The sequence below is a fragment of the Quercus suber genome, unplaced genomic scaffold (genome assembly GCF_002906115.3).
Source record: "Quercus suber isolate HL8 unplaced genomic scaffold, Cork oak 2.0 scaffold_182, whole genome shotgun sequence".
Lineage (NCBI taxonomy): Eukaryota > Viridiplantae > Streptophyta > Magnoliopsida > Fagales > Fagaceae > Quercus > Quercus suber.
Genome location: NW_027069640.1, coordinates 373764 through 434711, shown reverse-complemented (window position 1 = coordinate 434711; position 60948 = coordinate 373764). Strand labels below are relative to the sequence as shown.

At 33.8% G+C, this 60948-nt stretch overlaps 2 protein-coding genes, 1 long non-coding RNA gene and 1 pseudogene across 9 annotated transcripts; 1 reads left to right on the top strand and 3 right to left on the bottom strand.

The window, feature by feature from the left end:
* Positions 1-442: 442 nt before the first annotated feature.
* LOC111983100 (histidine-containing phosphotransfer protein 1) lies at positions 443-24894 on the bottom strand. Of its 7 annotated transcripts, none has more exons than XM_065778382.1 (8): positions 24684-24894; positions 19806-19936; positions 19629-19697; positions 19114-19182; positions 16312-16384; positions 11426-11474; positions 9154-9254; positions 8030-8116 (listed from the first exon to the last, which is right to left on the bottom strand). In XM_065778382.1, the coding sequence occupies exons 1-7, from the start codon at positions 24693-24695 to the stop codon at positions 9175-9177; spliced, it is 483 nt and encodes a 160-aa protein (XP_065634454.1). In that variant the 5' UTR covers positions 24696-24894; the 3' UTR covers positions 8030-8116; positions 9154-9174. The 7 variants fall into 7 exon arrangements, 3 of the variants coding, with proteins under 3 accessions (XP_065634455.1, XP_065634456.1, XP_065634454.1); XR_010630884.1 differs by lacking the exon at positions 9154-9254 and adding an exon at positions 15144-15265 and having other exon boundaries at positions 8035-8116; positions 11355-11474; XM_065778383.1 differs by lacking the exons at positions 9154-9254; positions 16312-16384; positions 19114-19182; ... (1 more) ...; positions 19806-19936; positions 24684-24894 and adding exons at positions 443-677; positions 4038-4110; positions 5817-5888; positions 7819-7887; positions 15149-15232 and having other exon boundaries at positions 7986-8116.
* A 924-nt stretch (positions 24895-25818) lies between these two features.
* LOC111983093 (uncharacterized) lies at positions 25819-27278 on the top strand. Its single transcript, XR_010630870.1, has 3 exons — positions 25819-26017; positions 26248-26383; positions 26703-27278. It is a non-coding gene; the product is annotated as an uncharacterized LOC111983093 (long non-coding RNA).
* Positions 27279-30358: 3080 nt separating this feature from the next.
* LOC111988673 (putative laccase-9) lies at positions 30359-35595 on the bottom strand. Its single transcript, XM_024020457.2, has 5 exons — positions 35409-35595; positions 35143-35294; positions 33081-33325; positions 32756-32881; positions 30359-31035 (listed from the first exon to the last, which is right to left on the bottom strand). The coding sequence occupies exons 1-5, from the start codon at positions 35502-35504 to the stop codon at positions 30416-30418; spliced, it is 1239 nt and encodes a 412-aa protein (XP_023876225.1). The 5' UTR covers positions 35505-35595; the 3' UTR covers positions 30359-30415.
* A 6445-nt stretch (positions 35596-42040) lies between these two features.
* On the bottom strand, positions 42041-51062 carry LOC111988674 (laccase-21-like; annotated as a pseudogene).
* Positions 51063-60948: the final 9886 nt, after the last annotated feature.

Genomic DNA, 60948 nt, shown 5'->3' with positions numbered 1-60948 from the left:
CTGGGCTTTGCCCAAACGAAGCTGGATTGGATGCCTTCTTTCTTCTTCACTCTTTCACTTAGTTTGTATGCCTTCTTTCCTTTAAGCTCTCCACGCAGAAATTTTTTTCCACAGTAGCTTAGGACTCAAGTGTCACATGCTCGATTTTTACATTGAATTCTTCAACTTGAGATGCTAGTTTCCTAAATAGTTTCGGAAACTTGCTAACTAACAAAATTGTTCCTAAAATGGTGTTAAATGGCCAAAAAATCCTAAATTGTAATAATCCCAAAAGTACTTTATGTCATGAACTTTCAATTATCGATTTGTTGTTACGCTACTAAAGGCAATGTGGTAGTGCCTATACTGCAGTTTTTTCAGTGGCTAACTAGTTCCCTTTTTGGAATCTGAACAATGCACAATAAGAATAGGAAGAAAATATAGAACATTAATTGTCAAATCATTAACAGAAAACTCAAGTTAATAAGTAGATAGAGCTTTTGTTTATAAAGCATCCCTTGTAAACACGTGACCATGTAGATGGAGCAACTATCAAAAATTCTATACATGCTATTACAGTTATGGAAGTGATTGCATTCTCACTTCTCAGGAACTTCTCTCAAACAACCGAGAGAACTGGATGGCACACAAGCGCTGCTTTGTTGTTTGCTCTTGAGTCTGATAATCCTCCGCTCCATCTGTTCACCAATGTGTTGAGAGTAATTTAAATGTAGTAAAACACAAGATTGTTTGAAAACAAAATAAATAGTCTATTACCCTTTAGTTATACTGTGATATTACCAGCATTTGGGTACATATATATAGATATTAATTGCTGGTTCAAGCTGGACAATATACATTCTAGCTTGTTGAGTCATGGGGATAGCTTGGCTGGTAATCCATTGCACTTGATGGGAAACCATGACTAATCTTAAAATCATAAACCATCAATGCCTCCCAATTGGTGAACTTTTGAATAAGTGCCAGCAGTATATATCATTTACATTGGTGCTTGATAATTCAAGCACACTAGTGAAGTTCAAAGGACTTAAAGAGAGATTTTTGGGGAATTTTCAAAATTAATTTGGTAATGATTCCAGAAGAATTAGCCAGCAAGCTATATACCATTGCAAGGCTCTAGGTCTCCAGTTTCCAAGGTATCAAACAGTGTGCAATTTGGAGTTTTCTATACAAAATTATGGCAATTTTGCTATAGACTGGTTGGGCTGATAGAAAGTACTCCAAAAATAGCCAAGTTTAAATTCTCTTGTTTCTAATTATGCTTGATTAGTTCCCAATATGGTTTTTCCAATTCCTATGTCTTGTTAATGGGTCTTGTTAATTTTGTTGTGAACATTTTCTCAAGTTCTTGATTTTTATTAATTATTTTTGTCTGGGGGATGTAAGTTGTTATTACCATGTTTAAAGGGTTGTTCCAAGCTCATCACATACGTAAATTGGAATCAGAAAGAGAGTTTTATTTTCAATTAATCAGCCTTTACCTTGCGAGTAGATGGATTTCTAGTTTAATTCTCACTCTTTTGTGGATTCCTATAGGTGTCGAGTTTCTCGCTCTATGTCTCTTTGGTCAATTTCTAATAGTGGTGAGCTTATCAATCCATTTTGAGTGTGTAACTTTATTCCCTCATTACACCCTAAACCAATCTGGTATCAATTTGGGATCATAGTTTTGGTTGTCATGGATGGCCGTTGTTGTCATGTTTTGGTGGGGTGGATCTTTGATTATAAATATTTACTAAATCACAGTAAGGTGAAGTTTGTGAAATCCGCCTCTTTATGGTGTAAAATCCAATAAAAGGAGATCATGAATGTAGAAGCTGTATTGTTGCTTGAGAAATGCCAAGAGGAAGTTTTTGCCAGACAACTACCAACAAGATACTTAGGTTCCACAATTAAGCAAAAAGGTATGTCTGTTGAAAAATATACCATAGAGTTTGATCATCTTATGATGAAGTCTAATATTGTTGAGCTGGAAGAGAAAACTATAATTCAGTATCTTAGTGGTCTAAAGGTAGAAGCTGGTAATGTTGTCCAACTATAACCCTATTGGACTTATAATAAAATTATTAAGCAAGCACTAAAGGGGGAGGATCAACCTTTTTCTAATAAGTAAATGATAATTTTATTAAATATAATCGATGAATCAACTTGCAGAACATTACAAGCTAATATTTAGAGAATCTAAAAATCCAGAAAAAATACAATAGGGAAGTTGCCTAATGCAATCACCCAATCAGACAGAGCATAACATAATCTGTTTAATTACATAATTGGGTGTTGTACACCATCAAAAGCCCTACCATTGCTTTCTCGTCAATAAGTCCACAAGTTATACAATGAACAGCCTTCCCAAATCTTTTCACTTCTATAATTAATGAATCTTCTTTGCCATGAAGATAACATTTGGATTATCATCTTTTGCATTACCCATGATACTCCAACTAAAGCAAACACCAAAGACCACAAACCTCTAAACATAGAACAATGAAGCATGAGATGCCCTACTGTCCCCCCACTCTATCTACTCATGCAACACTGATCTAAAACCCCAATGTGTCGTTTTCGTAAATTATCAACATCCTACCCAGTGTTGATGTCCATCTGAAAAATGCCACTGTGCACGGCACTTTGACTCCCCAAATATATCTCTAGCCATAGTACCTACTCCTATCAAACAATCCTGTGATAATCAAGATACTACAAACATTGCTTTGAATCCTTATATGAGTGGTCTTGCACATGGGGTTTTATGAATGGTAGTTCCATTGTGTTGTTCATAGAGTTGATGCCTTGTTGTATATAATTCTTTTTGATGTAGTTCTTCAGGCTATTTTGTGTTCTTTATACATGTAGTCTTTTTTTTAATAAATTTTTATTTTTTATTTTTATTACCTATCAAAAGTATGAAAGGACCAAGCACATCTAAGTAAACTGCTACTTTGTATGGGACAAGATACGAAGATGAAATAGCTACACTGTTTGTACAATCTGAGAACTAACTTGATGATTTTTTTGATAGGTAAGAATACTTTTAAGTTAAAGAGACTACTTCATGCACATATAATGAGCACAAAGAAGCCCAAAGAAAAGAACCCACTTGCTGATGTCTTTACTAAATCATTATGTGGGATTCAATTAGAATCTATTTGTACCAAGTTGGGTTTATATGACAAATATGCTCCGACTTGAGGGGGAATGTTAGAAACAAAGAGAATTGTATCATTCTAGAAGGATAACATTGGTGAGATGTCCCTACCATGTCCATCTGTCACAATCAATGTTCTTTATAATATTTTATAATCTCCCATATATACGGAATGAATTGGGAAAGGGCTGCTGGACTTAGAAATAGCCCATTTTCATTCACATTTTCCTTATTTGCATCTTCTTTTTAACTAACACAGACAAACCAAGGTAAACATTGGTACAACCATGCGCACCCTTGTCCCTAAATTGAAAGTCATCCAGTCCACATATGGACCCGTAAATAGTTCTTGCCTCCCCAGTAGTCATATCTGCCACTTTCATCTTCTTGCCTACCAACCACGTTTTCTGCAATTGAGGATGCCAATTCTTTAAATTCCCTCATAGCAATGGCCTAGAAATCTTTGCTTCATCTAGTCTTTGCTACCACACATTTTCTCAATATTTACAAATGGATGTGTTACTTGCTCCTTGAAGGATATTTTTTATAAAGGAGGTTGAGGAAATTCTTGATAACCAAGCGGTTACAATAGGACATGGCATATTCTTGAAATAGCTGGGAAGAAAACATCATCAATAGAAAAATTCCTAGAAACTTCCAGATCCTTATAGAAGAGTACTGCCCATTACAACCCAAAATATCATCTTTCTATTTCTCCAACGTCCTTAAAATCAGGTTTCCATAGTTTTCTCTCCAAAGAAGACTTACAAAGGACAAGGAAATAAAAACTTAAAATCATACATATGAAAGATCAAAAATAATAGTACAATGCCCTTTCCAATTAAACATTATTGTGAGACTTTAGAAGGTATAAATGAACATTGTGCAATACCTGAGCATAGGCCTCCAGCTTGTTTCGAGTGTGAGAAAATTCATTCTTTATCCAAATTAAGGCTCTGGAGAAACTGAAACAGCAAAATTTGCAATACAAAGGGGTCAGGGGATTAATAATTCATTTATGCAAGTATGAGACAAATTTAATTGGGAAATAAAAATAATCTTCTTAGTGTAAAAGGCAAGTTTTTGGTTACTACAAAACTGAATGATACTGGCAGATTCATTCAAATGGAAGGAATTAAAAAACAACAGGAGGACAAACTTAGTGATTGAATGAATATAATCAGCTATGCCTTAATTTAAAACGTATACTTTACAAGGAAAACATCGAATTATATATAATCTATAATATATGTAAAATCAAGTTTGACTTTTGGTTGACCTCATAGATTGTGCCACATAAGCTTTTGGGGCCTCACGATTTTACAGGTCATTATTTTATATATGTAAATATTTAAAATTATATTTTATATTTAAATCCTCTATTAAAATCTTGGCATGTCATATTTTATTTAAAAGGTAAATATATAAGTTCCATATACAAACTCAATCATAATAAATGCTCATTAATAACTACCACAATTATCAAATTTCATATCTAGACAAAAAAAGTAAGAGAGAAAAATCATGTCAAGTTAAGCTTTCCTTTGTGCATTTCACAGGTTACCAACTAGTTAGTAGAAAAGTGAACAAAAAATCATTTTTGGAAAAATTGGTTACCATCCAGTGTACATGTCAGAGCACATTACCAGCCTTTGTGCAGAGCTGGTATCTTTTCCCCTAAGAAAACGGAGGTCTAGAGATCAACCCAGAAGTGAGGGAGGGCTACCTCCTTCGTGTAACGTAAATACATATAAATATGTATATATGTATGCATGTAAGTTTGTGAATATATATGCATATATAAACACTCCTCTAACTGGCTATGTGCTTTAATGTTGACATGAAAGCAAGAAAAAGAGAGGATTGGATGGGTAACTCATAACCTAATTAGTGTGACATGGACAAGTGTGTGAAGTATTAGAGTACCTGACATTACCAATTAAGAATGCCCAGTTTAAAAAAAATAAAAATCAATTGCAATAATTTATAAGAAGGATTACAAACTCAATTACAATATATTCAGTCCTGAAGTTGAACAAGAAAAGAGACTTGATAGAGCAGTTTATGATGGAAATTAGAGAAAATAAATTACTCAAAAAATGTGATTAAAGAAATCAAAAACATCAAACAACCACTTGCAATTTGTTTGGATGGATGATTATTAATTTTTTGGAATAGATGGAAAAAGGGATAAGCCCATGAACACCACAAGCATACAACAAAAACCACATTGCAAAGGGAAAACATTTGAAAAGGGAAAGGAAAAAGGGTAATCGCAATTACAAGGACTTCAGGAACTTCCCAAAGTAGTCACATTTAAGTAAAATTTACACAAAAAGGAGGATGAAACCCTCATTTGATATCCTTCTATGATGCTTCTTCCAATTGGTTACTGGTTAAACTACTTCATAATATTAACATTTTCAAGAGCAATAGTGACAGTGACTGGACCCACCGGTCCCATTAGGATTCAATTTTGATATATTAGGGGTCAAATTTTGAATTTTACTACGATCATGGTATATTGTATTTGAAAAAGCTAGGTTTATGCCAGTATATCTTATTTTCAAAATTTGTTAGTAACTTCTCTATGAGCAAAATGGATCTTAATTGCTTCTTCTCAATAAGTCATCATTCATATTTAGGCAGTGTGAATAATAGAAATCCTTACTTTTCCTTGTTCATCTGATCACAAGACTTAATGAGATCAGCACATGCAAGTTTCACATGCCTGGCACCAATGCTGTAACACCAAATAAAAAAGTAAGATCCAGTTTGCAATCACCAAGAGATGGAAGGAGAAAATAATCTTCTACGTATCCCTTGAAGCAAACATAAATAATTTTGGGAAAACAAGTCTATAATTAAAACTTCCTTAACAAAATGACATAAGAATTAAACCATTCACACAAAGTATCATGTTGAACAGCCGATAATATTGATCATAAGAACAAGAGGAAAGTTATTCAATTTCATGATATCAATTTTAAAGGTTGCCATTGTTTCTAAATATAGCTTGAAACTTAGCATTATGTGATTCATATCTTAAATATTCAAACCACAATCATGTAGACGTGTTATATTCAGTGCAGGTAATGGTAGTATACATTTTGTGAGATCCCATTATATTAGATTGACCATTACAAGTAGTGCTGAAAATTCTAGTACTCAATGTTGTTGATGTCATAAACATGAATCAGGAAGTTGGGCTTCTGATATTTAACCTTTGACCAAATCACAACATGTGTCAGGGGTAAGCTGGCGGGATGATTTCCTTCTGACTCTACATACACTCGGGTATACATCGAGGATGGTACATACCAATGTATCAAATCACATTCTTCCCAAAACTTCAAAGATAAAGGGTGCATCTGAGTATCAAAGTGTGCAACTATAATTGATTCCTCTCTTTGGGAAAAATGAAGATACAATCTAGTGTATCATCTGTAACAAGGAATATTCATTATTCACTTCTACACCAGTATCCACGTATATAAAAGATTGGTCAGATTTGGGGGACAGTTCCTCTTTGCATCATGTGGAAAATTTGGTGCGAGAGGAATAATCATACTTCAATCATAAAGAGCTGGCAGGGAACTCACTGAAAAGCTTTATTTTTATTTTTATTTTTTTTTACGTTCATTATTTGACTGGCTGCTTGCTTTGGGAAATTTACACTCTGATGCATTCTTGAATTCATTGTTATAAACTTTTTATGATGATAACTTGATGATAAGATAAATTCTTTTTTAATTTCAATGTATTAATTCTTTTTTGTTTGAATACAAGTTTTTATTGCCTACCAAAAAGTTACAGTAATTTCCAGTAATAGTAGGAAAAAGGAGCTAATAAATTACATTTTCTATTCCATGTTCTATAAAAGTTTCATAGTTTAGACTGCTCGGATGTAAGTGCTAGAAAAAAAGGTTCGTGAAACAGGTGATAAGGACAGACAATGCTTTCTTACCTTTCCTACAAAGGAGGAAAAACAAATCTTAGCATTCTATTAGAATGAAGAAAATTTGATAATAAACTCCAGTGCTATTAAAATCTCAATGTGTGTTATTACTTGATGAGAAAAATGATCAAACTGCCCGGGCAGATCATGCAAAAATCAAGGTGCCTTCATTAGCACCCATATTATATGGTCACTACTATTTGCAAATAAGCAATGTCAAGAAGAACAACATAACTAAGCAAGCAAAAACTATTACTAGAAGAAGAAAAAAAAAGTATAAAATACTAAATAATATTTCAATACTAGAAAAGAAATGAGAAAAAAATTATCCAAATCTATAGACATATATTCAGTGGGTTGGATTGTAAAGCCAAAGGAAAAAGGCCTGGCTGAAACAGAACAAGTTACTACTAAAAGTTGAGAAAGGCATGTGTTTAGTCGGCCATGGCCTTCACTAAGATAGATGTCAAGTCCCAAACCTTTGATCAAAGCCTCCTGCTCTTGAGTAAGGCAAGACATTTTACAAAAACCAGCTGTCCTTTACACAATGTTAGAAGCAGCTTTTAAACATACCCAAATAGATCTGAATTGCCTTTCAATAACAGCAGCCTGTGAACATGTTTACATTATGAACCTTGACAGAGTTTCTCCATTTACCAGACATAAATGAATATCATTAAGGTAATGCAATTGATAAATTAATCTATCATGCTACCTCAAGCTTCTCTCATCTACTTTGTGAGCCAGTTCAGACAGCTTTGAGAAATCAACATCAGGACAATCACTGCAGATATAAAAACATGAATGAGAAATAACCAAAAGTAAATATAGAACTAGAATCTGTAACTGGAACCATGTAAAATTAAATGAATATGGAGATACATTTTGCTTGTAAGTTCTGATAAGATTGTTTCAACTTCAACAAAGTACTTATCAATCAGCTGCACAACATGCTCAGGTTCCTCCTCACTTTTCAAAGTATGAATCTGAGAAAACTGATCATTTACTATCCCCTGCAAGCAATGACATGAATACACATTATTAACCGTCTGAACGTTCTTTTCCAAACAAATGTTCAAGCCAGGATATGGAATCTCATTCAAAATTAAATCTAACTTGTATTAAAATGCAAAAGATGCAGGAGCAGGTGAATTACTGCATTATCAGGTTTTAGTATCCCAAACCTCAACTAGAATAAACATCCAAGAATTCAGAAGAATTCAATTATATTATGATCAAGCCATTACAAGTGAAAGAATATCAACTGGTGTTAATCCTCTAGAAGCCCCTAAAATCATTTCAACATACAACATCCTACAAAGTAGAGCAAAAGGACTGTTGGCAAAGAAGATAAAACAGAATCAAATCAAAAACCAGATGAAAAGTTTTCTGTCACCTCGTCAAACAATGACTGAACATATCCTTGGAGCAGTCCTTTAAGAATAGACAAAGCCATCTCTATAGAACATGGTGTCAAAAGCCCTAAGAAACTGAAACTAAAAGAAAAACTTTAACTGTTTGAGAAGGAAACATTCTGCATGAGATACACTTGCTTCAGTGTGAGGTTTGAAAGGCTAAATTAATTGCAGATGAAAACAATCTGCGTCAGACTGCCATGAGGTTAGCATGACTCCTTGTAGATATAACACCTAGAATTTGCAAATTAACATCTTTGCCATTCTCAATGACAAATTCCCTTCAAATCATCATTCTTGAATTGCATTGTTCATATACTTATTTGGAGGATGGTGCCGCACTGTTTGATGTGGTGTATCTGGCGGGAACGGAATGCTAGAAGCTTTGAGGGTCGTGAACGGTCCATTCTTGTGTTTAAGTTTTTTTTCTTTTTTACTCTTCTCGAATGGTGTTTAGTTATACCATCTTTTTCTTGTTTTTCTCTTCCTGTTTTGTTTGATCATTGTAATTTGGTTTCTTAATGTTTTTGCCTATCTAGTACATTTTCTATGTACGGGGCTGTGTTCTTCTTTAATATATATTTTCTGTTACTTATCAAAAAAAAAAAGTGAGTTATAAAGATTGAGAATCATACAAACAATCATGGAATGATGCATCAAGGATGAATAATGCCCATAGTGGCAACTTGATCGGGACTGTTTGCCCTTGCCAGCAGCTCCCTTTGAATGATCCAAACTGTTGGACATATATGACAATATGTAATCAACCATAAACCATTAAAGTGATTTAATGTCACAAGAAGTAAATCAATAACTTTAGTTTTCTAATAATCAGACAACATATTACGACATGATAACAAACTGCTCTAGTGCAAAGCATAAAAATGGAATATTTTCACTTTTCTTGATAGGAAATGACACAATATATTAACCTTTCTCAAGATGGCTTCACCAATAAATAGCTGTGTGGCAAAAAATTATTGGCTGGCTTCATAACTGCAAATTACAGGTTTAGGTTCTAGAGAAACTAATTTGAATGACAATACCTTTAAAAATTTTTTGAAGGAAGTTTGCTGTCAATCAATGCAATAAATGGTGAGAGTCAAAGTGAAAATATATTTGGTAGGTAACAGCACCTAAATTACATATTATTTTAATTATGCCCATTCCCTCTTCTACTTGACATGGTAAGAGTTGGACAACATTACCATGTCAGTGAGCACGATAGAAATTGTTGACCCACTTCTTAAAAACTTACTCTTTTAGGATAAGTGGTAATTCATTATGGTATAAATGCAAGGAGGTCTTGCATTTGAACCTCGTATAATCTCCATTTCTCCCATTTAAGTAATTTTAAAAAAAAAAAAAAATTAAAATTGGCAAGTACACATGCACTCATTGGATCCTAAACCCAAGACCTCACCTTCAATCCCATAATTATGAAAAGAGGAAGTGTCATTTGAGTTAAAACTCATTGGCTACATTTAAGTTTGAAATTGCACATTTTGACCGCTACTTATGAAAGGAGTCTTGGGCCCACATGTCAGGTCAGGTGTTAAAAGGGAAAAGAGAGAGAGAGATCTGAACCCATATTTAAATTTATACCTATTAATTTGCACTTGTTTCAAAAAAGAAAAAAAATTGCACTTGTTTTTTATGACGATAAAGCCCATTGCCAAATATAAAGGGATTTGAACCCATAATTAAATTTATCAAATCAATTTGAACAACATGATTATTTACATTAATAAGAATAAGGTTTAAGAAAGTCTGAAATTTATTTTTCATATCTTTTGAGCAAACAAATTTCAATATAATGTTCAACTATTTATTTGCATAAATACAATATAATTGTCTGTCACTTTCATTAATAGCGATAACAGAACTAGATTCCTTATTGGCCCACAATGGTTTAAGTAACTTTTTTTTTTTTTTTGGAGAAAGTGGTTTAAGTAACTTCTTTATTGAGAAATCTCTTTTTAAGAAATTTATTCACTGCTTATGTGACAGGATAGGATTTCAAATGACAGCTTTTCTTAGATTAGGTTTTATTTACTTGCTAGTTGCTTCGATATAGTTGTTATCAAATAAGGAAAGTTTTTAAATTGCAGCTTTATAAATAATTATTTTTTTTAAAAATAAATTTATTTGCAAGTGAGACATGCACTTAGTGGGTCCTAAACCCATGACCTCACCCTCCATCCCATTATTGTGGGAGGAGGAAGTGTCATTTGGGGTAGAGCTCGTCGGCAAAAGGTAATAAAAAATGACAGATTTGGGGTTAAAGAATTTGTGCTTGTCTAAGAGAAGGCTTTTCATTAGAGTTATGTCAAGTATGTTTGCATAATCTTGCTCTACTATGTAGCTCTACACCTCTACTTTTTTTCTTTTGGCTGAACAACATACTTTATTCAAAAAAAAAAAAAAGTCAGAAAAGGACTCTATCCATTCTCTATTCCCATGACAGAAAGAACTTGGGAAAAAAAAAAACAGGAAAATGCCCACTGGCAATAAAATGGGCTGGTACAAGCTCTATGCCTCTACTTGCAGCAACCCATTACACAGGATAAGGATCACCTCTTCTAGCATCATTGGCATCACTGTGGTATTAGAAGAACAGTATTAATTTTAAGGAGTAAATGGAATTCAAAGCAAAGGAAAAAAGCTTTGGTACATAAACACTTGGAATACTTTTGCTCCAGGGTTCAGTTTGTGAGAAAGCTGCTCAGAAACTTTTCTATTTTTCATAAGAACAAGAGAAATTTTAAATTTCAACTATTCAAAAACAAAAAGAATTTATAGAATCTATAGAGATGACATTGCATTCATAACTCACAGGAAAAGCACTTCCAAGCTCCAATGATTAAGTAAGATCTATTTGTACATTTTAGCCACCCAAATCTGTACCTCTTGCATGACAGGGCAAATACCGCATTGTGATTATCAACAACGGAAGCTGCAAGAATACATAGGCTTTGAGTGAAGATCTCATACTAAACTGCTGAAAGAATCACATCTCACACCATAATGGATTATTTAACTTGAAGAAGATTTAACAACAATGCATTTTTAGTTTTTTCACAAGCCTGGAAAAGAAAAAAAATTTACAAAATATTATTGACGTAAAAGCTTACCCTATCAAAATAGATTATCCATTTTGACAAAAGATTAGTTTTAATATGATGATGAACATTACAATTTCTCAAAAATGATGAATTTTCTTTTATTCTTTTCTTGGTTGAATTATAATGTGATAAACTAATTTTCTTTTGTCTTTTAAAGATAAGTCACAGTTCCCCTAGCAAAAAGAAAAGACCACATAGGAAAGTCAAAAGTAAGTTATCTTATCATGGCACCAGTATGAATATTTATTTACTGTGAACACCATTTATTGTTGTGCACAAATAAGATGTGTTGCACCATAACTAGTCCATCAAAGGTATACATGAGCAAAGTACTAAACAAGAATAAAACAGTACTTATAAAATTTATAAAATCTAATTCATGTTGATTAAAGTATCCCAGAGAACACTTGGAGACTAGGAAATCAGCTAACTTAAGCTGAAAATACAAACAAGAATATATCTGATGAAAAGAATAATTTAACCTGACCACGCCTTATAGCTAAATTATTAAATTCATTGGCGATGATAAAACAGTTTAATCTGTAAAGGAGAAAAAGAAACTTTATAGAGAGAACTTGAAAGAGAGAGTGACAGACAGTAAGGCATGTGCACAGAATGGATGAGCAGTGGAAATGACAACTGTTGTCTTTATGCATTTTTGCTGTTTCTCTCTACCATATTGTCCATTTCTATCTGCATTTACTTGTTTTGCTTCTTTACTCTTTCCTTTCAGAGTTGCTTTTGATTTTGTTCACACCCTACTGAACGATTTCTTATCAAAATGTCTTATCTAGAGTCCTTCACCCTTACATATCATAACCAGAACCAATTAAAAATGGTAATGAATCTAGCAATGAATAATTTAAGAGACAAATGGCATTTTTAAAAGAAGCATTTCCTAATTGAACCCTAAAAGAAAATTGGAACAGAAACGGATAAAGAGTGATGTCACAGAGGTAGCAGAATTGGTGCCAGGGATTTGATCCCAATGCCAACTCCTATAGGACAAAAGAGTGATGTCACAGAGGTAACAGAATGCAATCCAGAGAGATGCAATTAAGACCTACCAAAACAGAACCTTAAATGAAAAGGAAAAGATTCTCTCACACAAAAATATTACTGAAATATTTCCTATAAAAGATTATGAGTTTTGTCTTTTAATAAGATAAACAAAAAGGGCATTGTGTGAGGAAAAAAATAATGAGCTACAATGTTAAATTAGTTTGCAGCTTTCTTCCATTCCTTAAGGTCCTAATCCCTAGTTCAGTTAGGATATGATCCAAGGCTGTAGAGACAACCAAAGATTTGACTCAGTTAGCATATAGTGCTTTACCACTGTGCAAGTACACTATCGGCAGAATGAAAAACCTTAGGTCATAGACACTTCGGTATTAAGTAGAAATGCATACTTTGTAATAAGAATTTTTTTTATTATGATTTAGATTTAACCTATGGATGCATTTGGTTAATTTGAGAATGTTGGAATGTGGGGAAAGAAAACCTACCAACTTTTTAGAAATGTGACAGTTTGAGCACATTTGAATTGTCTAAAAATTACACTTCCCTGTGAGAGTACAAGATTATCAAGTTCTTTTCTTCAACAACAAAGCTTATTTAAAAAGAAAGGAAGTGGCCAAAGCCCCTACATTGGTTGAGGAAAGGACCCAACTGATGCAATAGATATTTTTTTAATTTAATTTTTGAAGTCAATTGTATTTTATCTTTTATTTTTTTTGATAAGTAAGAAAGCTTTAATTAGAAATAAAGAAATTACATAGCATCCTTTGTTCACAAGCAGTCTACTTGGACTCAAACACCTACAAAAGCATAACCTAAAAGAACAAGCATCTAAAAACTCAACTAGATTAGAACAAGAATGACATTTCCAAATAGCCATCCAACCAAGGTGTGCAGCAGGATAAACTTTAGGTCCAGCAAAGAGCGCTCAACTGCCTAAAAAATGTGACTGTTCTGTGCTCTCCAAATGGTGCACATGATGCACAAATGAGCTGCATTCCATACAACAGCGTGTCTACCAGAAGGCCTCTTCCAGTGAGAGCCAGCATGTTTACCACCCTCCTAGGCATGGTCCAATGGAGATGCAAAAGACAAAAACACCAAGGACCAAAGCTGGGAAGATTATAGTTTTTGTAATTCAATAATAGGAATTTCTTAAGTCAATTAGAATTAGAATTAGGGTTTTCCTATGTCAATTAGAATTAGGTTAGTTTTATTAGTCTACATAAGCACAGTATTGTTCTCCTATGGAGAAGATAACAGTTTGATTGATGAATAGAACTTCTCTTGGAATTTTTCCAATGGTCTGGTGTTGACACTAGGCAACCGTAGGATGCCAATTCCTAGAGGTTTTGCTCCTCTTGCCTGGTGTTGATTCCTAGGTTATCTATTCTTTTTTTTTTTTTTTTCAATTTTATTGCTGCATCGTTTTGGCCGTCTTTTGTCAGCAAGGGTCAATGTCTAAGGCTAAGACCTTCTAGAAGGTCAAGAAAAGAAAGTGAAACATCTTCTTAGATCATCTCTCTCTCTCTCTCTCTCATCATTAGATCATATCAATAATATTAGACCATGTAATTAAGCATTAAAGAAACCTCTAAACTCTAATTTCTTCATCTTCAACTAATTAGAATAACATCAATAAATACTTCCTACAAGGCATATTTTTCTTCAATTTTTATTAATTTTGTACTCTAATAAATAGCAGCATCAAGGGAATGCATAGACTCAAATTTTTTCAAGGATCAGTGATCCATAAATTCATCATGAAAACAAACAACATCTTGCTTACCCTAGCAGATACAAGCTTAAGTAAAAATCAATATTCACCATATCTGCATAGCAAGGAAATCAAAGGCAGAAAACTTTCTGAAATTAGAAAGTGAACAACTTTTTGAGCATTTATTGCTTCATGGACCTGCACCAAACTTAAATGTGGAGACTCCAAAATAAGGCATTTAGAGTAAATAAGAAGTTTAATTTGCACTTAGCAGGTTTATCTGTAGCTAGAGATAACAGAACTTTCTGTGACTATGACTATGCGGTTCACAACTAACTTGAGAATCAGCTGACAAGTATTGGGGGTACAAAAATATATCGCTGGTCCGTTAAATTTCTATTTCTTTCCCACTAAATTTAATTGATTTTCTTGCTTACCCACCACTTGTTGAATGCACAACTAATTAGTTAGCATATTTAACAGTCCTATAAAGCCAAAATCTACTGCTTGGAAACATCACTAACAAAGTTAGTGCCTGATTTTCCACTAACATTTCTGGTTCTACGATTTTAAGGGAATTCTAGAATAACAGCTTTCAGTGTTTTAAATAAAATCCCCATGAACTTTAACACTTTTGGGAACAACACCATTCACATGAGCAAGTCATTAATTGGTTCAACTAGGTATGATATGAAGTTAACATAAAGATACAAATAGACCATATATAACAAAGCTGATCTATCTACCACATTTTCCTGTTTCGAACCTCACATGTCAGATTTTCAATCAGATATTATTTAGCTGGAGAGATCATATAGGACCCAGCTAGTGACATGTTTCAGCTTCCTTTCAATGTCCATTCTCAAGGTCAATGATCTTTCTCTCCATCTGCAGTTGAAGTTGGCCCAGAGAAGAAAATAATTAGAAAATGCAAGCACTTGAAAAGGTTCTTACTCTTAAAATGTGTTCAATCAGTTTTCAGGCCAAAGGGAAAAAAAGGAGAAGCTTTGAGGACAAATTTTATTGAGAAACATTAACATTGAGATTCAATCATTACTGAACATATATACTTAATTCCACCATCAACAGCATTTAATTAATATCTTCAACCTTTTGCTTCATAATCAACTTAGAATAACTGCAACACTAGGTCTATCTCTCTACTCCCCTAGACTTTCTTTGTCCCAAATTCTCTTTTCTTTTGTTTGTTCCCCAAAATACTACCCTTTGTCCACAAACCCTTTATAAACAAAAAAAACTTCCCTGCACATGCACGTGTGTCTTGATTGCTGGTTGGGAGGAGGGCACAGGACATGCTAGTTGTTAGTATAAAAAAAGTAAAATTCAGATTAAGAGATTGCATGAATTAAGGTTTAAGATTCAACCGCTTCACACTATAGAAAATAAATTACTAATTTCTAACACAATTACTCATCAACACATATGGATGTCAAGAAATTATGCAAGAGTATTTTGCAGATATGCATAAGGGAAGGGAATCATAGACAGCAAATTTCACCTACATACTATAATCTGAACCAACTCAAGGTCAAAGTTGCTAAACATCACTCTGCCACTGTCTACAACAGCACAATAAAGCAATTAATCACAATAATCACATAGCCATTGATTGTATTAACTAAGATTCTTTGGTAACCTGAAATGAAATTTATAACCCATGCCTTAGATGAGCTCTGTGAATATCCAAAAAAAATTTAAATACCAACACCATTCTCAAATATCAGAAGGGCTATACTTTCATCTAGTCTCTACTAACTTTTCTACATGAAAGAAAAAATTAAATAAATTACAAAGACCATGTTGTATTTTGATAAAAAAAAAAACACAAGAAGGTAGAATGTGCTATTTATTCCTAGAAGAACTAGAGAGAATGATTATTAGAAGTATAAAAATTAAACTATTCACCACCATACCTGAACAACAGTCTCAAATTTTCTTTTCAGTTGGGAGAATTCATTCTTAGTCCAATACAGAGTCTTGGAGCAACTGAAATATCACAATTTAAACAAAAATAGATGCACATTAACAATCCACATATGTAGATAGAAACATGCATTTTAAATAATAAAAAAAGACACACACATGCACAATAATAATCATAAAGAAAAAAGTACCGTAAAAAAGAGAAAATATCTTAAGTTTGATAGAGATAAAATAAAAGTTAATTGCGGAATATAAAGAAAAAAGGAACAAAAAGAGCATGTTTACATGCTTTAATGGTGGACATGTATGATAATGAAATTAAATATCCACTGACAATTTTTTTAAAAGCCCACCAATGCAACGATCCATTCATAATAAAGTGACCAAATTCAATAATAGAGGCATCAAAGAATTTTTAAACATTTGCATTAAAATGTCAACTTATTGCTAACATATCACAATAAAGTTACATCAGCATTGTTCTCAATATATTTGACATATTGATAGTATAATACTTTGCGTATCAAAAGGTACTGTTACTAAACCCATGGGTACTAAAACCATTAAAAGAACCCCCCAGTAACACATGGAGATATTTTTTAAGGACATTAATCACTAGATCATGTAATTTTCTTTTTATTTTTAAAAGCAACCAAATACAGAAATCAAAACTTTTTTATTTTTATTTTGGATTAGTAGAATTTTTTTTTTTAAAAATATTCACAAAACAGGGCGGTACATTATGTGCCTAGGTGGGACTTAGTAGGCATACAAAATGCCAGAAAATAAAAAAGAGAAAACTAATTACTGAAATAAAAAAAAATCCAGAAACAATAAAATAGTAAAAAAGGAAAAACAGCTAATTGCTGCCATCCACTTGTAAAGCAACTCAAAAGCATCAACTCTAGCAGAGAAAGCTCTTCAGCACCAAATGTCTAAAGAATACGTTTTCTCCAATGCACCACTTACCACAGTACATATCACGCAAGGCACCTTTCTCCAACACGAATAAAGTTTTAGTAATTGAAGATAATATTTGGACACCTTTTGGCAGTAACAACGTGTGTACTTTCTACCCATGATATACCTGCCGTGAACTGTAATTATATGATGCTATTATCTTATAATGTGTATAAATACGGATTGTATTTACTTCCCAAACTTGTGTTATATGAATTAATATACTAAGACAAACTTGACTGACATTTATGAATATATTTATTGTTAATTAATAAGAAAAATTACATCAATGTATAAGCCAATCATTTTGAGGATTTTTTAACCTTCTGACTTATCAAAAAAAGATGAAATCTTAACCTTCCAAAAAACTGTTAAAAATGTTTTTTTGGACTAGAAAGGGGGAGTCTATGAATAGGTCATGAAAATCGATAACCTATTGGAAGAAAATATTAGTAGCAGACCCATAACTAAATTGAGAATCTACCATTTGGTGACTTTTGTTTTTTAAGCAGTTATGCCATAGCTTAAATTGTCAATTTGATTTCAATTTCAAGAGATCTCAGAACCGGAACTGATAACAAGATACTAGTTTGATCTCAAAAGCCAAAGCTCTCCATATATTTCTCATCCACTTTGTCCTTGATGCCTTCAATTGCAAGGATAACTGAAGTGTTATGCACTAGTATGAATAGCTACCAAATTGATTTATTAAAGACAGCTAACCAGAACTCAGGACATCATTTTTTGTAAGCGCATTTTCACTACTTCGATCAACTGCTTAAACAACTCATCCATTAAGCATGAGTTAACTTAGTCAATTATCCATAATTGGTAGAACCCATTCAACCCCAGTAAAGAGGGGAAAAAACAGGAGGTTGAGAAACACACACAAATATATTAAAAAGAGAAGTTGGAATATAGGAGCCATTCCAATCATCTATCAATCATAAGAGTGACAAGAAATTTGATCAATCAACACCAGATACAAAACAAGTCCCACAAAATGCAGAGAAGAAAAATTAAACTCTAATATCATAGACCAAAACTAATAGATATAAGTCATTGGTGATTCAAATAATACTCTAATGCATAAAATTAGATGGGTTGATTTCAAGTTACACCAAATGTAACTTTTGTTAATGTTACATCACTCAATAACTTTTATTGGATGAGTTTTTGACAAATCCACTGGATAACTTTGCCACTTTATCCTGTTTATACTTGCAAAGATCAGGATTATGATATATCAATAACTATTTCATCTTCTTCTTCTTCTTTTTTTTTTTTTTTTTTTTTTTTTTTTTTTTTGGGTGTGGAAAATTGCACACACACACACACACCTGATGGATCTTGAACGCATGATCTCACCCTCCACCAAGCTTACATGAGGAGGGGGAGTCAGTGCAGTCTAAATAATATCTACACCAATGACTCATTTAGTTAATTCTGATACTAAGGCTTAAACTGTGTGTGTACATATATACATACATATATATATATATATATGTATTTGTATGTATGTATGAAGTAATAAGGAAATTTATTAATTAAAGGAAAGCTCAAAGGCATAACTACAAAATAATCATTCATAAATGTAGCATATTTCTTTAGAAATCCTTGAAAGGGGAAAAAAAAATGTACAAGACCTACAGCATGAAGATAAAATTTCTACAAGATATACTGAACTTGTTGATTGACAGTATTTTCAGGGACAAAATAATCATTTAGTCATGAACATATATATGATTTCTTAAGCTAGAGGATATAGACATAATAGACAGCTAAGTCCAAAAAAAAAACAAAAAAGAGAGAGAAAGAAAGTGTTTTCTTACTAATCCTTATCATTCTCCTCACAAGCATGAAGGAGTTCAACATGCATGCTTGACATGGCTGCACCAACACTGTACCAAGAAGGAAAGGAACATATAATTGTATTGTTGAGACAATCATGGAAAGAAGAAAAATTATAAACTTAGATAACTAGATGCATTCTCAGTCCATGTGATTAATGCTGCGACTAAATAACGACTCAAACATCATATTCATAGTGTTTTCAGGTAGAATGGAAAGGGTAGTACTGCCAAAACTAAATAAGACCCAATCATCTGAACCCTAGACCACACACACACTACCCCTTAAAGAGGGTACATCCTCTAGAACAGTCATTACATGAGATGAAAGCTGTAGCACAAAACTCAAACTCATAAAGAAAGGGGAAAAACTTCTCCTTGGGGTTGGGCAATTATAGTAAAAAAAAAAAAAAAAAAAAAAATTTGAAACAGCAACTCATTTTCATATTCCAAAAAATAAACACATTTCTTTATTGTAACATAATATGAAATGTTACCTGTTGGATTGCTCAAATAATTCACGAGCGGAAACATTAACCTGATGAAAATCAACATTCTCTTGGTTGCTGCAGATAGGTATGGAAAATGGATTATAATTTCATAATCAACTTTATTTTACAAATGATAATCAAGTTATCAACCTCCAAACAGAACTTAAACTAATTCATAATTACATGTGATCAGTCAACTGAGTGAACAAATTTTGTGCAGACATGCAGTAGCTGGTGACTGCTCTCACGGCATAATCTGGTTGAGTAGTTTTCTTCATTTGTTGTATTTGCCAGAATTGGTCATTCACATATCCCTGAAAACAATTAAACATTTTCCAAAAACTTAGCATTTTCTTTCCAAACCGCAATTTATAAACCATTTCAACTTATCAATAAAAAGTTATAAGATTTGAAAGAAACCAAAAACAATTTTTTCAATCTACTTATAAAGAAAAATGTTATTTTCACAAAAATCTTGTAATGAAAATATGAAATCATACAAATCAAGAGTGATAGTGGAAAACGTCGCACAAATAGAAATCATTTTATCATGTCAGTTGTGTTTGGATTTGAGAAATTAAAATAAAGGGATTTGAAGAACAATTATGAGTATAAATTGTTTGATATAAATTTTACAAAAATGAGACTTTAAATTTTGATATTATGGATTTGAAATTACATTTTACACCTTATTATTTCAAATCCACATATGAACAAAGCTCAAATCCAATCATAAAGTTTATCAATAGGAAAAAAAAAAGTTGACCTCCAGGGTTGGAGAAATCTCTTCCAATCCATTATGTGATGGTTTAGACGACATAGTAACGCTCCATTTGTTTTGAAGTAAAATATTTTCATAAGACGTATTATCGCTCCGTTTGTTTGGAAGTAAAATATTTTATGGACCATTTTCAAATGCTGGGATTCGATCACTGGAGATACCATTCTAATGACCGGTGCCGGATGTCTAGTCATTGGAGCCACCGTTCCGACGACCAGTGCCGGATGTCTGGTTATCGGAGCTACCATTCCGATGACCAATGTTAGAGGTTCGGTAACCGGTGTTGGCGGTCCGGTGGTAGGAGACACCGTTTTGGCCACTAGTGTTGTAGTCTGATCACCGGATATACCACTGTAGTGGTGGCCATCGGCAATCTGGTCACTGGAGCTACCGTTCTAGTTGCCGGTTCTAGTGGCCTGTTTGCCGAACCTTCGGCACAATGACTCAGTTTAGGTGGTTGCTTGAAAGGTTTTACTTGTCATACCAAATACTTGAAAATATTTTACTGAATATTTTATATGTAAAATATATTTTACCTTTATATTTTACTTCAAAACAAAACATAAATTAAATTATTCATTAAATCAATTAAATCATAACAAGTTGCATGATTATTAAGTATAACTCATGTGACTAAAAATACACATGGATCACAATCATATACATGACATTCATAATTTCACGTCTAATGTCCACATTTAAAAGAACAACGCTACCATAACAAAGTCTATAACTTTTTTCACAACTCACTACTAGTGAGTCGGTCTTGTGAGCCATAACAAAGTCCATAACTTTTTTCACAAATCTCTACTAGCGAGTTGGAGTTGTAAGCAGTGGAGGTGTGGACTTTGTTGTGTACTTTGTTATGGACCCACCACTCACTTTTGGCACAATTTCTATACTTTGTTGTGATATTAACATTTTTAAATGCAAAATTAGTGATGAATACTAATGATGTATAATAAAGAGAATGAAAATCAATACCCTTTTCAATTTGGAGGAAAATTCTTTTAAGAAAATATTGGTCTTTTCATACTCTATTCAAGTTATACAAAATTTAAAAATAAATGAAAATGAAAATCCTTCTCTTTAAATATCTTTAAACTTTTCCAGCACAGCTCCCCTCATTTCTAGACTTTGTTATGCTGATGATGTGATTATTTTTTGCAAAGCAAAGCATTCTGAACTAGTTAGAGACCGTTTGGCCTCAGCGTTTACGATTTGCGTTTGCGTTTTTTCCTTTTTTTTTTTTTTTTTTTTTTACGGCACAATGACTCAGTTTAGGTGGTTGCTTGAAAGGTTTTACTTGTCATACCAAATACTTGAAAATATTTTACTGAATATTTTATATGTAAAATATATTTTACCTTTATATTTTACTTCAAAACAAAACATAAATTAAATTATTCATTAAATCAATTAAATCATAACAAGTTGCATGATTATTAAGTATAACTCATGTGACTAAAAATACACATGGATCACAATCATATACATGACATTCATAATTTCACGTCTAATGTCCACATTTAAAAGAACAACGCTACCATAACAAAGTCTATAACTTTTTTCACAACTCACTACTAGTGAGTCGGTCTTGTGAGCCATAACAAAGTCCATAACTTTTTTCACAAATCTCTACTAGCGAGTTGGAGTTGTAAGCAGTGGAGGTGTGGACTTTGTTGTGTACTTTGTTATGGACCCACCACTCACTTTTGGCACAATTTCTATACTTTGTTGTGATATTAACATTTTTAAATGCAAAATTAGTGATGAATACTAATGATGTATAATAAAGAGAATGAAAATCAATACCCTTTTCAATTTGGAGGAAAATTCTTTTAAGAAAATATTGGTCTTTTCATACTCTATTCAAGTTATACAAAATTTAAAAATAAATGAAAATGAAAATCCTTCTCTTTAAATATCTTTAAACTTTTCCAGCACAGCTCCCCTCATTTCTAGACTTTGTTATGCTGATGATGTGATTATTTTTTGCAAAGCAAAGCATTCTGAACTAGTTAGTCTAAAAAAATGTTTGGAAAAGTATTGCTCTTGGTCTGGCCAGCTTATAAGCATAGAAAAGTCTGGTGTTTTCCCATCAAAAGGAGTCAGTATTAATTTTTTGCGTCAAGTAAAATGCTGCTGGGGTCTTCATTCCCTTCTCCAAAGTATCACTTATCTTGGAGTTCCCCTGTTTTTATCCAAAAACAGGTCCAATGATCTCAAGTTGGTGAAAGAAAGACTTGAGAGCAAGTTGAGTAGCTGGAAGGGCAGGATTCTGTCATGGACAGGGAGAGCAACTTTAATTAAATCTGTGGCGCAATTTATTCCGACATACACTATGGCTGCCTTGCAATTCCCTAAGAAGTTATGCGATCAATTAGATTCAATGGTCCGTAAATTCTGGTGGAACCCCAAAATGAAGTCAGGTCATTTCTGGACTCCTATTGCTTGGTCTACTCTATGCAGATCTCAGAAGGAAGGTGGTTTGGGTTTTAGGAACTTTTGGGATTTCAATCAAGCCATTCTTTCCAAGTTAGCTTGGTGACTTTTGTTAGGTAAGAACTGTCAGTGTGTCAATGTTTTAAAGGCAAAACATAAGGTGAGACAGAGTTGGTTAAATCACTGCTTCTTGGGTAAGGCATCTCCGGTCTGGAAAAGTTTGTCAGGTGTTAAGCATCTCATTTCTAAGGCAGCTTGCATGTTGGTGGGGGATGGTAATTCCATAAAGATTTGGGAGGATCCTTGGGTGCTAGATCTTCAAGGGTTCATTCTTACTCCAAAGAATGGTGTCGACCCGAATGGTATTATTTTAGTTTCTCAGCTTTTTAGTTCTGATTTTTCTGGTTGGGATGTCCATAAATTATATTGGTGGTTTGAAAACTCCACAGTTGATCTTATTTTGAAAATTCCTATTTTTCCAACCAATAACAAAGATCAGTGGACATGGACTTGTACAAGCTCTGGGGAACTACCAGTTAAGTCAGCTTATTGGAGCTTCAGGGAATCTATGCATCATAATTTTGCCCCCTTTTGGAATTGTATTTGGAAAGCTAAACTCCATGAGAGGCACAAAATGATGGTTTGGAGGATTGCTACAGGTTGCTTGCCTACTAAAGATAAGCTAAGCAGGTTTGTTGATATTGGTGGTGATGTTTACTGTCCCCTCTGTAGGTTGGAAACTGAAACCTCCCTTCATCTTTTTGCTCGTTTTCCAGTAGCTAAGGCAGTGTGGTTTAGTAGTAAATGGGGGCTGAGAATGGATTCTTTTGGTTTCTCTTCAAAAGTGGATTTCATTCAATTTTTGTGTTCACCCCCATTTACCAACCAGCTTAGTCAGAAGAATGAATTCTTGTTATTTGGGGCCATTCTCTGTGATGGAATTTGGAAGCTGAGAAATCAAGTGCATTTTGAAAACCTTCCCTTGAGATGTGATGAATTAATAGCTAGAGTTTGGAAGTTATTTATGGAATTTAAAATCACTAGACCGGTTGCTCCTGCATCTGTAAATATCAATCATCCTTTGTAGCCTTGGTTCCCTCTAAGGCTATTAATATTAATGTTGATGTAGCTATTGGTCCAAATTATTCATCCTTAGCCTTGGTGGCTAGAGTCTAGAGAGGGGATTTGATTTTTGCTTGCTCTCAAAAAGCGAAAATCACCTTCCCTCTCTAAGCAGAGGCTGAAGTTGTGAGATGGACTATCTCTTTGGCTGCAAAGTTAGAGGCGGAGAATGTTATTATTGAGATAGATTGTAAGATTTGTTAGGATGCTATTCATGAGCTGCTGATGCCGCCGCCTTAGAGAATTGCTTCTATCCTTGCAGACATGTCTCTTCTTGTATCTTATTTTAATGTGCCTGTTGTTTGAGTTCCTAGGCTAGCTAATATGACAACTCACTCCTTAGCTAAGTGGTGTATAGCTTGTAATTTTTTTGGTTCTTTTGATTGGGTAGCTGTAGCTGTCCTCCTTGTTTTGCTTCTGTAATTAGGAAGGAAAGGCTAAGCCAGCCTTTGTTTGTTTTTTTGTTTCTCTGTTCAATAAAAATTTTCTTTCCATAAAAAAAAAAAAGAAAAAAAGAAAAAAAAAAAGCATGTAACAAAATCAGTGCTTTTTCCGAGAACGCATGAGTAAAAAAAGCAAGGAATTTTTTTTTTTTTTGGTGGCTTCTAAATGTTTTAAAAACAATGATTTCACATTTCAGAACCAAAATTCAAGATGAAAGACATGTTGAACAAAAGAAAACAACGAAACAGTGAGATCTGATTAGTGATTACCTCGTCGTACATGTTCTGAATGAAGCCAAAGAGCAGAGATTTCTGAATCTCCAAAGACTCTTTTTTTTCCTCACACACAAACACAGAGTAGAGTGAAGGATTTTAGGCTGAGCAGTGAGAAGTGAGAATGGGGGGTTTGGTTTTTATAGAATAGTTTTTGATTCTTTTTAAGAGACTGAGATAGCTGTCTGTGACGCTGGTTCTGGTTCCTTTTGTCGTTTTGGTATGAAGAAGTGTAACGGGCGAGGGAAAAGCACTAGGGTCATATTTACCCCTCTACTTTATGAAATTAACCTTGAGGTCACCATTTAAAAAAAAAAAAAAATTCATAAGAAAAGCTTTTTTTATTTTTTATTTTTAAGTTGAGTTTCTTCTTGTTTTTGGTTTTCTACTTGAGCACATTTTGTTAATGATTTTGAGTCAATTTTTAATATTAGTCTAAGTAAATTTTATTCTCACTTTCTCATTAATATAAAAAATTCCACTTTAAACATATTTTAAATATGAAAATTGTAAATGACCGTTATGACATTTTTGTGATTTCATTTTAGTCATGATTTTCTTATGATGAAATATAAATGTAAACTTAAGTTGTTAAATTAATTAAATCACTTACTTTTTTTTTAGTTATTTGATATTTTAAGTAAGTTGTTAGGGTAGTCAGAAACTTTTGTATTTAAATAAAAACTATAAAGCTGATCAAGTATTAACATTTTTTGTCGTTTATTAACGATAAGTCAACAAATATTCACGGTTATAAATTGTCGGTTAATTCTATTATGTATGAAATCGAAGAAACAATTTGAAAATTGAAAAAGAATAATCTATATTTGTACTTATATATATAATAATAGGTAAAATAGAAAGGAATTTAAATTGCAATTTCAAATTAGAACTCTAATTTTGTGTTATGTGTCTACATCTATGTGGCGATTAGTTCATAATCATCATTCTAATTGTTCAATTAAAATTTGAAATTGAAGTTAAATTTTGCTCAATGTGGCTAAATGTATGTTGGCCTATTTTTATTAAAACCACTTCTACTTACAAGGATAAGTAAGTTAATGTGTTAATTAAGTTTTTTTTTTTCAAAAATAATTTTACAGTCAAAAATAAAAACCAAAGAGGCTATTTTTATACCCAATCTACCTACAGCTAAACCAATAAAAAAAGAAACCCCAATCGTCCTCTCTCTCGCAGCAACATTTGCATTTGAAAACAAAATTGCCATTGTTTTTTGCCATGGAAAATGCAGAATTCCAAAGCTTCCAACTTCTTTTACATGGAAGGAAGTGTTGCTGTCTCCAAGTTTTGAACAATCTCCTCTCTCACAGGTACTTCTCTTTACTTTCGCTCTCTCTTGATCTCCTCTTTCACAGTAAGTGTTGCTGTTTGCAAATGGGAATTGGGGGGGGGGGGATTTATTTTTTATTTTTTAAGTTTAGGATTTCAAGTTTGGAAAAGATAAAATTTTTGCAATTTTGGTGTCTCACAAAGAGCCTTTTAGACTGTCTTAATTAAATTCAAGGTAATATTAAGCTTTGTTTTTCAAAAATATTTCTAGATATTGTTTAGAGCTGTGTGAGGTGGAGAAGATGGTCCCATGGCGGAGGGTTCTTGGAAGCAAGAAGACAATCCCTAGAGAGTCCTTGAATTCTAAAGCGGCATTGGTGGCATAGATGTTTACCAACATAATTTTGGTAACCGTCCCTATCAGCTTTTCCTTTTCCTCTTTTTCGCTAGAAAATATTGCTTCTGCCTTTTATTTTTCTTTCAAAAGTACAACTTATCAACATAATATGCACCTAAAATACTGTAATTGCATTTTTAGTATTTTTGTAGCGTTTTGACATAAAATCGTCTTCCTAATTGGATTTATTTATTTATTTATTTTTTTAATCTTTGAATTTGTCTGTTTTCTAGCTTCAATTTGCATTTGGATTTGTGTATTATATCTGGTGAGGAAAGAAATTTCATGTTTTTGGTGGTAATGAAGCGGTGGTGTTTTGGTTTTTGCAGATACAGGAATCAATCCAAGGGGCCAAAAATTCTATTTTGGCATAGATTTCCTTTTTTTTCTTCCCCTCTGATTCCAATGTTATGCTGTTTCAATTGGTTTTAATTAAGGTGGTGGTGTTGTCATTGAGGTATTGAGAAATGAGAGCCAACTGAATTTGGTATGAGAACATAACAACAAATAGCTTTATTCTTGGTGTTGTGCTAGAATGCCGTTAGTAGCAATCTAAGGTGGCTATGCTCATATTTGGCTCTTTAGATACAAAGAAGTGTGGAAGATCAATTTGTTTTGCTTGCAAACTATGCAAGTGAGCATAACTTATGAAGTAGCAATCTAAGGGGCCTATCTGATTGAGTGTTTTTTTTTTTTTTTTTCATTTGATAAATGAATTAAAAGGTTATAGGTTTGGGGTTTTATATAATCGCAAAAGCAGCCTAAGGCCGAATCTAATGTCATAGGACTACTCCAAGTCGATTAATTGACTGTAGAACAGTCTCAACATTGCGTGGGTTCCTTTTTTTTATTTTATTTTATTATTATTTATTATATATTTTATTATATATGTTTTCATGCTGGAATGATTATTCACCTGATGATTTCAAGGTTTTTTTCCCCTTCCCTTCTTTCATACCCAAAGAAACAAAACCAGTCATTCTGCCATTTTTTTTCTACAATTTGGAGAGGAATGAAAAACAAAAACATCTCATGTTGGGGAAGATAGAGCGACATCTCAGGCTAGTACCACCAAAAAACTGATTTTCGAGTCTAATTTTCCTCCATTTGTCTAAATTTAAGTGGGATTAGTTGTAATCACGCTCACTTTCATTTAAAAAAACATTGTGCTCCTTTTTTTTTTGGCTGAATAAAACATTCTGCTCTTCCACAATAATCGCACCCGCGTATTTTCAGGTTCACCTCTCCTTCTACAATAATCAAAACCCAAAATCCTTCCTCTCCTTCAATATACTTCAATGAATGCTGTTGTGAAATTTTAAAATACTCGCAAGTGTACGAACCGTACCGAAGTATAGTTTGACAAGAACGAGGTCGAACTCACAGGGACTTGAATGAACGTAGGAAAATTAATTAAACCTTAACCAAATTAATCCTAATCCAGTTTAATAAAAATTGGTTGTTTTGAAATTAAATAAACTAAGCAAATAGTTAAACTAAGCAAAAGATATAAAGCAATAAAAAGATGTAAATAATCAAGGGAAATGAATTAAGGTTTTGGAATCCACCTTGTAAGTCATATCAGCATATATTTATGATCATTAATTTTTCTCAACTCACTACATGATAATCTAGAAATCAATCTTGCTATCATGGAAAATATCATCATTAAAATCCTTATTGTAAAAATCAAAAGCATATTCTTCTTCGCTTCTTAAGTATAAAACCAAATCATCAATTGTATCCGTAACAAACAAATCACAAGATATATCCAATTCTAAAAATCAAATCATAACTTGTATCCATTGACAGACAAATCATAAGTGATATCCAATTTTATAATTAAGAATTAATAAACCAAGCATTCAATTAATTAAGACAAATCCTAAATCATGAGAAAAACATGATTGAACTCATATCTAGAATCCCATTTTAGTCAATTGATATGAAGCAAGAATAATTTAAATAATTAAAGAACAACTATTGTGGGAAAAATCAAATCACATAAATATTACTGATAATCCTTAACAAGGTTTCATCATCAACCCTAATTATAAGTTTAGCTACTCATGGTAATTGAAATAAAACAAAAGAATAAAATACTAAACATTAAACTAGACAAATAAAATAGAGAATGAAATAGTCACAATGTTATAATGGAGAAAAGTTACAGAGAAGCCACATGCGGCACTGCCTCTTGCTCCAATTTTCTGTTTTGCATCTCAGCCCTAGCACTAGCCTCCATTAATTTTGCCCTAAAAAGCCTTTAAATAGGTCAAGGAATCCTATTACAAGTTGAATTCCCGTTTGGAGAAAATCCCAGATTTTTAGGCTTCACTTAACCGACTATTTTGGCCCATTTAACTTCAGAATTCGGGCTCCTGGTAAACTACAAAGTTGTCGCGCTTTAAGTTAACTTTCCAACCCAACTTGAATCATCTCGATTGGACATTTGAGCTGAAAGTTATGCCAAAAATACTAACTAATGTGCAGGCTGGAATTCTAATCCGAATTGGACTTGGATTTGGTGCAAATTTCCTTTGATTCCTTACTCCAATTGGACTTAAATTTAATATTCATACCTGGCTGGATGTAAGTTGGCTTGATTCAATTGGCCTAGCCCCACTTTGCATGTAAAGCCCTTGTTATCTGCAACACAAAGATATTATATAATCAGTCACAAAATAACATAAAAGTAAGGCCAAATATGTAGATATGTGAGTACTTTATCGTATATATTTCATGCACATTAAATACCCCCAAACCTACATTTTGCTAGTCCTCGAGCAAAACAGATAAAGAGTAAAACAAAACAAAGAAATTAAAAACAAAGAAAAAGGAAATCCTAACTAATCCACTTTCGTTGGAAATTTCGNTTGTGGGGCAGGGGGAAGGAGTTCACGGCCACAGTGAAGGGCGAATCGGTACGATTGACCAGATCGTCAAGATCACTGGAGACTCGCCCCTTGAGGGCGTTCATCATGACCTCCATCTGTTCCCTCATTGCCTACATCTCGGCGGCAATATGTGGTGGAGTCGCATCCGTGAGGGATGGCATGTTCACGTGCTGTCTCTCCGGCCTGCTTGGGGCGTGGCTGCCCTCAGGTCTCTCCTGATTCCTATTTGGAGCGCTAGTTCCTTCCTGATCTTCTGGTCGGTCATTTAGTGCTGCATTCTTCTGGCGCAGCTGTTCCTCCAAGTCGAGGTTCTGTTTGGTGAGGCGCTCCACGGCGGCACTGAGGGTCCGAACTTGTCTCTCGAGGGCAGTCGTGGGTTGTTCCTCTCCTTGTGCGTCATTAGTAGTCGCCATTGAACGAGTGAGTACCATGCAACCCTTTAGTCCAGGAAACGATAGTATGGCTTAATTACGACGTCGTTGCGTGTCCCCACAGACGGCGTCAACTGATGATGCCGGAAATCTCACCAGTGAGTTGCACGATGCTTGTACGCTCAAAACGACACCTACACAACAAAAAAGAAAAGACCTAACAGAGAGCACCGGTGTGGTGCCGGCCAAATACCCTCCGAAGGTCAAGTTAGAACTTCTTTCAACTCTAGAGTGTTAGAGAGGGGTTAATTATGCGTACCTTTATTTGTGAGGGTATTGGGGCTTTTATAGTAGTCGAGGATTGACATTTTTCCTTGGAGCAGAAGTCTTTTCCTTATAGGACTCCTCATTAGCGTAGATTGCGGGATCCTTTCCTTATAGGACTCTGATACTGGGCGTGGAATACAAGCAACTTCCCTATTACCCATGCGTGGTGACCAAGTCATGGTTTTCATAGAACCGTCGGCCTTGAAACCGTCAGCTTGCATTCTCCCTTTTAGCCGAGTTGGCGTCAGCTTCTTGCTACACTGAGTAGCCCAGGAGCTTCGAATTGCTGTCGGTTAGACTTGGAGCATTCAGCCCATCGGTTTGTCTTGCTCCCGTCAGCATGCCTTCTTTCGTTACGTTAGCCCATAACGTCTGTCGTGACTGACCCGTCAGCCAAAGCAGGAGCTGACGGGTTAAGCTTATGGTACCTGCTATAATTCTTCCATATCAAAAGGTAAAGGTAATAAGCAAATACCTGTAATAGGCAAGTAGTACATCTGTGGTAGGGTTAACCCAACTAATGTTGTTTAGGCTCGAAGCAAGAGCAGTTACATTTTCTCCCCCCAAGTCAACGAGAACATTGTTCTCGGAAGCTGTTACAAACATTCTAGTAGTTATGTTTTGGGGGACATTTATCGGATGATCTTTATTTGCTAAGCTCCTAATACGTTTCATGAATTCTATTGCAGGACTGAAGTCTGCATAGGTTGGAAGATTGTTTGGAAAGCTTGGACTCACTGAGGTAGTGTAGTTGCCTCTATATTCAAGAATTGCTGTGACATTCTCTTTGTCATAGTTTTTGACACCTTGCCTAATACTATCATATTGTCTAGCAGCCATGTAATATCGACCAAGAGGTTGGTTAGCTGTGACCAAAACATCCATTGTTTGTCCTGGGGATATCATGACAACATCAGTGAGCATGGGCTTAACATATGATCCACTCATTCCTACCACAGTGAGGTTATGATGAGCAATTGCAAAATAGATTTCTACATTCATGACTGCACTGACTAAACGAAGAAGATAGGTCTTGCCATGTTCTACTTGCCAGCGGTATGTACTTTCTGCAACACAAAAATGATCGTATTTAGAAAAAAAAAAATTAAGCAATTAGATCAATAATACAAAATAAATTACAACATTTTTTATAATTTGTTAAGGTGATAAGTCGTAATTAGAGAAATATCACTTCCATACGAATCTATCCTTAATACCACTTTTATTATGCATCAATCACAATAAGTCATATCAATGAAAAATAAATCATGAAAATATTTGTATCATTACTTCATGGAACAACTTTCCCTTATAAATAGTTTGAGACTTTTTTTTTTCTTCTTCTTGGATCATAATAATTGAAATCAAGAGAATATATTGTGTGGGAAATAATTTTTTATATTTTCCTAAGCGCAAAAAGGCATTAACATAAATGTGAACAAAAAGGTAGCAAAGAAACATAAGGGCCTAGAGGTCTGTAGAGAGGGAAAATTCTCAACCTATAACAAGTTGACACATCATACTACTAAGTCCACAAAGTACGGCCAATTACAAAGTGCTATGTACTGTTACTAGATTTTGCTATCACTATTTAGAAACCAACAGAAATTTGCCAATTGTCATTGAAATAGAGACACAAAAAGCATGCAAAAATCAATCACACATTGGCGTGTGTAAGCAATGACATAAGCAGCCTTGTGCATGTAAGCAGTGACACATATAGTCCAATTCAGTGCTGACATGCGTGTCACCTAGAAAATCAAAGTATTTCAACCAATCAAAAGATGCCACGTGTCTTGGAGAAAAAGTCTTTAATCTTCTTCAATTAGACTGTGACATATGTCACCAATCAAATTTCGCCATGTGTCGCTCACCTACCCCCAAACTCCTATAAAAGCCTTCTTAAGGCATTTCAACACACCAAGATATCCAAAGCACAAGCAACAATAGAGAAGATTCAGAAAACCTTAAAAGTACAGAAGTTCTGTAGGAATCAAGCCTTAAAGCCTTCAAGAACTTCAATCTCAAAATCGAAGAACATTCGAAAGAGAATCATCCAAACTACCTTCCTAGATCTTAAAGTTTGCTGGAATCAAGCCTAAAATCTTCTAGAAACTTCAAGAAACCATAAATTGGTGAAACTCTACTGATTCAAGCCTTCAAAGTCTTGAAGAATTTCCACTACAAACTTTCAAAGAAGAAGAACGCACGAAGAACACGAAGAATGTGAAGAACAAAGAGTTTCTAACAAGCTCATAGCCAGAAATTCATTGTAATTCCATTTCAAAGAGCTTCGATCCATTCCTCAGCCAAATTGAAGGATATTTTGTGTTCAAATCAAAATCACATTACCACAATTTTAATCAACAAGTTTTGCAAGGAGATTGAATTAGAGGATCACTCTTTTATAATTACAGAGAATTGTACCACATATTCATCAATACAAATTCACATTTGTAAAATTATATTACTTATTTGATTTATTTCAAACTAGAAATTTAGTCATCTACAAGGTCTACTACCCGGGACTTGAAAAATGTTTACTCTAACTATATAGCTTCAAATTAAATTATCTAACTTCATTTTACAGAAAAATAAGTACAATTTTAGAAAGATGTTATAATTGGTTTCACTATAGTGAAATGAAATCTCATTTTGTCATGAAACATACTACATACGTGCAAGAACTTAATTATTGCAAAAATACAACTCTTTTATTTATTTTTTTTTTCCAAAAAATAAATACAACATCTTATATATTAACTCTGTGAGTGTATCTCCACATACCATTAGAGCATGGGCACAGATCTCCCGGTTGGCCATTGATAGTGTAAGCATTTGATTGAGGAGTGACATTACCAGTTTCGAGGTCCTCATTAACTTCCTTATTCACATCACCCTTATACCAAGATCCTGCAAGTATAAAGAAAAGAGATGCATGTCATTATTGCACAATATTCAAACTAATGGGACAATTGGGCCACCGGTATATTTATAGATACTAGTATATCAACAGTAGCTTCAATTTGATGGTACATCTCAATTGAAGGAAAAAAGTTCTATTTTAGCTAAGTTTAAAAAATTTTAGGAACACTAAGAACAGTTTGCATACCAAATACAAGAATTTCTTCTCCATCTGGTTGTGGGAATGGATAACCGGTTTCCTCTTTCTGCAAAATAACAATTGCACCATGAACACTATGTCGTGTCCAATCACTATGTGCATGCCACCAAAGGGTTCCTTCCTCATCTGAAAATATGATCTCATAAGTAAAGTTTGATCCTGGTTCAATTGGGCATTGTGTAATGTACTCTGGACCATCCGACCATGGGTTTCTTGGTTGATGCACTCCATGCCTGTTGAAATCATATTCTTTAGATATGTTTAAAGCATCTTTTAATTTTTTTTCATTTCTTAATATTGAAATTCCTTTATATATATGTTTCTTCTATGTAGTTTCCTAAAAAATAAAAAACTTATAGACAATTGCAACAACAAAAAAAAAAGTTAGTTCCAAAACCCATATATAGTTAAGAAAAAAAATTGGGTATAGTCTCTCAACAAAAATCAGAGAGAAAGAACTTTTATATTTATATGTGTAGTTACCTAAAATGATTACACAACTTGATATTAAAAATATCATAACAATTACCAATTAAAAATATCCAAATTTTAATATCACAGTTTTATCCAATACACCACTTGAAGTTGAAGGCTTGCAGAGACAAGATCAACTTCAACTTGTCGCAAAGAAAGACAAAGTGGGTAGTGGCAATACAATGGGTCACCACAAGAAACAAAACATGTCTATGTTAAGAATAAACCCTTTGAATTATCAATAAGAATTCTAGAATCCACACCCCCCCCCCCCCAAAAAAAAAAAATGAGAGAGAAAACCTCTCTTAAATTTTATTATTATTATTATTATTATTTTTGAGTAGTCTTAATGTCTAGAGGCTACATCCACAAATATTTATTAAAGAAGTCATAGGCTGATTAGGAAACCCTAGAAAACCATGATACATGCTAGGCACGAAATTGGGTTTAAGCAAATGAAAACGAACCAAAAAAATATTCTTAAACAGATCATAATCATAATTGATACCTAACCTTATAAAAACTCAATTTTAAATAAAACACTTTAAAGAAAAGTTCCACTCCGTATTGTTTATATGGCTAATCTGATGTAGCTAGTTTAAAAAATGTTGTATACCTTCCACATAAAACATGGAACTCATCTCTTGACAAGAATGTAAAAGCAACATTTGTTAAACTAGCCCAGTTGGATTAGCCATTTTCTTTTTTTAAGAAGAAGGTAAGTGTGATTTTCTTACTGAATCAAACTAAATTATAACACTCGTTCCAATTCCAAACCAGGTGGAAGATCTTCTAACCATACACTCGTTCCAATTACTGATCTCTATATATAGCTTTTCTAGCCATGGAATGAGCAGCGGCTAGTTCATTTGCTTTGCCCATTGCTGTCTTCTTCTTCTCCTTCTATTTTTTTTTTTTTTTTTGGGTGAGAATTGTAGCTGCAGTCTCTAGAATGATTTGCCTATATTGGGTTGAAGATGCTGAGGCTCGAGTGAAGCTTTCACAATGTGGTTTTACAACGCCCGTATTGAGTATAGTTCATCTACTTTGCCCATAGTTTGTTATATTTTCAACTTTTTTTATTCTTAAAATTGTACTTTAACAAACTTTTAGGTTTTAGTGAATAAGTCAAAAAACCTTCCAGCAAGAGATGCTATGATTAGTATCAGTATTATTATATAAATATGTTACTAATTATAAAATCAATTTAAAATTATATTTATTATATTGCTAAGTGGTATCAATCAGAAGAATAATTTTAGGAATATGACAAATTTTAGTTCAATAAACCGACATATTACCCAGTACAAAATAGTATTTAGATATTTATTTATTTATTAGTTGTTGATAGCTCTTCAACAAACATCAAGGTAAGGAGTGTAATATATACTAATAGTTTGGATATGGATTTTTTTTTTTTTTTTTTTGAAAAAGGTATGCCATTTGGTTAAAAATGAATGTCATTTTGTCCATATTTTAGGAATATCATTTTATAAAACTTTAGGGGATATTAGTGTATTTTATCCAAATGAATATTATAAATATGAGAGAGAGAGAGAGAGAGAGAGACAACTACCAGTGAATAGTAAGACCATAGTTTCCTTGATTCTGGACATTAACATATACGGTGTCTCCTTTTGTTACACGAATGACAGGTCCTGGAAAACTGTCATTCACAACCAACATGCTCTTTGTTTCACATAATCTTGTAAAGTTAGCCTCCTTCAACTACATGAGCAAATGAAAAATGAAAAATAAAACTGCAACTTTACAAACAAGTATTCATGCATATCCCGTAAACAAAAATAACAAGAAAGCAGATGAGAGAAAGGTGGTACTTACAACAAATTCATGGTAATGGACTTCGCCATGAGCCAACCCAAGAAACATCCCATAGAGAAGGATAAGCTTAAGAAACCCTGAAAGCATACCCATCATCTGAAGCCCCTACTGATCAAGCTGTCTGTTGTGAAATTTTGCTCACTCTACTGTCTCTGAGAGCCAGATATATGTGGAGGCTGAGCTTATATGGTACTTAGAAGTCCATGCATGGTTAGGTTGAGTTGGACTACTTCCTCCTCTTTACGTTGAATGCTTGTTGTAAGCTTTTAGTGCTGGCCAGGAAGAGAAGCAAGAGAACCTTGTAGTCTTGGTGTTGGTGCTCCCCTCTATTTTTAAATTAAGCATTATAAATAAAATAATAGCCAACATTAATCTATGGTTTTTACTTTTTAAGAGTGGAAATATAATTAAAGCATGAGCATCTTAATAAGTTCATCAACCAAATCATATGGCAACGTTGTTGGCTAACATATTGGTTTTTATTTATTCAGTTCTGGCACCCATTGATTCCTGCGGCAAGCATAGATAATATAACTGATTAGTGTCATTCGCATCAAGAAAGGCAAAAAGGTTTCCACAAGTAGAGAAAATTGAAAGCGCAGTAGTGTTATCAAAGGTAATTAATCAAAACCGTACTAGCACTCGCATATATCGTATAGGTCATTAAATTGATAATCCTTCTACTCTGAAAGTACTAGATGAAATATCGGGCTGTACTAATTAAAAATGTTTAAAAAATATAATAAAACATGTTATTTAAACTAATAGATTAGGCTGATGTTCTTAAGGTTTTATTAACGGATACTCTCAGGGTATTTGTTAATGGGTTATTTTAAGAATATTTTAATACTACATTTGTGAAAAATATAAAAAAAAATTGTAAAAGAAAGTCAATTTTTTTTTTCCTATAAAAAGTTTCTAAAAGTATTTTCTAAACTAATGCCATTTGAGCATCTGTTAACTTTTCTCATGTTCTTAAGTTAGCAAATATTTGCACTTACAAAATGTGTAGATTTTAAATTATATGTTTATAAACATATAAATGGCAGTACTCCTAAAACAGTACATTGGTATTAATTAGTATCAAAATATTTTGTTCCACTAATTAAATCGAAATGACCTCCTATACAAAACTAACTTCTTAGTTATTATGAGCTAGGAATGTTTTGGATACACTCACATAAAGCAAAACTTTATTGATTAGAATTGTTGGAAGACATGTATATAAATAATGTGCGTATATATATATATATATAGCTATTAATTAGGAAGATTATTTGAAAATGGACAAAGTTTAGTTACAAAATTGGTTGTAACCTAAGGTTACAAAATTAGTTGTAACCTAAGGTTACAAAATTAGTTGTAACCTAATGTTACAACCTTATTCAATAAAATAAATATTATTATATATTTTGAAAATCTAACCGTTGAATTGTATGTTCTTTATGTTCTTAATACAAATATCAAATTTTGTATCAATCAGATATTATTTACTATATGATCTATAAACTTATATTTTATGCATAATTTTAGACTATAAAAACTTACAATTTAAATAATATATTGATGACATAGCCATTAATCTTTAATTCTCCAGAAATTTGCAAGCATAGAGGATATAAGAAGAAGATGTAATCTAATGGTGGATTTTCAAAATTCACCTCCAATAAAAAGATATTAAGTAAAGTTATAGCCTTAGGTGATAACTAATTTTGTAGTTAAATTTGATCCTTTGAAAAATCACCAAAATAATAGAAAAGTGTTACGTCTACAATATTTTCACAACAAATTATAAGTGGTAAGTTGTTATTGGTTCTAAATTAAACTTACCACTGAATTTTTTTCCCTCAAATAATAACTAGAAACAATCTGCTACTTAAAATCTATTGTGAAAGTGTTGTAAAATATCCTTTAAAATTTTATTAATAAATAGTGAATGTTGTTTGGGCTACAAGCCTACAACTACTAATTTATATATGGGAGACACTAAAGAAATTCTTTTGTGATTAGAAAACCCTAATTTGAATTTGGTAGGAAAGTAGACTAAGGGTGTGTTTGTGTAGAGCGGTTGCGTTTGCGTTTGTGTAAAGCACATTTTTTTTGGCTGGTCCATGGCACTATTCATGGACTAGCCCAGTGATAAAAACGGGTGAATAGTAATTTTGGCAATAAAAAAATAATTTGTTATAGTGTTTTCAGTAATAAATTTCTAGTTTCCAGCAAAATAAGCGATATTTAAATGCACACTAAAAAATAAAAAATTTTGTAGAAAATGAAAAAGTTTTAGGGTGGCTAGAAAACCTTAGGAAAATCCAAATTTTCAGTAGAGTTGGACACCATATTAGGCTAAAAATAGGGAAAATTGAGAAAATCACATATCCAATAAGCAAACTCTAGGAAGTATTCCAGAACAAATGAGGCCCTTTTTTTTTTTTTTTTTTTTTTTTTATTTATTTAGCCTAAACGAAGAATTTAGCCAAAAAAACAGCATAAGATAAGACACAGATAATCTTTATTTATTTCTCGCTTGTTGGGCCGCTTTGTACCTCGATAACCGATTTCCTTAACCAACAATTTCCAAGTTGTTTCGTCATTAGTTCCGAGAATATTTACTAGTGTTTTTTTTTTAATGCAATTTGACTTAAAATAATCTCTTATATGGAAAGTTTGAGGTGTACGTTCTACATAATCTTTATTTTCTTAAAAAAATTTAGGTTATGTTTGGTAACGGTTTTTGTTTTTTTGTTTTCAAAAACTTATTTTGGGGAATATAAAGAAAAAAATATATTTTTTTTTTTGTATTTTTGAAATAAAAAACATGTTTGGTTAGTTGAAATTAAAAAAAAAAAAAGTTTTTTGAAAAAAAATAGAAAATATTAAAATATTTTGTTACTAGGATTTGAACTCTAATGTTAACTCATTAAATGAGACAGATTCATTAAATTAAATGCATGTTTTCATTGACTTTTGAAAATTAGAAACTGAAAACAACATTTTGCATGTTTTCATTTTTCTTCACAAATTGAGTTTTGAAGATAATTTTTGTTTTCTGTCTATTTTAAGTTGCCAAACAAGTTTTTTAGTCTCAAAAATAGAAAATTATTTTTAAAAACATAAAATAAGGAAAAATAAAAAAACAGTTACCAAACATAATATGATATTTGAACCATATTTTGGGACAAACAGAATCATTGATTAATTCCAACCGATCTCCACAGACCATGTGATATACATCGAAACCCTCTCCAACGTTGAAATTCATCTACTCATACACCCACATGAAATGAGAGCATCATCTCTCTCTGCCTAGCATGTCGAAATTGCCTCGAGTCAACTAAAGGATCATTCCACATATATATATATATATATATATATGAGTGATTGATTGTCTATCACTTCCACGTGGATCTAAAATTTTTTCTTTACTACTCACACTGTACTACATTACAGTTGTGGCAAGAAGTTGTGAAAAATTTTGTAATCCTAAACTTTTTCTTACATATATAGAGGACAATTGAAGCATACCATGAAGCTGCTCACCTCTACTCTAGCTATTAACAATTTTGTCACAACTCTGATGTGACATATTGTGAGTAATAAGAGTTAGTTTTTGAGGGAGGCTAGATAGTGCTAAGAAAGTCTATGGATGCAAAAAATTTGACAAAGAATTTAACAACCGCTAATATGACAAATTTTTAATAATAAGTAAAAGAGTGACATTAGTATACCAACTCAACCGTTGAAAATATTCTGAAATTTTTTGTTTATATCTCTCGGTACTCATATGGTTAGGTTGAGTTGGACTTCTTGTTATATATGTTGAATTCTCATTGAAAGATTTGGTAGTACTTAGGCGATTAGCAATAATCAACCTTTCTTAATTGAAAGTTGGTATTAACGACTATTTTTAAATTAAATTTAAATAAATTAATAGCCAACGTGAATGTGCTGGTTCTTTTTTAATTTTTTATACTTTTACTTTTCAATGTTTAAGCTTTGTCAACGCAGGCAACGTCTACGGTGTTTGTGTGTATCAGTGTATGGTTGTCATTAAGTCGGAGTTTTAATCGGTGAATAGGTTTGTTTGAGTTGGGTTGACTTGGATTGGATTTGGAATAATATTCATCTCAACCCAAATTTGTTTAATTAAAAAATATATATTCCAATATATTAATAGTTTTGTAACTCAACTAACATTTTTTAGTTTTCTCAATGGATACTTTCAAGATTTACATCTCCCATTCTTCAACTATCAAATTATCAAAATCAGTAATTATATGAAGACTAACTTAACCCAATTTTTATGAATTAAATAATCAAGTTGGGATAATTTTGTAAAGCCCAATAAAATTTGAACTTTCATTTGGCTATTTTATCAAATTATGCTAATAAATTATTATAATTTACACAAAGAACTTAATATTCCAAATGTTAGTGTACAAGCTCATTGGCCTTTACACGCACTATAGTTTACTTGTTTCACTCATAAACCCTATACTATACACATGTACAAAACTAATATGTTTGCCTATGTAAAGGAAATCCCTTGTACTTGTACAGCCTGACTCATTTGTTGTTGAGGGAGGTCCCAACCCCGAGACTCAAATGGACACAAAAAAAATGTGAGCACAATGGTTGTAGGATTGAGAATATTAGTGTTTAATGGTGTTTGGGTAGCCAAGCAATCAAAAAAGATGGTGAAAAACCACCGAATCTCATTTATATTAATTTGGGTTGAGGTTAGACCCATGTTTATGTGTAATTTTTAAATAATAAAAAAAAATAATAAATTTCATAAACCTATCCTAAGGTTTGTGATAATACCAATTAGGTCCAAAACATTTTAAACCCACCAATTTGGTCATCAAAAGAGAAATTGGTCCCTAATGGACCAAACATCATTACTTTGATTCACTCACTCTCTCTCTCTCTCTCTCCTCTCCCCTCTCCTCTCCCCCCTCTCTTAAACTCTTTTCTCTGAGTTCTCTCTTAGAATTCTCTCTCTAATCGAACCTTAGCCACAGCGAAACCCATGAGCTTGGCCACCGGCATCTGCAACACCACCACGTAAGGGTCTTCTCGATCCCCACTGCAAGTTTGATGCCATTAGCACCGTCAATGGACTCCCATCCTTCTCTCTCTCTTAGATCAAAACCCACACGATGGTGGTGGTGATGGTGGTGCTTCAATTTGGATATCGCCTTAAATTGTCAATTAGGAGACAATGAAGCCGATCTTGTGATATGTTTTTTTTTTGGTTTCTCTTATAAGGTTGACAATTGGGGTTGTGTTGATTTTTTGTGTTGTTTGGCTGAGATTTTTGGGGTTTCATTCGGATTTTAGGAGATTTCATTGAGAATTTACAAAGGGATTTATGTGTGTTATTTGGCTTGGATTTTTGTTGGTTTTTTTTTTTTTGCATTTCTATTGGTTTTGAAATAGAGATTTTTTTTTTGGTGCTTTTTTTTTTGTTTTTTTTGGTAGTGTTTTCAAAGGGGCCTTTAATGAGATTTTGGTACCCTTTTTTTGGATTCAAGAAGGATTGGAAATTTTTGAGTCATTATTGTGTTGGTTTTTCTGGTGCTTTGGGATTATTTGTAAAGGTTATTCAAGGAGGTTTTTTGGGAGTGACTAGGGTTCAGCTAGATAAAGAGAGAGGGATGAAAGAGAAAGTAGAGAGGGTCTGTGAGAGAGAGAGAGAGAGAGAGAATCACTAATGACTTTTGGTTTGTTTAGGGACAAATTTGTCATTAAGGACCAAATTAGTTAGTTTTGAAATGTTTTGAACTTAGTTCGGATTATCACAAACCTCAGAATAGGTTTATGAAATTTACCCTAAAAGAATTTGTCATGTCACTAAAAATTGTGCCCCCCTTCATTATTCTATTAGATACATAGACAAATAAACTAATGGAAGTTAATAGAGGGACTATTAGTGTCTGTTTCGAAACAACTTATCTAATTTTTTACTGAAAATTTTGGCTAAAAGTGTATTATAGTATACTTGTACTTAAAAAAAAAAAAAAAAAAGTTAGAAAAATTGGGAAAATGAGGTTTTAAAAACCTGTATATAAAAGATAAAAGCTAAAAGATAAAAGTTAAAAGCTAAAAGTTAAAGTTAATGCCAAACGGACTTTTAATAGAACTTGTTTTTAAAATTTTTGAAACCAATAATGCACATTTGAAATTTTAGGAATCAAAAAACACTAAGTAGTTAAACTTTACGAATCAATAATATATTTTTTAAAAAAGAACACGTCAATAATAATCATTAATGAATTAACACAAAAAACATGATCGAGAACATCTGTACTATATACATAATTTAAAAGAAGAAACAACCCCAAATTTTATTTTAATTATTTTGATAAATAACAATCCCATAATCACTACAACTTCCCACTACTTAAAACACATGCAACTTACAAGACAAATACAACTTACTAGACACACATGACAATACATAACAAATACTAACCTTATTTTAAGACAACATCCATCTGATTAAAACTTGTTCAAAACAACTTTTAAACTTCCAAGGACAGGCACTTGAATGCTTGAAAATTATTTAGACAAATTATAGCACGGTATTAAGTTGTAAGCTTAGCAAATACTTTTTAAGTGATGTCTAACTAATCAATCTTATTCAATCTATTCTCATCCGAGTTCTCGTATTGTTGGAGCCTACTGGTAAACGAATCCTTACAAGGAGGCAAGTAAGGTGGAGGTTCCTGGACGCTCGTCTCTGGTGTCCCATCATTTTTCACCATAAAGACACTACTCATACCCCAACTTAAATGTCGTTCATAGTGACAATGCCACATCCATACCCTACAAGAATTTATCCATTTATGTATCAAAATTAGAATCTATACATAAATAATCAAACATAAGCAAATGCAATTCACGTTTTGTGCAAAAGAACATATATGTAAGAAAAATGCTAAAAGTGTATTACTTTTTGATGATTGGTGTAACATTAATTTTTATAAATTATGTAGTAAAATTTGTACTTGATGATGTGTGAAATCATATGGATGATAAACACTTTTTAATTACCCATGATCAGTACTATTACTAGCATGCATCACTCGAAAAGTAATACCACACCAAAATCAATGGTTCAAGAATGTACATACCAGGATTACTCGCTTTAAATCTTATGGAAACCCATCCATTTTTAGGGAATGTAATGGTGTTTAACTTAGGTGGATCAACAAAATTGTAGCCTTTTGGGTCAGTCTCATTATCAAAGACCCCATAACCAGAGCCAATCACATAAAAGGAGTAACCATGAAGGCGCATTAGGTGATCTATTGATGCATCTAGTAGATTAGTACCTTGAAACACTACCTCCACCTCTTCATTATAATTCAGCATCCTCACCTCGGTCCCTTGGACAACAAAAGTTGTGTCATCCAGAGAATCGTCTTTGGTGAAGTTGAAAAATGAAGGTGGATTGTCTGGAAAATCTGTGGTGTAAAACCCACTCATGTTCCTGTTATAAAAGTTTTAGCGTTATGTCATTTCATAGTTAAAAACACAGTTACCAATTAGGGCTAACTAGTTTACAGCGGCAAGAAAGGATTTGTAAAGTTGTAATTTACAACTATGTGTTTTGTTGGCTTTAATTCCGTGCCAAATTTGATTGTAATTTTATTCAATCTTTTATACCCTGTATTTATTGTGGGATTTAATTGTAAGAGTGTGAGAGAGAGAGAGAGAGAGAGAGAGAGAGAGAGAGAAGACTCAAGCAATTGAAGACAGAAGATTTATCGCGGGTATCTCGCTACTAAGCATCCTGCGAAATGATGCATATGCCCTGCACATGACTGGAATGCGAAGAGTCAGTACAGATGGAGATAGCTATGTTTCGCGAGTAGCTCGCGGGTAAGGTCTTCCCGTGAGACACTCACGAAACATTCTGTTTTGCCAGACTGTGCTATCTGATACACACTTTCTATACTTACACTATATACACCCACATTACCCACAAATGTTGAGGAGTGCTTTAGAGAAAAAAACTCTAGCCACAAACCTTGAGAGTTAGAGATTGTTATACTCACATTTTTCTACACAATTGCTTGTGGATTTTCCTCAACTCCTACCTCTCCATTTCCATACCATTGAGAGGTTGATAGCCCAAACACTTACCACACCCTTTCAAAGTGTCAAGTGAGGTTTTTTGGTGCTGCTAGGAAGCATTGGAAGAAGCCAAGGATGACAGATGCAACATGGAGCTTATTGCGGGATCTGGAGAGTTAGACAAGACACGGTTTCGAGAAGCCTTGTTGGAGTAGGAGTTTGGAGGACTTAGGTACATTGGGTGGATTAGGCTTAAGGGTCTTTTACTAGCCCATGTATCCCAACTGATTGTCTAGTCGATCGGTTACCGCTTGGAGGGCGGTAGAGAGGTTTTTCACTGAGTTCTTTGGTTTCCTCTTCGATAACACATTGGCGTGTTATCTTGTATTTGCATCTCTCTTCCCTACTCTTTTACATTCCATTTTACTACTGTGTTACTAAGTTTATGGATTAGAGTAGCTTGTTTGTTTATCCACTCGCATTTACACTATTCCGCACTTAGTATTAAGTTAGTGTAAAATCAATTGAGCCATAATTTTAATTTGGAGGTCTAAACAACTCTTATGTTTTTAACACATTTTTGAGCTTTCAAAAAAATAAACCAAATTGAGTAATTAATCATCATACTAGTTAGAAAACATCATATGATGAGTTAATCAATCAATTATACAAGTCAATTTTACCAATGTTGGCCCAATTGAACAAAATCCCCAATTTCACAAAGTTTCAAGCCCTAGAGTTTCAAATTTTTCTCAAATCACAAAATTAATCAAATTAATGCATAGGAATCATGTTAATAACATCCAAAACAAAAACACATTAAACAAAATTGATTAAAAACAACTGATTTGAACCAAAATCCCCAGGTTTGAAATTTTCAATAAAAATGCATGAAAATTGTGATTTTAATGAAAAAGACGGGGTATTTAAGTCTTACCTGCACTTGAGGACAAAAACCCTTGAGAAATTTGAGGAAGAAAATGACAAAAAAGGTTTGGATTGGATTGGTCAAAGAAGAACAGTGAAAAAGTGTTTGAAAAGTTAGAAAAAGTATGAAGAACACGTGAGAAAAGACATTTTAAAAACACCTTCTGACCGAATTTCGATTAGTCGAAAATAAGAAACAAGAGCCTACATAAAAACATCTACTAGTGGTGCTTTTTCTATCATCGGCATTGCCGGCCCAATCTGAATCTGAGAATCTAGCAAGAGATAAATTTGACTTTTTGCTATAAAACAATCCATAATCACAAGTTCCACTAACATATTTTATGATTCTTTTAACAGCATTCAAATGTGAAATCTTAGGATTAGATTGAAACCTAGAACATACACCAACACTGAAAGCAATATCAGGATGACGTGCAGTTAAATACAAAAGACAACCAATCATGCTTCTATATAATGTAACATCAACAGACTCACCCGAAGGATCATTGGTTAACTTTGCATTAGACCTCAATCTCATGTTGTCATTTAGACTCCCTAATATATTTGTCACTTAATCATTTAAATTTACTTTAGAAGATGGACATTTGACCAAAGAAGTAGAGGTACCTTTTTGTTCAGATAAGGAACTATGCTCACTGTGTTCTTGTTAAGCTTCACGAACAGGAGTGGATGGTTTTGAACTTGATGATTTTGAAACAACATCATTCAACAATTGTAGATCTTCATCATTATGCTTCCCAACATAATCTTCAGGAAGAGGATCATCAACCTCCATAGTCTTTTCTTGACTTGGAGAAGTGTCTTCTGACTGAGATTTTGAACACAATTTATCATTGATCATCACATTTGAAGACTCCATGACTGTTTTAGTTCTCAAATTGTACACTCTATATGCTCTACTGGTGAAGGAGTATCCCAGAAAGTATTCATTGTCGCTCTTTGCATCAAACTTTTCTAAGTTCTCCCTATCCCGCAGAATATAACAGTCATTGCCAAATATCTTGAAGTATTTGACAACATGCTTCTTTCCTCTCCAGAGTTCATAAGGAATTTTCTTGGAATCAAATCTGAAATACACTTGGTTGAGTGTATGACAAGCAGTGTTAACTGCTTCTTCCCAAAAGAACTTGGGCATCTTCTTGTTATGAGCATGACATGAGCTCTCTCTTGAACAACCATATTCTTCCGTTTCACTATTCCATTCTATTGTGGTGTCTTGAGTGATGAGAACTCTTGATGTGTGCCTTGATCATTATAGAAAGTAGCCAGTTTTTGTTTTCAAATTCTCTTCCATGATCACTTCTAATTCTGGCTATCATAGTACCTTTTTCAACTTGCAATTTCTTACATAGGTGTATCATCTTTTCAGGAGCCTCAGCTTTATCTCTCTGGTGCAACAACTCTAGAGGTCCTGAAGTTTGAACTTCAATTACAGACAGATGCTTGGATTTCACTTGTTTACCCATTTGACATGGTCCACATATGCAGTTCTCTATCTTTTCAAACTTGGGCAAACCAATAACTGCATCACAAATGGAAATCTTCTCTAATTGCTTGTGACTTGCGTGTCCCAACCGTTGATGCCATAAGTCTACTTGGTTGATCTTTGCACTGAAACATTTGTTGTTTATACTTGGTGTTATACTATAACAGTTGTTAGCTGTCCTAACTTCAATGCACATGCAGTCACCTCCTCCATCAAGTATCTCACATTCATACTTGGTAAAGAGAACATTCAGTTCATTGTCACAAATTTGACTAATGCTGAGTAAGTTAGCCTTCAGCCCATCAACATACCAGACATCTTCAAAAATCGGCAATCCTAGAATGTCCACAGTTCCAATGCCTCTAATCACAGATTTGCTTCCATCTTTAAACGTGACTGATCTAATCTTTCCTTCAAAAAGAGTCTTGAATAAAGCTTTATTTCCTGTCATATGCTTGGAACAACCACTATCCAAATATCAAAGACAAGAATCACGTGCCTTTAAGGCGGTTAAAGTAGTATAACACACATAATTATCATCACATGTAATTATACCAAGATACTCAAGGAAAGACTTGACACATGCAACAAGAGACACAAACCAAAAGTAGACAAGTTGGAATTTTAGCAATAAGAACTTCAAAGAATCCATGACAACAGGAGTTAAGGATCAACTCTTAGATCAAAGGATCTAAATACAAGAGCTAACCTGCTCTGATACTACTTGTACGTTTTTAGACCCCTTAAAACACAAGTTGTTTAACCTAGTTATTTAGCCAAGTGATTAATTAGATAAATTATTTAGATCTAGGTTAACACAATCAAATCATATCATGTAAGTAGTGCAAAAATATAAATAACACACGATATGATAACTCAGGAAAACCAAATCGGTAAAAAACCTAGAGAGAATTTAACCTAGTTATCTTTAAGGTAAAACAAATCCACTATAAAAGAATTGAAGTTTATATAATAAGACTTAGACCACTAACATCCTATTGTTACCTTGTGTAGAAAACTTACTACTACAACCATTTGACAGTTTCGAGTTCACGGACTACTTCTTTCTTTGATCCATTGCAACCACAAGTACTCTCACTTGTGACTTTGAGACTCCACTCAAAAGTTTCAGATCTTCTTTAAATTCTTTATGTAGCAATTAAAATGATCACCAAGTTCTTGACATGAATCTTGATAACCCTAAGTGTGTATGAAGGTAAACACATCTACATCTCACAAGAGATTCAACACACAGCACATCAACAACCACTAAAACGTAGCTAGGGTTTTTCCTTTATACTTGTAGTAAAATATAAAACCCTACACGTCAAACCGGACTTGGGCTAATTTGGAAAAAATCTGCAAAAAATTAATCTACACGAGGTTTGATCGATCAAGCCTTGCAGATTTAGCCAATAAATCTTGCAATTTACTCGATTCCAACTTTACAAATAAACACACTTTGAACAGCCTAAGTCTAGACTCTCAGTTTTGATCATGTTTTGTCAACACATTACACATTGAAATTCTAATACATTTAGCTCATAAAGTCTTAGAACCTAACAAACACATCAAAATGTGAGCACAATGGTTGAAGGATTGGGAATCTTAGTGTTTGATGGTGTTTTAATAGCCAAGCAACCAAATTAGAAGGTGAAAAACCATCAGAACCCGTTTCTATTAATTTGGGTTAAGATTTGACCAATGTTTATGTGTAATTTTTTAATAATATTAAATTGCCAAGTCATTAAAAAATTGCTCACCCACAACGTTATTTTGTTAGATACCCAAACAAATAAACAAATGGAAGTTAGTAGAAGAACTAATAACACTCATTTTTTTTATACTTTTCAAAAATTTTAGAGACCAAAAACACTCAAATAGATAAACTTTACGGATCAATAATATATTTTGAAAAGAAAAAAAAAACACTCAATAATAATCAATAATAAATTAACACAAAAACAAGATCTGGACTCTCACATCTCTACTATATACATAACTTAAAAACAAAAGACAACCCCAAATTTTGTTTTATTTATTTTTTTGATAAATAACAATCCCATAATTGCTACAACTTCCACTACTTAAAACACACGCATCTTACAAGACAAATACAATTGAAAAGACACACATGGAAATAATTAACAAATACTGACCTTATTTTAAGACAAGATCCATCGGATTAAGTCTAGTTCAAAACAACATTTAAACTTCCAAAGTAAGGCACTTTTTTTTTTGGAGAATCCGTTCCAATTGGCTTATTATTAATCAAGAAACAGGCTTATCGGCCAAAACAAAAGTACTGATATTTGAAGGAACAAACTTCATCCAAATAGTTAAAAAAGTGCCTTAACTTTAGACACATTATAACACTGCATCAAGTTGTAAGATAAGCAAACACATTTTAAGTGATGTCCAACTATTCAATCTTAATCAATCTATAAGCAGCCGAGTTCTCATATTGTTGGAGCCTGCTGGTAAATGAATCCTTAAAAGAAGGCAAGTAAGGTAGGGGTTCCCAGATACTCGTCTCTGGTGTCCCACCATTTTTCGCTATAAAAACACTGTTCATACCCCAACTCTTAAATGACGTGCATAGTGACAATGCCACAGCCATAGTCCTACAAGAATCCATTTATGGATCAAAATTAGAATATATACATACATAATCAAACATAAGTAAATGCAATTCACGTTGTGTGCAAAAATATACAAAGGTGAGAAAAATGCTAAAACTGCTACAAATTTTACTACATAACACTTGTAACGGTAAATGTGATTAGTAGGTTTAAAAAACATAATAAATGAATGTTAGATTTAATTTTTGATGATTGGTGCCACATTAATTTGTAAAGAGATTATTTAGTAAAATTTGTAGTATTGCTAGCATGCATCACTCGAAAAGTTATACCGCATCAAAAAGAAAAGTATGAGAATGTACATACCAGGATTACTCGCTTTGAATCTAATGGCAACCCATCCATTCTTAGGGAGCGTAACGGTGTTCAACTTAGGCGTATCAACAAAATTATAGCCTTTTGGGTCAGTCTCATTATCAGACCCCATAACCGGAACCAATCGCATAAAAGGAGTAACCATGAAGGTGCATTGGGTGTTCTATCGATGCATATATCATATTAGTACCCTGAAAATCTACCTCCACCTCTTCATTATAATTCAACATCCTCACCTTGGTCGCCTGGATAGTTGGAAATGTGAGATCTGAAGAGTAATCATCGGTGAAATTGAAAAATGAAGGTGGATTGTCTGGAAAATCTGCAGTGTAAAACCCGCTCATGTTCCTGTAATAAAGGTTTTGGCGTTATGTCATTTCATAGTTATAAACATAGGTGCCAAGTGGGGTTAACTAGTTTACAACTAAGAGAAAGGATCTCCATTTGAAATGGAACCATTTTATGGTTTAGAATAATCTTATAAATCTAAAAGTTTATAGACAATACTAAGTTATTTAAAATTTTAAATGATATTACACTTTGCACACAATTAGATCCAAGAAATAAAATTTTAATCATGAAATAGACTTTCTCTATATCTCAAGTGAATCTAGTATTTCCTTAACCTCCAAAATATTAATGCATTAAGGTTATAATATTTTATAACTTAATTATAGGTTATAATACTACTATCATATTTTCACATCGAGAAATTATTCACATAACCATTTACATGAAGGTTTTTTTTGGGGTAATATGAACACAAATGAATCACAAAATGTAATAAGAAAGATAAAGGTAATAAGCAAATACCTGTAGTAAGCAAGCAGTACATCTGTGGTAGGGTAACTAACGTTGTTTACGCTAGAACCAAGAGCAATTATATTTTTTAGTTGAACATCGCTCTCAGAAATTGTTACATACATTCTAGTAGTTATGTTTTGGGGGACGTTTATTGGATGGTCTTTATTTGCTAAGCTCTTAATACATTTCACGAATTCTATTGCAGGACTGAAGTCTGCGTAGGTTGGAAGATAGTTGGAAAAATTGGATTTGATGAGGAAGTGTAATTGCCTATATATTCAAAAATTGCTGTGACATTCTCTTTGTTATAGTCTTGGATACTTTGCCTAACACTATCATATTGTCTAGCGGCCATGAAATAACGGCCGAGAGGTTGGTTAGCTGTGACCAAAACATCCATTGTTTGTCCTGCGGTTATCATGACAACATCAGTGAGTATGGGCTTAACATAAGATCCACTCATTCCTACCACAGTGAGGTTATGTTGAGCAGTTGCAAAATACATTTCTGCATTCATGACTGCATTGACTAAACGAAGAAGATAGGTCTTGCCATATTCTACTTGCCAGCGGTATGTAATTTCTACAACACAAGACTGATCATATTTAGAAAAAATGTCGAGCAATTAGATCAAATATACCCAAAAAAAAAAGTACCACATTTTTCATAATTTGATATGGTGATAAATCTAAATTAGAGAAATAGCATTTCCATATGAGCCTACTCTTGATACCATTTTTATCATGAATCAATCACAATAAATCATGTCAATGAAAAAAAAAATATTGTGAAAATTTTTGTATCATTACCTAATGGAACAATTATTCTCTTATAAATAGTTGATGTTTATGCTACAGGTCCTACTTCCGAGGACTTGAAATTGTGACAATGTTTAACTATATAGCTCCAAATTTAATTATCCTACTTCATTCTACAGTAAAATAAGTATAATTTTAGAAAGATGTTATAGTTGGTTTCGCTATAGTGAAATCTCATTTTGTCATGAAACATACTACGTACATGCAACAACTTAATGATTACAAAAATATAACTCTCTTATTCATCCAAAAAATAATACATCATATATTATTTACTCTGTGACTGTGAGTGTGTTTCCACGTACCATTAGAGCATGGGCAGAGATCTCCTGGTTGGCCATTGATAGTGTAAGCATCTAAATTAGGAGTGAAAGTACCGGTTTCGAGGTCCTCAGTAACTTCCTTATACACATCACCCTTATACCAAGATCCTACAAGTATAAAGAGAAGAGATGCATGACAATATATTGTAAAATATTCAAACTAATGGGACTATTGGACCACTGGTATATTTATAGATACTAGTAACGGTGGCTACAATTTGATGGTACATCTCTGAAAGCAGTGGTAATAGCAGTTGCAAGATTGAGGAAATTGAAGATGAAGCAAGTTCTGTTCCAAGTGTAGACAAGGCACAGTGCAAGACTAAATAGAACGATGTCGTTCCAGGTGCTGAGTATTGTTATAAGTAGAACAGTGTCGTTTAGTCTTATGTGTATTTATAACTTAAGCTTAGCACGTGTGCACGTGTGAGGCAATTGTGCCTGACCTCCACTGCCACTGTATATATATATATATATATATTGATGACTGTCAAGCTTGATTATAGCAATTACACTGTTTGGAAGCATCAGATTGAGGTAATTCTTAAAACCTACTCCATGATTGACATTCTTGATGATTCAATTACTATTCCAGATCATTTTCTGAAGGATTCTTCTGGTAATCTCACTACTGAGATTAACCCTAATTTCATTTCTTGGAAGAATCGTGAACAAGCAATATTCACCTTTATCTATTCCACTTTATCACCTGCAATTCTTACTCTCACTGTTGGGCAAAGATCTGCCAAGGGAGTATGGAAGGTGTTAGAAAAGAGGTTTGCTTCAGTATCAAGGTCTCATGTTATGAGTCTTCGCAATGAACTGAGTGCAGTGAAGAAAGGAAATGATACAATTGATGGTTATTTCCAAAAGATCAAACAGATTCATGATAGATTGGCTAATGTTTCTGTGATCTTGGATGATGAAGAGCTTCTTCATATTGCTCTTGATGGTTTACCCTCAGAATATGATTCTTTCAATTCTACAATTAGAACTCGTAGTGATGTATTGTCTATTGAGGAGTTAAATACTCTAATTAATGCTGAGGAGAGAGTAATCAAAAGGAGATCTAATGGTCTTGTTCCTCCTTCAATGGCCATGAATGCAAATTTTCAGTCTCCACATCAAGGTTTTTCTAGTCAGAGAGGCAGAGGGGGTAGATATTCTAATCAAAGAGGAAGAGGTGGCAGAGGTAATCACAATGGATTTAACAACAACAATGGAGGTTTTGGTAATCATAGTGGTTTTAACAACAATGGAGGTTTTGGTAATTCTAGCTATGATCTTACCTTAGGGCAACATTCTAAGTCACAAGGTCCTCATGGCCATTTTGCCAAATCTATGGAAAGGGTGGTCACATAGCCCTTGATTGTTACCACAGAATGGACTTTGCATATCAAGGGAGGCATGCCCCTGCTAAGTTGGCTTCAATGGTAGCTAACTCATCTCAAGTACAGCACTGCAATAGCTAGCTTACTAATACAGGCTACTCAGATCCTGTCACCCCTGATCTATCACAGTTGAGCCTTCATCAATAGCCTGTTGCAGGTACTAAAACTGTTACAGTAGGCAATGGTCAGGAGCTTCCAGTCACTCATATTGGTCATGGTGAGCTTAAAACTTCTACTCATAACTTTAGGCTTCATAATGTACTTAGAGTCCTTGATCTTGCTTCTCATCTTTTGTCCATTCATAAGTTGTGTCTTCAAAATAATGCCTTTTGTTATTTTGATGCTCACAAGTTCTTAATTCAGGATTTACCTTTGAGGAAGATCCTCTAAAAAGGGTTGAGTAAAGATGAAGTGTACCCTATTCCACACTATCATCTTCTTCAACCTTCAATTCCAAATCCACTATGTCTGCTTCCAATTCCATCAAGTCTGATGTACTTCTGCTATGGCATTACAAACTTGGGCATCCTAGTTCTAGGTTGTTGTATTCTGCTTTGAAGCCTTTTTGTCATTCTATTACTTTGTCTTAAATTATGAAAATTTGCTCTTCTTGTGAATATTATATAAGTGCTAAGATGCACAAATACCCTTTGGCTAAGACTCCTATTGTGTCTAATTTTGTACTGGATATTGTTCATAGTGATGTTTGGGGTCTAGCTCCTTTATCTTCTGTTCTTGGTTTTTCATATTATGTGATCTTTGTGGAGGATTATACTAGGTTTACTTGGGTTATTCTTGCTAAAACATAAGAATGAAGTGTTGTCCGTGTTTAAGCATTTTGAGAATCAATTTTCTACTTCTCTTAAGGTGCTTAGAATAGACAATGGTACTGATTATACCAATTTTGCCTTTCAAGCCTTTTGTTCATCTAATGGCATTTTACATCAAACTTCTTGTCCTCATTCTCCTCAACAAAATGGAGTTTTTGAGAGGAAGCACAGAAACATTATTCAAACCGGTCTCTCCTTACTCTATAGATCTCATCTTCCTTACAATTACTGGTCCTATGCTTTCTATACTGCTATTTTTCTCATTAATAGATTACCCTCTTCTATTTTGAGCTTCAAATCTCCTTGGGAACTTTTATACTCTAAACCACCTCTTCTTCAAGCTCTTAAGGCCTTTGGTTGTGCATGTTACCCTTATCTTAGGCCATATACTAAACACAAGCTTCAACCTAGGTCTCAAGAATGCATTTTCCTTGGATATCCTCTACAGTCTAAAGGATATATTTGTCTTGATCCTACAAGTAATAAGATTTACATTGCTTGTTTTGCCCTATTTAATGAGTCATTGTTTCCTTTTGCTCAACCTTCTTTCTCTACTGACCCCACTACCCCTTTCACCACTACCTTTTCTCTTTGGTTTCCACAATCATCATCTAATTCTACTTCTGATTCTATCAGTTTCATCTCTTCTAGTTTTCCTTCCACTTCTGCTTCTATTCCTTCAACCACTCCTTTAGACATTACTTCTTCCTTACTTCCATCTTTGGTACAAGCCTCCACTCCAATTCCTATGGTTCCACCTCCATCCCATCCACCACCTTCCTTTACTGAACCTGTTGTTACTTCTAATGATCTTTCTACTTCCAATTCTTTTGATCCTAATCCTTCTTCCTCTCTTTATGTTTCTCATAATTCTCATCCTATGGTTACCAGATCTAAGTATGGTATATATAAGCCTAAAGTTTTACATGTTAAGCTTGACTGCTCTGTGACTGAACCTCCTTCCTATGCTGTTGCTGCCAAACACCCTCAATGGGTGGCTGCCATGGACTCAGAATTTTAGTCCTTACAAAAGCAGCACACTTGGTCATTGGTTCCTTTACCTTTTGATAAAAATATAGTCACTTGCAAGTGGGTTTATAGATTGAAGAAACATGCTGATGGATCCATTACCAGATATAAGGCTAGATTAGTGGCAAGGGGTTATCTGCAACAACATGGTGTTGACTATGATGAAACTTTCAGCCCTATGGTTAAACCTGCCATTGTAAGCCTTCTTTTGGCTTTAGTAGTGCATCATGGTTGGGAATTGGGGCAACTTGATGTTAGTAATGCCTTTCTTTATGGCATTTTGAAGGAAGAGGTATATATGAGACAACCTCAGGGGTATGTTGATTCTCAACTCCCCAATCATGTCTGTCTTCTCCATAAGGCAATATATGGTCTCAAACAGGCTCTTAGGGCCTGGTTTGAGAGGTTCACCACTCATCTCTATCACATTGGTTTCTTGGCTTTAAGTGCTGATGGTAATTTGTTCATATACAGACATGATAGCCATTTGGTGTTCCTTTTATTGTATGTCGATGACATTATTCTCACTTGCAATGATAAGGCTTTCACAGCTTCTATTATTCAGCTTTTGAGTTCTGCCTTTGATCTCAAGGATCTTGGGTTACTTCACTACTTTCTTGGATTGCAAATTGAATATACTACTTCAGGGTTATTTGTGCATCAAATAAAGTATACTATTGATTTGTTGACTAAGTTTGCTATGGTAGATTGCAAACACTGTAAGACACCTTGCTCTCCCAATCAACACTTGCTACCTAATGATAGTCCTCCTTTGTCTGATCATTCTTCTTATAGAAGCCTTGTTGGTGCTCTACAATATCTTACATTTACTGGCCTAACTTATCTTTTGCTGTCCAACAAGCTTGTCAGTACATGTGTTCTCCAACTCAAAACCACTTACAAGCTTCTAAACGTATCCTGAGGTATCTTAGGGGCACTTTTCATTATGGCATTGCTTTTACACCTGGTTTTCCTTCCTTGTCTGCCTATTGTGATGTAGACTGGGCAGGTGATCCAGTTGATCGCAGGTCCATTTCAGGCATTGTTGTGTTCTTTGGGAATTGCCCTATCACATGGTCTGCTAAGAAGCAATCCACTATCTCCGGATCATCCATAGAGGCTAAGTATAGAGCATTAGCTTCTACAATAGCTGAATTGTATTGGATCCGTATGCTCCTTAGAGATTTGGGCATTTTTCTCTCTACTCCTCCTTTAATGTGGTGTGATAATGTTAGTGCCTTGGCAATTGCATCCAACCCTGTCTTCCATGCTCGTATAAAGCACATTGAGGTGGACTACCAGTTTATGTGTGAAAAGGTTCTCAGGAAGGATCTCTTGGTCAAGTTCATTTCCTCCAATGATCAGCTTTCTGATATTTTTATAAAGGGATTACCTTCTTCTCGTTTTCACTGGTTAACGTCCAAACTCATGTGGAAATTCTCATTTCGTTTGAGGAGGGATGAAAGCAGTGGTAATAGCAGTTGCAAGATTGAGGAAATTGAAGATGAAGTAAGTTCTATTCCAAGAGTAAACAAGGCACAGTGCAAGACTAAATAGAATGATACCGTTCCAGGTGTTGAGTATTGTTATAAGTAGAACGGTGTCATTTATTCTTATGTGTATTTATAACTTAAACTTAGCACATGTGCACGTGTGAAAGGCAGTTGTGCCTAACCTCCACTTGAAGTTGAAGACTTGCAGGACAAGATCGTCGTCAACTTGTCACAAAGAAAGACAGAGTGGGTAGAGGCAATACAATGGGTCACCACAAGAAACAAAACATGTCCATGTATGTTGATGATGTCCTAATTACAAGTAACGATCAAAAAGGGATTGAGGAGTTTAAGGCTTTGTTAGACCAAAAGTTCAAGTTAAAGGATTTGGGAGAGTTAAGATACTTTCTTAGATTGGAGGTTGCTAGAAAAGATAAGGGAATTTCCTTGTGTCAAAGGAAATATGCTCTAGAGATATTGGAGGATGTTGGGTTGCTAGGGTACAAACCTTCCAAAGTTGCTATGGATCATACATTGAAACAAAGCAAGTATGAAGGTGAGTTGCTTAATGATCTGAGTTAATATAGAAGGCTAATAGGGAGACTTTTGTACTTAACTATCACCAAGCCTAATATCACCTTTGCAGTACACAAGCTAAGTCAATTTATGGTAAAGCCACGAAAACCTCATTATGCAGCTTCTCTTAAGGTCTTACACTATCTTAAGAATGAACCAGGGAAAAGGTCTTCTTCTCTGCAAGTTCAGAACTCCATGCCAAAGGTTTTAGTGATGCAGATTGGGCTTCTTGTCTAGATACAATGAGATCTGTAACAGGGTATTGTATCTTCCTTGAAGACTCATTAATCTCTCGGAAATCAAAGAAGCAGGCCACTGTATCAAGGTCTTCAGCTGAGGCAGAGTACAGGGTAATGGCTATGTCAACTTGTGAGCTTGTATGGATTCTTTATTTGTTAAAGGATTTGCAAATTAAGCATGATAGTCACTGTTGTTTTGTGACAGTCAATCAGCTTTACACATAGGATCTAATCCAGTTTTTCACAAAAGGACTAAGCATATAGAGATTGATTGTCACATTGTGAGGGACAAAGTGCTAGCTAAAGTGATTAAGTTGAATCATGTAAGAACACATTGTCAATTAGCAAACCTATTAACCAAAGCTTTGGGCTATAAGCAATTTTTTGAATTGGTGTCCAAGATGGGACTGATCAATATATACTCTCTCTTAGTCCATCTTGAGGGGAGTGTCAAAGACATGATGATAAAACAAGCTATGCAGCAAGTGCAACATTAACTGCCACACCAAAGCAACTCAGGCTATAACATAGTGCAACGGCTAGTGCACCAGCGCAGCACAAACAAGCACCAGAGCAGGCAAGGCAAAGATAATGCAATAGCAAGTGCAAGAGCAAATTATTTGCAAATTGAAGGTTTAAATGATCATCAAGGAATTGTGTCTTATGTTACAAAGTTGAAGAAGCTCAAGAATAGTACAAATTTGTCTAAACAACAGAGCAGAATTATAGCTTAGTTAGTGTTATACAGTAAACTACATGTAGTTTTATATATAAGTGAGTCAAGCACGTGTAAGAATCTGTTATGTTTGTTAGTCCCTATTCACACGTGGAGCAGTCTGTTAAGTTAGTTACAGACTTGATTTGGGGCTTTTGGTGTATATATGTACACTTTGATTCAATGAATGAGATGAGCAAATCATTTTCATCAAAACAAGTTTTATTGAGTATAGTCCTCTATCCATGACAAACAGAGGTCAATGGATCACACAGCAAAAATTAACACCTAATCAGAGTGTGCCTGATCTGATACCATTTGATAAGCAAAAAATGTATTGACCCTTTGTGATAATTTACCCAATTGATTTAGCCAAGTTAATTAATTAATTCAATTAACATGCAAAATGTGTGGTAGTATAAACAAATCACCAATTAATTAAAGTGCAGCGAAAATTAAATTGACACGGTGATTTGTTTACGAATGGGGAAAACCTACACGACAAAAACCTTACCGGGTGATTTTAAGGTCACCACTCTCGAGAATCTACTATTATCAAAACAAGCAGTTACAAATAAAGGAATCTTAATACTTTATACCAACCTACAGTTGAACCTTTATCCCAATACCCAATTGGACTAGATCTGTAGTGACAATCTCTTCTTTTCAATGCACGATTCCTAGTACGTGACTAACCAATAGATGCACGGATCCCAATACCCGACTTAATCACCAACTTGAGAAAGATGTTGACTGCAAAGTTCTTCAGTTCATCACACGATGAAGATCAAGAAATTCCTTGGTAAAAAAACCCTACAGTGTACAAACACATTAGCTTCTTCAAGAAAATTATGAACTAGGGCAGATTCTGTCTCTAGTCATAATTTGCATGAACACAACTTTGCTTCACACTTGCACAACATTTGATGGCCCTTAAAATAATCCTTATATATGTTTAGAGTTGTGAGAAAAGAAAGCCTAAACACATACTCATAGATTGAATACAAAATAGAACTTAAAATCTGTTTTTTCATAAACATCAACAGATAGAGTATCAATCGAGGTAGCTGTCGAGCTTCGGGCTTCAGAAACTTTTAAACTGTGATAGATACTAGCTATCGAGCTTTAAAATCCAGCATTTCTTCACTTATTTCTTGGACAAACTTATATGACTTTAACACTTAATCTTGAAACCTTGTTCCTTGAAGTATTAAACACATCCTAGATCTACCCAATTACAAGTAAAGTGCATTTTGTCAAAAGATTAGTTAATTACATAAAATATTGACATATTTTCCTAACATAATTTACATATGTCTTAACAATAAAAAATAAAAATTGAAAAATTAAAAAAATACAAAAACAGTGTATGTTTTGTGTACATTGGTACTTGTTTACCTTGGATGGCCATTGAAACAAAATTTTCTAAATTTTGTATCTTTTGTAACTTAGATGAGCATCTCAATACACAACTAAGCAAGTGAGCTTTGTGGTTCGTGTTTGTGACGAGTACGATTAAGTAATTTTTTATACTTAACACTTATATCACTCTTTTTGACGGGAATAACTAAAAAATCCTAAAAGGAAGGCATAAATAACCATCTTACCACTAAAGCCCGCCAATCATGAATAACATTTATGTGCTTCGACAAAGCAAACTTGTGATGTTTAAAGCTTAAGATAATTGGATATTTCTTCTCTCTCTTATATGTTCATGCATGATATACTCAAAAAGAAAAATATGCAAAGAAAAATAAGAGCAAAAATAATCAAAATGCTTTTAAATATGGTTACAAGCGTGTTTCTAGGAGATGTGGGAGTTATAAGATGTATCTTGAAGGTGATAGTCCCCATTAAGCAGTTATGATTGTGTGTGAGTTAAAATTGATTTTCTCGTATCTCAAATCATCATAACTTGAGACACTTATGCACTCTTGCGATGTTTTCGTACACAACATGCAAATCTTTGCTACTCTTGATACACGTGCAAGTACAATGTGATTTGGTCATCACAAGAGATACACGTGTTAATGTATACTCATTAAACTGTCTTGACTTGTTTTTGAAATATAAAATTGGTTAGACTTATACAAATATTCAAGTTATTGGTTATAAAATAGTTTTCTTTCTCGTTTTTCATCCTCCTTTTCTGTATCGGAATCCTTCCCCTTTTATACTCCCTTCCCTTCTTTCATCTTAGCCTTCCAAGTGTAGATCAAATTGTTAATCTCCTTGATACTTGTCCCATTAGCACCTTCCTGAAATCTTTGTGGGTAGCTGTAAGGCTAGAAGTCACTATTCAGGTATCACTTCCACATTAATGCAGCCAGTTGGTTAGGTGCGGTAGCAGCTTTCTTTCTAGATATTTCTCAATGCTTTGTTGAGTCACCTCTCTCTGAAGCTTATCCTTCCAAGCACAGTTGCCGACCGCCCAGTACTTGAAGGGTGATCAAACTTTAGGCTTCCACTCTGTTGGCCGAGGAAGGGTGGCTTCTCGGACAGCGTCACCTGTTTATTACTATGACCAAACCACTTCCTTGGTCCAATAATCTATTTGCTTTCACTAATACTTGTCTGTCCTCGGACTCTTTGATGTTCTCAAATGCGGCCCATGGCCCAATATTCTTATCCAAGCCTTCCATCCCTGCACTTTTAAATGCTTTTGTTTTTTTAAGTTAAAATATTGGATGTCGCAATTCTAGCATCTAAGTTAAACTCAAAATTTGATTTTTCAATGATGGGTTGTATTTATTGTACGTTTTTAGTCCCCTTAACACAAGTTGTTTAACCTAGTTATTTAGCTAAGTGATTACTTAGATAAATTATTCAGTCCTAGGTTAACATAATAAAATCATATCATGTAAATAATGTGAAAATCTAAAGGGCACAACGATATGATAATCTAGGAAAACCTAACCAGTAAAAACCTGGGGAGGATTTAATCTAGCTATCCTCAAGGTAAAACTAATCCACTATGAAAGAATTGAAGTTTGTACAATAAGACTTAGACCACTAACATCCTATTGCTACCTTGAGTAAAAAAATTACTACCACGACCACGTGATAGCTTCGAGTCCATAGACTACTTCTTTCTTTGATCCACTACAACTACAAGTACTTCTACCTGTGACTTTGAGACTCCATTCAAAGGTTTCAAATCTTCTTTAAAGTTCTTTGTGCAGCGCAACTGAAGAGATCACCAAGTTCTTGATATAAATCTTGATCTTGATAACTCTAAGTGTGTGTATAAAGGTAAACACCTTTAGATCTCACAAAAGATTCAACACACAACCATCAAAAGACTCTTAAAACGTAGTTAGAGTTTTTCCTTTTATACTTGGAGTAAAACACAAAACCCTACACGTCAAACAAGTTTGGGTTGAATTGAAAATTTTGCAGAAAATAAATCTGCACATGGTTCGATTGATCAAGTCTAATTTTCGATAGATCGAGCCTTGCAGATTAAGTCCAATAATTTCTACAATCACTCGATTCCAATTTTACAAATTAACACATTTTGAGCAAGCCTAAACCTAGACTCTATGTTTTGATCATGGTTTGTAATACAAATTGAAGTTCTAATACATTAATTCCTAAAATCCTAGAACCTAACAAACTCCCCCTTTGGCAATCCATGACAAAACACATCACAAAAATTGAAATGCTCAAAGCAAAAAGTAGCCCATTCAAATTAAAATGCCCTCAATACAATTCAACCTAACTACTATCTATTAGTTTCCAATGTAGACAGCAGCCACAACTGAATTAAACTGTAAATTCCTAAAACACTCAACAAACACATAAACACATGTGTGAAAAATACAAGTAAAACAAAAATAAACT

Excerpts from the sequence above, each read along its gene's own strand:
- LOC111983100 (XM_065778382.1), bottom strand. Across the intron at positions 19,698-19,805 it reads ACTCAGTTGACTGATCACAT|CAACCAAGAGAATGTTGATT; the intron begins GTAATTATGAAT and ends ACCTATCTGCAG. Across the intron at positions 19,183-19,628 it reads TTATTTGAGCAATCCAACAG|TGTTGGTGCAGCCATGTCAA; the intron begins GTAACATTTCAT and ends TTCTTGGTACAG.
- LOC111988673 (XM_024020457.2), bottom strand. The coding sequence starts at position 35,504 with ATGATGGGTATGCTTTCAGGGTTTCTTAAGCTTATCCTTCTCTATGGG. Across the intron at positions 35,295-35,408 it reads TCCATTACCATGAATTTGTT|TTGAAGGAGGCTAACTTTAC; the intron begins GTAAGTACCACC and ends TTGCTCATGTAG. Across the intron at positions 31,036-32,755 it reads TCTGTGCCCATGCTCTAATG|AAAGTACATACCGCTGGCAA; the intron begins GTATGTGGAGAT and ends TTTGTGTTGCAG.